Source organism: Schistocerca americana, chromosome 7, assembly GCF_021461395.2.
Source record: "Schistocerca americana isolate TAMUIC-IGC-003095 chromosome 7, iqSchAmer2.1, whole genome shotgun sequence".
NCBI lineage: Eukaryota > Metazoa > Arthropoda > Insecta > Orthoptera > Acrididae > Schistocerca > Schistocerca americana.
The window spans coordinates 283,759,881-283,831,969 of NC_060125.1; positions in this window are offsets into that span (position 1 = coordinate 283,759,881).

Consider the following 72,089-nt stretch of genomic DNA (forward strand, 5'->3'; position numbering starts at 1 on the left):
CACCTAGTTCCCGAAAAAGATGGATCGTTGAGGTCTGTGTGAAATTCACAACAGATTACTGCCACTATAGTTACAGAAACAGATACACCACAAACACTTGATGAATTGCTACAAAAGTTTCATGCAGTAACAGCATTTTCGACGCTAGATTTAAAGTATGGATTTTGCCAAATAGAACTTCACCTCAGTTGTCGTAAATATACTTCCTTTTTATGTTTCGATAATTGTTATCATTTCTGCGAATTACCTTTTGGCCTTACCATATCATCAACAACTATCATTCGTGGAAGGAATATTATTCTTCCACCTGATATAAAATAAAGGATCACAAAGTTATGTCGATGACACACTTACTGCCGAAGCAAGTTGGTATAGAGACAACAGTACCTTGTATCACTGTATACAATCACACGCCAGGGTATTACAGTTAATCTACTTAAATCAGAGTTTGGTAAATCACCTATTAAGTTTTTAGACCAAATCATCTCTGTTGATGGAATTGAACCTGACTCAGATAAAATTCAAGCTATCCGGGACATTACTGTTCCCACAGCTAAAAAGACAACTACGAAGTTTTCTCAGCTTCGTCAATTTTTTGGGCGTTTCATTCAGTATACAGCTTTGGATATACCAATACTTTGTCAGCTAAGTGGTAAAAACTGAGATTGGTCTGGGGATGATCAGGCACTAACTGAATTTCTGAATTTGAAACTTACTTTACTGAATGCCAATCTATTATCACACCTACGTCTTTCCAAGGACTTTTGTATTGCAACGGACAGTTCGAAAAAGGCTCTTGGCATTCATATTTTCCAGGAAATAGAAGAACAAGGAGTGATCACCACGAAAAGTATTGCCAGTCGTATACTTTCCCCAGTAGAAGGAAATTATTGTATTACACAACTGGTTACGTTGTCAGTCATCTTGGTTTTTACAAAATTTAGTTGTTTCTTGTATGAAAACACACGAGAGTGAATACAGGACGTCGTGCTATTCAGTCCCTAATGTCCGCTAAATTCCCACGTGATCGTCTGGGACGATGGAAACTTCATCTACAGGAATTCAATTTCACAGTCATCCATATTCCGGGCACACAAAATGTAGTCGCTGATGCTTTATCAAGATCTCTTACTGATTCTCAAACGACTGCTTTCATACAGTTTTGTCAGTGAACCTTCAGTCCCATTTATATGCAGCAAGTTGCGTTTGAAAACCTTGTGCCTTCTGCTTTAAGGTCACTTGCTAGCGAATCTGCTTCAAAAATTCGATTTTTTTCCGTCTTAATCATTATTTGATGTTTTGTGAACAAAATGGTAGTTAAATGATTCGATTCGGACATCAGTAACATCTTTAAAAACAAATTTAAATATATGTCGGTATGCGGCAATGACCTTTTCTCCGCTGCGGTCGGATGTCAAATGGCGTCATTGTTATCTTGCACTTCGGAAAGGAACAATGCGTAATCGATTTTTGAGTTGGCAGCCCTGTCAGTACACACGCTTTCCGATGATCCTTTGTTTTCCTTTGTATGTCTACGGTTTTCGAGATTTGTTTGTGTTCAAACTTTTGTACGTTGTTGAGTTGTTGGTGCTGTGTCATTCTCGGAAGTAGTTATGCCTCCAAAAGAGTGTTTTGGAACGGGAAATCTTAAGTTTTATAGTAATCGGTTTACTTCGTTGGAAAGTAGAGACTGTGTAATTACATCCACAAACCAACTGGATGTTATGTTGACTCTGCCAAGTGTCTCAAGACAAGCTAAAATACACTCCTGGAAATGGAAAAAAGAATAAATTGACACCGGTGTGTCAGACCCACCATACTTGCTCCGGACACTGCGAGAGGGCTGTACAAGCAATGATCACACGCACGGCACAGCGGACACACCAGGAACCGCGATGTTGGCCGTCGAATGGCGCTAGTTGCGCAGCATTTGTGCACCGCCGCCGTCAGTGTCAGCCAGTTTGCCGTGGCATACGGAGCTCCATCGCAGTCTTTAACACTGGTAGCATCCCGCGACAGCGTGGACGTGAACCGTATGTGAAGTTGACGGACTTTGAGCGAGGGCGTATAGTGGGCATGCGGGAGGCCGGGTGGACGTACCGCCGAATTGCTCAATACGTGGGGCGTGAGGTCTCCACAGTACATCGATGTTGTCGCCAGTGGTCGGCGGAAGGTGCACGTGCCCGTCGACCTGGGACCGGACCGCAGCGACGCACGGATGCACGCCAAGACCGTAGGATCGTACGCAGTGCCGTAGGGGACCGCACCGCCACTTCCCAGCAAATTAGGGACACTGTTGCTCCTGGGGTATCGGCGAGGACCATTCGCAACCGTCTCCATGAAGCTGGGCTACGGTCCCGCACACCGTTAGGCCGTCTTCCGCTCACGCCCCAACATCGTGCAGCCCGCCCCCAGTGGTGTCGCGACAGGCGTGAATGGAGGGACGAATGGAGACGTGTGGTCTTCAGCGATGAGAGTCGCTTCTGCCTTGGTGCCAATGATGGTCGTATGCGTGTTTGGCGCCGTGCAGGTGAGCGCCACAATCAGGACTGCATACGACCGAGGCACACAGGGCCAACACCCGGCATCATGGTGTGGGGAGCGATCTCCTACACTGGCCGTACACCACTGGTGATCGTCGAGGGGACACTGAATAGTGCACGGTACATCCAAACCGTCATCGAACCCATCGTTCTACCATTCCTAGACCGGCAAGGGAACTTGCTGTTCCAACAGGACAATGCACGTCCGCATGTATCCCGTGCCACCCAACGTGCTCTAGAAGGTGTAAGTCAACTACCCTGGCCAGCAAGATCTCCGGATCTGTCCCCCATTGAGCATGTTTGGGACTGGATGAAGCGTCGTCTCACGCGGTCTGCACGTCCAGCACGAACGCTGGTCCAACTGAGGCGCCAGGTGGAAATGGCATGGCAAGCCGTTCCACAGGACTACATCCAGCATCTCTACGATCGTCTCCATGGGAGAATAGCAGCCTGCATTGCTGCGAAAGGTGGATATACACTGTACTAGTGCCGACATTGTGCATGCTCTGTTGCCTGTGTCTATGTGCCTGTGGTTCTGTCAGTGTGATCATGTGATGTATCTGACCCCAGGAATGTGTCAATAAAGTTTCCCCTTCCTGGGACAATGAATTCACGGTGTTCTTATTTCAATTTCCAGAAGTGTATTTGAGTACCCAGAGTGATAATTCTATAAAATATAATCAAAACACTGTAACGGATTGTGCTTCCATTATTGTTGAACTGAGTGCTTTATGTTCACTTCTAAAGAATGCTGCAGTGTGTGCGCTTTGTGGAAAAGGTGGTATTAAAATCGTCGAAGATTTTGAAGGCAGGAAAGGTGTGGCTAGTAAGTTACAAGTGTTTTGTGATTTATGTGGGGTATAGTAACTAAAACAGGCTATTCTTCTACATTGATCAAAGGAAGAATTTAACACAAAGATCAGACTTGCATAGCGAATGAGATGTATTGGGAAGGACAGAAAGGCGGCTGAAACATTTTGTGCTATCATGAATTTGCCACCACTTACAAGATTTTAGAAGTACACACAGTTACTTCTTGAAAGTCTTGGTCGAGTGAGTGCTTTGTCAACACAGAAAGCAGTAGATGAAACTGAGTTTTGTAATGAAGATGACACTGATATAGCAGCAGCCTTTGATGGGACATGGCGGAAGCGTGGTGCTGTCACCACAACGTCCCTAGAAATTGAAAAGGTGATTGACGTAGAAAGTATGACAAAGTACTGCCGTGGTTGCAAAGGAAATAACAAGGATTATGTTTGTGTGCAGAATTTTTCTGGGTACAGTGGTGGAATGGAATCAAGGGAGTTCTCAGAATACCTCAAAGGTGAGAAGAGAATTATGGTGTACGGTATGTGAAGTACCTTTCATACGGAGACTCTAAAGGGTTCGCAAATGTGTTGAAAAAAATGCCTTATAAAAAACTTTGTGTTCTGCATTATGGCATGTCTTTCCATGAGAAAGGGTCCACCGCATGAGCGTCTAGTTAAGTGATTCCAGTGGGGGTTTCCCGTACTCTTCCACTGGTGATGATGAAATGATAATGAGGACAACACAACACCCAGATCCTGAGCGGAGAAAATCTCCGGCTCAGCCGGGGATCTAGCCCAGGTCCCTTGGCGTGACAGACTGCCACGCTGACCACTCAGCTATTGGGGCGGACATATGCCTTATGGAAGAACTGTAAGAATTGAAAAGTTAGAGTGTGTTGATCATGTTCAAAACAGGGTGGGCACACGTTTAAGTAAGCTAATAAAAGATATGAAGGGCAAAAAGTTCAGTGATGTCAAACCAATTGGTGGTCGGGGTCGTCTTACTAAGGAAGAGGTAGATAAACTGGAGCTCTATTATGGTTTAACCATAAGAAGGAATCTAGACAATTTGTGGCCATGAAGAAAGCAGTATGGGCTACTTTGTTCCGTAAAGTTTCTACGGATGACCATCCACAGCGCACTCTCTGCGGCAGTGGAGTAGACACAAGGTGTGGATATAAAAAAGCAACAGCAAGTGGTGAGTCTTATGCACAGCATCACTTCCTGCCATTAGAGGTATTGGAAGCAATTAGGCACATACACAGGGACCTAAGCGACACCAAAACTATAGTTTCAACCATGTCATATGGGAACGCCAGCTTAAAACTATATTCAGAGATCACATTATGTAGTTGTAAGTAGGCTGTTAAGGTTTTTTTATTGGTAACGCCACCTCTGTATGAAAATCACTGGCTGTGCTGTGTGCAGTCTGTGGCTAGTTTGCATTGTTGTCTGCCATTGTAGTGTTGGGCAGCGGCAGCTGAATGTGAACAGCGCGTAGCGTTGCGCAGTTGGAGGTGAGCCGCCAGCAGTATTGGATGTGGGGAGAGAGATGGCGGAGTTTTGAAATTTGTCATGAACTGCTATATTTATATATGATGATATCAAGGTAAATACATTGTTTGTTCTCTATTAATATCTTTCATTTGCTAACTATCCCTATCAGTAGTTAGTGCCTTCCATAGTTTGAATCTTTTATTTAGCTGGCAGTAGTGGCGCTCGCTGTATTGCAGTAGCTTGAGCAGCGAAGATTTTTGTGAGGTAAGTGATTTGTGAAAGGTATAGTTTAATGTTAGTCAGGGCCATTCTTTTGTAGGGATTTTTGAAAGTCAGATTGCGTTGCGCTAAAAAAAATATTGTGTATCAGTTTAAGCACAGTCATGTATAAATTGTTCAAAAGGGGACGTTTCATATGGCGACCCTGCCAGGATACCTCACTGGAATCTTCTGATTTTTTTCTTGTAGTTTGTGTAATTAGTGTAGCTATTGTTTATTGCTAGCGCGTAATTATAGAGAGAATTTCCTTTGTAGTTGTAGTTTTTCATTGTTGTACAGTAAAACAGTTGTGGCATGCATGTAGATTTGCACCAAGTATTTCGCAGCTGCGCTGGCAATTAAGTAGACATTATTTCCATTGCTATGTTATTTTATTTTGCTCTTCAAATTGCGCTTCTCTGTGTTATCGTGTGAAATACTGTGACAATAATGGCGTGTGAAAAACGTAATACTAGGCTCCTAAGTAAACTGAGAAATGACAGTGAAAATGAAAGCAGTGTGTTAGCGCCACCGAGTAATGAATTAACTAATGTTCAAAGTAGTAATTTGGTAATTGCACATAGGGAAATGGAGCGGGCGGCAAACAATGGTGTAGACAGTGAAACAGGTAGTGAACAGGGAAGCGTTATCGATCGATTGGTCGGCAACAGCTCGCCTCAGGAATCGGGAATGACAGAACACAATATTGCAAATACTGCAGACTCAGGTTTTGGGTTCCCACCGTTTTCTCAAATGAGTCAAGACACATTTTCCACTTGTCAAAATGTGAATGTTGCCGGTGCAACTTCACTGCCGAAAAGCACTGAGGAACATGTTTCAGACACCAGTGCATTGTTATTAAATTAATGCAACAACTGGGACAAAAGCTTGAAAAGTTAGACACAATGGAACAACACCAGAGACAAACACAGCAACAGTTAGACACAGGGGAACAAAATCTCAAAAAGTTAGACACAATGGAACAAAATCAGAGACAAACACAGCAACAGCTTCAAAAGTTAGACTCATTGGAATAAACTCTTGAACAAACGCGTGAAGATTTAACTACTGAGTTACATCACATTGAATCGAAATGTAAAAAAGTCTGTAATGACGTAAAAACTCAAATTTGTGAGCATTTTCAACCTATTTTTTCGCGGCATGAAAATGCATTACAGAATCACGAAGCAGCCATAAAAGAACTGCAAATTATTGTTCATGAAAATCATGAGACCTTGCAAGCTAAATTTGACTCAGTTGCATCTACCGATTCGGTTACGCAACTTGCAAAAACTCAGGAAAACTTTAAGGACACAGTAGATACTCTGAAACTTAGTTCAGAAAAACACACTGAGGAAATAAGTACACTATCGGAGAAAGTAGTCGAACTTTTGGATCAGTTCACTAATTTATCTACGAAGGTAGATGATAATCTGATTGACGCAAGACCGGTAGTCTTTAATGACAACGAAGAGTACGAACAAATTAGGAAATTCAAACAAAATCAGAATCAAATTAATACACAACACCAAAGAGAAATCCGGGAAGTACAAGATCAGCTGACACAGGTAATACAAGAATTACGTATTTCAGAGGACACTCGCGCTCCAACACGGGAAGAGGGACTTAGAAATACGGAAAAGCCGCAAAATAATAACACAGGGCATTTCGGAAGTTATGAAAGAAATTGGCAATGTGCACCGAATTTTGAGATGGAACGGCCGACACGACCTAACAATGACCGATATGCGACTCGCCGACATGATGATTTTGACTATAAGCTGTTCATTACTACACGTAAATTCAAAACATTTAAGAATTCTGGCAACAACATTCATCCACAAGCATGGCTCCATCAATTCTCTCATTGTTTTCCTCCCAACTGGTCGTTGGAACACAGATTAGAATTTATGTGAGGCTACTTAGAGAATGAACCAGCTGTAAGAATGCGATCGGTAATTCACGATTGCCACAGTGAAGGAGAGTTTTACCATGCCTTCCTCTCAGCATATTGGTCTCAAGCTACACAAGACCGTGTAAAACATAGCATCATGATGATGAAACACTTTGAACAATCTGAATTTTCCAGTCTTGTCAAATATTTTGAAGACATGTTGCATAAGAATCAATATCTTTCAAACCCATACAGCCCCTCAGAACTCATCCGCATTTGCTTACTCAAATTGCCTGAACATTTACGACATATTATTTTAGCAGGACGTTGCAAAGACGACATTGAAGCGTTTCAGGGACTGTTACAAGAACTGGAAATTGACACATACCGTCGCGGGATGCGAAAACAGGAAAACAATCACTACAGGTCACATCCGTCACAATTCCGTGACGACAGAAGTGATAACTGGACACGACAAGGCTATTCTCACAACACAAATCGTGACCAAAACAGACACCGCCCATATGACAACCGTTGGCAGAGTAGTAATAACTACAGGGAAAGATCACCTCTCCGTGGTAATGACTATCACAGAGACAATAAGAGAAACAGACAATATGGGAACCAAAATAAATATTATCAAGGGAGACAGAATAACTTTAGACGCAACGGACCAGCGCGCAGTTACGATTCAGGGAGAAATTCTCCACCATGTGACCGACAAGAAAGAAACTATGGAATCTACCGACATGACGACAGACGATATGATCGTAACGACAGACCTGAATTGCATCAGAACTGGCGGGATTCAAACAGAGCAGGGTCCTCTCGTCACGGTGAATTTGTAGAAGTTAGGTCTCCTAATCCCAATAACAACGCGCGGCAACAAAGAGACAGACAATGACTCGCGCCGCAGGCACCCACGTGCGCCGGCTGGCTCAGAGAAAAATAACATAGACGCTAACCTTGAGAAAAAATTCCAGTATTCTTTACCGACGTATACCGCCTGACAATTGCATTCAAGTTCAAACGCTGAGTACTATGAAGAGTAAAGGATTGCACCACACTTCACATGTAAAACCGCTTATTGAGAGATAATCTGCTTTTTAACTTTGTCATTGCCATAAAACTTTTCACTTTACATTACTAGTATGCATTGTCAGACTTAGAAACTGTTACCATGCAACAATGTTTGAAGTTAAATATCCAATCAAGAACCAAGAGAACTTATTTAAACAGAAATGACGAATGCATTGTTATAGTGAACAGACGTCACAGTGTTATTGTGTGTGTACATTCTTGCTTGTTTGTTGCACGATTACGTAACGACTATAAGGCTCACATACTTAGAACATTTACCAGTACTGCTAATGAGATTTTAATGCAACATTTTGGTTTACTTGAAAATACATTCTGAATTTAAAGTGCTTTCTGAGAGATACCAGATGACACAGAGGTTAGTTTATGTGACAGCTACACGATTTTAATCACGACGCTACTAATGAGTGACAATTTACAATGTTGCTTTTGCGGTGTATCTGTTTTATATCCGCACAGTTTTTCTGAATTCTTCTGGAAAGCAAAACATGTTTTAGTAGTAAGCTACAATGTGACGGCATTTTTCGTAGCACAACAAAACTTTACAGTATAGTATTTTCTTGATCACAGTAATGTACATAATAATTACGATATCTATACGCAAAGCATTTCACTTTTGTTTATCATGAGGTAAGTACATTGACTTCTGCAGAACTTAGCTTTCAGAGGACAATAACTACGACACTTTCACAGAGATTATCTTACAGCAAGACGCACATTTAGCACTACAGGACATGTGTTTGAGTGATCAATTTTATACTTAAAACATTTATTTTTAAAGATTTTTGAATTACAAAGAAAGTTTTCCGTGATATATTTCATTCCATTGGTGTAATCTGTAACACCTGAGGGTATAATTACATTAATCCTCAGGGGGGTACACACTTACTTTGTGTACCATGTGTGTGGCAACCACAAGGAACCCTAGCTAATATGGTATTTGCTTATACAACTTCACACATCGGTACCATATTTCTCTGACACACAAATTACACAGCTATCTGATCATTTAACTGAGAGATAAACATGTTTTTTACTACGTCAGTGACACATGTTTACGTAATTACACCGTTGGATAACTTCACACTTACGAAATTGTATTTTGTCTGTACTGTGTGAACTCTTCATATTTTTTCGGAACCATTGTGATACTATGAGAGCTTTGAATGATGTATTTGGTATGGATTCATGATTTTTAAAGTACGTTTGAGGCAGATGACACTTTTGACATGATCAGAGAACTTTTTTAATTATTGGAGGAAGCTAGAACAATAATTTGCAGTTCTTTTATGGCTGCTTCGTGATTCTGTAATGCATTTTCATGCCGCGAAAAAATAGGTTGAAAATGCTCACAAATTTGAGTTTTTAAGTCATTACAGACTTTTTGACATTTCGATTCAATGTGATGTAACTCAGTAGTTAAATCTTCACGCGTTTGTTCAAGAGTTTGTTCCAATGAGTCTGACTTTTGAAGCTGTTGCTGTGTTTGTCTCTGATTTTGTTCCATTGTGTCTAACTTTTTGAGATTTTGTTCCACTGTGTCTAACTGTTGCTGTGTTTGTCTCTGGTGTTGTTCCATTGTGTCTAACGTTTTGAGATTTTGTTCCACTGTGTCTAACTGTTGCTGTGTTTGTCTCTGGTGTTGTTCCATTGTGTCTAACTTTTCAAGCTTTTGTCCCAGTTGTTGCATTAATTTAATAACAATGCACTGGTGTCTGAAACATGTTCCTCAGTGCTTTTCGGCAGTGAAGTTGCACCGGCAACATTCACATTTTGACAAGTGGAAAATGTGTCTTGACTCATTTGAGAAAACGGTGGGAACCCAAAACCTGAGTCTGCAGTATTTGCAATATTGTGTTCTGTCATTCCCGATTCCTGAGGCGAGCTGTTGCCGACCAATCGATCGATAACGCTTCCCTGTTCACTACCTGTTTCACTGTCTACACCATCGTTTGCCGCCCGCTCCATTTCCCTATGTGCAATTACCAAATTACTACTTTGAACATTAGTTAATTCATTACTCGGTGGCGCTAACACACTGCTTTCATTTTCACTGTCATTTCTCAGTTTACTTTGGAGCCTAGTATTACGTTTTTCACACGCCATTATTGTCACAGTATTTCACACGATAACACAGAAAAGTGCAATTTGAAGAGCAAAATAAAATAACATAGCAATGGAAATAATGTCTACTTAATTGCCAGCGCAGCTGCGAAATACTTGGTGCAAATCTACATGCATGCCACAACTGTTTTACTGTACAACAATGAAAAACTACAACTACAAAGGAAATTCTCTCTGTAATTACGCGCTAGCAATAAACAATAGCTACACTAATTACACAAACTACAAGAAAAAAATCAGAAGATTCCAGTGAGGTATCCTAGGCTAAGGGTCGACATATGACTGGACTTTTTGGGAATAATGATGAACGAAGGGAGATCTCCAAGAACAACAAAGGTTTTGTTCACAAAATACTGCAGTACCAAATGTTACACTGGAAACAAACCCTGTCCTTTCTTTTTGTGTTATCCCACTATGTGTTTGTGTACCCTTGTGTAGTTGTTTTCTTCCTGTCTCTGTGTAGTTTCATAGAATTTTTTCTTCTTTTAATATTAAGCTACATTCACTATGATGAGGAATACTGTTATCCTCAAATATAATTGGCATTAATAATATGTTATTTACTTTGTAAAGATGTTAGATATTATTTATTCTGTTTAAATGCTCATGTGTGAAGTTGATGTTTCGCAAGTTATTCTGATCTTCTATGTATGTACTCATGTCATAATTCCTGTAACACTGACGTATATGTCTATTTCTATTCTTTTGTAAAGCATGTACTACAACTGTTATCTATATTGTTATGTTTTTAATGATGTATTTTGTACCTTTATTGTATTCTTATGTTATAAAATTGTAATTGTCACCAGTTCATGATATTATTAACTTGTTAGTTACATTTCACTGCACACGTTTCTGTTGGTCATAGTATATGGACAATATGTGAGAAGTTGGGACTGTTAGTGTTTCCACGTGTGTTAATAATTCAGCAAGGGACTGGATAACAGCATTGATGGTTCTAAGGATAATTCCAAAAACTTTGTGAGTGCACAAGTGGTGGTTATGGACTTGCTATATTATCCGCAAGACTCTTCAATGGCGATTGTGCACCTGCACAGTCACAACAGATGGCTGCTGGCTATCTCTACAAGGACTACAGTGGGTCTGCATCTTTGATGACTCACCAGTACCATTATCTCTACCAGGACTACAGTGGGTCTGCTCTGTGATGACCTACCTACCAATATTCTTCAAAACTTCGAATGACTCTGCTATGGGTTTGCTCTTTTGTGACCCATTACTTGTCTGCATGTCGAGAGTCAGCACTGTCTTTCCGTTGGAAGGACAACACTACTTCTTCAAGACTGCATGGAAATCCACTACTTCTATGTGCATTTTCTTTTACTGCTCAGACTTTGAGAAAAACTCTGCATTTTTACTGTGATGAACAGTGTGGACTGTCTTTATGGACTGTGAGAAATTTTTAGCTTTTGACCAACATTGTATCAATAAGTGTGTGCATTTGATTTCTTTGTTATTGTAATTATGAAAAAATTTTTTCAAATCTGTATTGGCCACTGCCCAATCCAATTTGTAAAAATTTTTGTGGGGAGCATGGGGGCTATGTAAGTAGGCTGTTTAGGTTTTTTTATTGGTAACGCCACCTCTGTATGAAAATCACTGGCTGTGCTGTGTGCAGTCTGTGGCTAGTTTGCATTGTTGTCTGCCATTGTAGTGTTGGGCAGCGGCAGCTGGATGTGAACAGCGCGTAGCGTTGCGCAGTTGGAGGTGAGCTGCCAGCAGTGGTGGATGTGGGGAGAGAGATGGCGGAGTTTTGAAATTTGTCATGAACTACTATATTTATATATGATGATATCAAGGTAAATACATTGTTTGTTCTCTATTAATATCTTTCATTTGCTAACTATCCCTATCAGTAGTTAGTGCCTTCCATAGTTTGAATCTTTTATTTAGCTGGCAGTAGTGGCGCTCGCTGTATTGCAGTAGCTTGAGCAGCGAAGATTTTTGTGAGGTAAGTGATTTGTGAAAGGTATAGTTTAATGTTAGTCAGGGCCATTCTTTTGTAGGGATTTTTGAAAGTCAGATTGCGTTGCGCTAAAAAAAATATTGTGTATCAGTTTAAGCACAGTCATGTATAAATTGTTCAAAAGGGGACGTTTCATAGTTAGACCCTCATAAACTGCATGAAAATTCTTACTCTTTTTCCAGACGTTCACTGGCAAGTTACTTAAAAAGGTATTGCCGTAGACGAGGCTACAGATCCAGTATGGAAGAATATCAAGCGATTATGCCATAACAAACTAAATTTTCCTAGCAGACATCATTACCTGGTACGAAACCCAATTAAAACTTGACTGTAATACTTGGCAATTCCATAAGCCTGATGATCTTGTCAACAAAGCGATATAGTATATACGTGTGGCATATGCTCATTACGGAACGGAAAAGTGTTACCTCATACTTCGTCAAACATTCTATTCCACGAACGTGGAGAAGAGAATTAAGCGCGTCCTGGCGAAATGCAAACTCTGAAAAGAAGCAAAGTATTTCAGTACATCACATTTAACTCGACTTTTCCCAATTATCACCACTACATTAGGTCATTTAGAGGCGGTCGATCTCTACGGGCCTATTCCAAAGAGCAAAAGAGGTTTTTCGTGCATATTACTTGCAGTTGAGCTAACATCTAAATTGGTTTCCCTTACGCCACTTTGCAGAGCTGCAGGTAAAATTGTTTCAGCTGCATTGACTAAGAGTGTTTTATCGCACTTAGGGCATGTAGAAAAGGTTATATCTAACTATCGACCACAATTTCGTTCCGCAACTTGGACACGTAATTTGCACAACAGAAAGATTAAACCCGGTTTTATTTCCAGGTACCACGCTTCCTCCAGTCCTTGTGAAAGTATAATCAAAGAGACAGGAAAACTATGTAGAATTTGTGCCACAAATGAAACACTTAATGTGACACATGTATTCAGATTTTTCAGGACGCAATTAATTCAATTCCTAGTGATTCAACTTTACTCTTGGCACATTTGGTTTTAAAGAATAAAAATTCGTGAGACAAAATAAAAAACATGTTTCGTTTCCCACGTCACAGCGTTTGCGTAGTGGTGAAGCAATAGAAATTGCAATTATTAATGTTAAAAAGGCAGCTGAGAGGAAACAATGCTATAAAAGAATGAAGTTTTAGTTCGAGCACACCCATTCCCTCGTAAAGCAAATTGCAAGCGTCAGAAATAGCGGACCTTTTAGTATTCGACGAATTTACCATCCCAACTTAGTACATCATGAAACCCTCAGAACGAAATCTTCGAGAGCTCTTCATCACATCACCAATATAAAACCGTTCCTTGAATAATTATTTTTCTTTCTTTTTCCTAATGATCAAACAATGCACAAATGTATAACAGTCATGTTGTGACAACCACTATTTCATTTTTTTCACGTGAAGAGTTTGTACTTAGTTAGCATTTAAATTATTTCTACAGATTTTCTTTCATTCACATGCATGCGTACATAACCAATATTTTTGCCTCATACACTACTATACGTATAATCCAATTCGTATGATTATTTTCATGACTTTTATGTAATAGATGATATGATTGTTACAGCGTCATGTTCTAAGATAATTGACCTAGATCTTTACAGTCCATCATTTTACAAGCAAAACTGACGAAAAAGAAGACAGCAATAATTTCTTACATAAAGACAAAGGAATCACAGAAGATGAAAGCAACATGACCAACTGCAGCATCGAATTTGGCGCGTCATAATGCATTTTCTCTTACAGGCTAACTTACAGATCTATGCAATATTCGATTTCAGACAGGAATTTTTTGCCACAGTTGATGACTTCCTTACTAGTGCACATTATTGTCCCGCACAATTTCCTTTAACTTGTGTATACTTCCTCCAAACGATATATAACCTTTCGTGAGTGCACCTGAGTAACTATGTAAGCAACACTTGTGACTCAACTTTGCCATACGCAAAATTCATTCTGAAAAAGTCTTGCCAGAGAAGACGTGGGGTAGTGAAACAAATCTTTTGACAGTTTTCTATTCGAAATTCCGGTATCTCTACGTACTTAGAATGTCTCAAACCCCAGGCGAAATTTTGAATTTGCTGATTATTTGCACGGAGACACTTTGGTCAGAGCTGCTGTGTCGCTGGAAAATGTGCTTATTTTGTCATCGATGTAGACGACATTCCATTAGAACTACTGATAGCCTAGCAACAGACAACCCTGAAAAAACTGTACCATCTCAAGAGCAGGATGTATGAGACAGGTGGAATACCCTCAAACATCAAATAATAATTTCAATCCGAAAGAAGGCAGGTATCGACAGATGTGAAAATTACCGAACTATCAGTAACTATCAGTTTAATAAGTTACGGCTCCAAAATACTATCGCGAATTCTTTACAAACGAATGAAAAAACTGATAGACGCCGACCTCGGGGAAGATCAGTTTGGATTCAGTAGAAATGCTGGAGCACGTGAGGCAATATTGACCCTACAACTTATCTTAGAAGATAGATTAAGGAAAGGTAAACCTACATTTCTAGCATCGGTAGACTTTAAGAAAGCTTTTGACGATGTTAACTAAAATATTCTCTTTCAAATTCTGAAGGTGGTAGGAGTCAAATACCGGGAGAGAAAGGCTATTTACAATGTGTACAGAAACCAGATGGCAATTTTAACAGTTGAGGGGCATGAAAGATGAGCAGTGGTTGGGAAGGGAGTGAGACAGAGCAGTAGCCCATCCCCGATGTTATTCAATCTCTATATTGATCAAGGAATAAAGAAAAAAAAAACTTTGGCGTACGAATTAAAGACCATTGGAGAACAAATAGAAACTTGCAGGTTTTCGGACGACACTTTAATTCTGACAGAGGCAGCAAAGGAACTGGACAGTGTCTTGAAAGGAGGATATAAGATCAACGTCAACAAAAGCAAAACGAGGATGATGGAATGTAGCTGAGGACATTAGATTAGGAAATGAGACACTTCAAGTAATAAATGAGTTTTGCTGTTTGAGGAGCAAAATGACTCATGATGGTCGAAGTAGGGAGGATATAAAATCTAGACTGGCAATGGCGAGGAAAGCGTGTCTGAAGAAGAGAAATTTGTTAACACCGAGTATAGATTTGTCAGGAAGTCATTTCTGAATGTATTTGTATGGAGTGTTGCCATGTATGGAAGTGAAACGTGGACGATAAATAGTTTGGACAAGAAGAGAGTAGAAGCTTTCGAGATGTGGTGCTACAGAAGAATGCTGAAGATTAGATAGGTAGATCGCATAACTAATTAGGAGGTACTGAATAGAATTGGAGAGAGGAGGACTTTGTGGCACAACTTGACTAGAAGGAGGGATCGGTTGGTAGGACATATTCTGAGGCATCAAGTGAAAACCAATGTAGTATTGGAGGGCAGCGTGGAGGGTAAAAGTAGTAGAGGGAGACCAAGAGATTCAGAAGGATGTAGGTTGTAGTAGTTACCTGGAGATGAAGAAGCTTGCACAGGATAGAGTAACATGGAGAGCTGCATCAAACCTATCTCTGTACTGAAGACCACAACAACTACAACAACATGTGTTGTGTCTTCAGCTTAGTGTGCAACAACCAGAAGAAACATTGGTTCGATATATATTTGCTGCGACTGAAAGACAATGTAATCACAGTCAATCACACAAGTTTTTGTGTAGAAAAACTACAAAAATAGTAACACCATAAGTGTAATTTTTTTTCCAAAGTCAATGAATTCATTATTAGTGCACATTATGGTCCCGCACAATTTCCTTCAACTTGTGTACACATCCTTCAAATGATATATAACCTTTTGTGAGTGCACCTGAGTGCCAATGGAAGCAACATTTGCAACTTATCTTTGCCATACGCAAAAAAGATTCAGCAAAAGTCTTGCCAGAAGACATGGGGAAGTGAAACAAATCTTTTGGAAGTTTTCTATTCTAAATTTCGGTGTTTGTATGTACTTAGAATGTCTCAAACTCTAGGCGACACATTGAATTTTCTGATTATTTGCACTCAGACCCTTCGGTCAGAGCTGCTGTGTCGCTGGAAAATGTGGTTATTCTGTCATCGATGTTTGGCAGCGAGGAGCGTGGGAGTTCTATCGTTAGAGGATTAGTGAGACGGACGCCGAGCAGAGGACTCGCGGCAATGAAGACGTAAAGTGCATCGTGCTAAGGTAAATGATCTGTGTTTGAATATTGTAAAACAGAGGAGAAAGATTCTAAATGTGATTTAAAATGAAATGCGATGTAATAAGATTAGAAAAGCATATGACGAGGAATGAAGGTAATATTTTTTATTTTGTTGCATCCTTAGTTGAATGTAGTTTAAAGATTCGAAATGTGATTTAAAATGAAATGCGATGTAATAAGATTAGAAAAGCATATGAAGAGGAATGAAGGTAATATTTTTTATTTTGTTGCATCCTTAGTTGGATATAGTTTAGAACTTTGAATTTTTCATTAAATATTGAGTAATTTTCGCTGTATGGTACTTTCCATGTTTATTAATTATCTGTCTAACATTTCTTAGCGTAAGAATTTGATATCGCTGTTGCCCTTTGACAGTGCTTATGAGTGTTGCAACCTGAATTTAGTACAAATAATAATATGTCAGATAATTGAGAAACAGTTTTCTAAGGAAATATATCACTTACGAGGATTATCCACATTCTCGATCCAAGCCATTTTTATTTAAAGAGTTTTTGCACTCAACTATGTGTATAAAATATTAACTCGTCTGGGCCATTGCATTAATATAAGCTGTCAGTAACTGTAGTTAGGAATTTGCAGCTGGTACATTGAGAGCAGCTAGCACCACGTTTCCAAGCAATTACATTAAGAGGTAAGTTATTATTATTTCAGGATCAGTTTGCTACGAAAACTATCAACATAGGGACCACTATGTTTAATTGAAGAAATTAATAGTAAAGTTCAAACATAATTAGTTTGCGTATTTGTTTAGAAAAATTATAAAACGGAGCCGAATTCATGTTGTATTCGTGGAGGTATATGCATTTGGCTTCTCTCGCAGTTGGAAGTGCACAAAGTCACACAAAGCTAAACAACAGAAAAGTCACAACCAACCAACTAAGCCACTTAAAATTCAAAAACAAATGAAAAAAAATATTTTTAGAGGAACCTTTGAAGATAAACTAGTACATGATGATTTCGTTACTGGAAGAAACGAATTTCTCAGACACAGTACACTTTTAACTTTCTGAAGAATCTGAAGAGCCACATTTGGTCTACGTTGTTTAAAAGTTTAAGGAGCTACATGTGGCCTACTTTGTTCCATTAACCCTCTGTCTCTTGGTAAAGTTTTTTACTAGTAATAGGTGATGAATATGGCAGAACTTTCAAGATATTTAGGCATTACTATGGACAAATTTTTGACCAGACAATCACAGGAAAGGCAAGTTGCAGCTCTGACGTAGCTTGTTATTCGCCATAAATCCCATGTTTACCAATGTCGGAATTGCTTAACTATCAGTAGTTTCATACATCCCTTAAATTTCCCCTTAAATGACCATTTATTAGCCAATTCATCGCTCAGCTAAAAGGGGTCAAAGAGCCTAGGGACATCATTGAAATTATCTACAGTGGCATACGCATGTAATGTAGACTTACGTTTCAACAACTCTGAATATTTACTTCTCCCACGTCAAATTTATTCAACTATTCAGTGTGTTGGTAACCATCATTTGTACATCACAGAAATCAACTACCAGGCCACTTAGGAACCAAAGAAACAACTCAGGTATATCAGTGCTGGCTCATGTTATGCGTTGCATTAAACCTTGATTGCTATTCTGTGTTTAGTCTCCCGCGATTATGCTTTTATCCTCTCTCCCTGCGTGTGGCATCAGTGGTGTGTATCGATATTCGCACCTTGTACTATCTTTGGCCTGGCGCTTATAATTCCGGCTGTGTGGTGTGTGATCAGTTGGTCGGTTGGCGTGGAGCAGCGAGTTTGGCTGAGCCCGCTGGCGGCGTCCATGCGCGGTCGGAGTGTGAGGTGCTGTTCCCATTGCTACGAGGTCCGTGGTTCACCGATCTTGGACACCTAAGTTGAGTTTTCACTTAATCTACCAACAAGCCACGACTGTTCACATTGTGTCGTTTGGATTTCGTTGTCGGCTGTTGGGTCATTCCCGCGAGCAAAAACGTGTGTTTTCAAGCTGGCAGATTTTACCCACCATCCGGTGGAGTTTAACTGTACTTTGAATTGAAGTGCACCAGCGGAATCTTCTGCCTTGTGGCCGTTAACGTTCCGGTTACCTGCCCTGGCCGTTGACGTAAATTCAGGCAGTGTATTTTCCTCATCGCGTTGTCGCTGCCTAGCACGGTGTCTAGGTTGACAACTCAATGAATAGTTAGTTGTGGGTGCCAATACCTTCTACGTTGTTCCATTGAACTCCCCGTTGTGTGCTGGTCGGGTGGAGCAGAAGTTATCTTGTCGGTGGGTCCGTTGACTGTTAAGGTTGTTTTGCCCTTAAGACGTGAGATTGTCTGGGCCTTCAGCCTAAATTAAAGAACTGTTTTAAGGTAAGGCCTTTGGCCTTTTTAAAATTTTAATTTTGTTTGAGTCTTAAGTGATGGGCCTTGAGCCGATGTTAGGTTAAAGTTGTCTTCCTCTTAAGGTCAGATTGTCTGGGCCCTCAGCCTAATTAAAGAACTCTTTTAAGGTAAGGCCTTTGGCCTTTTGAAAATTTATTTTGATTTGAGTCTTATGTGATGGGTTTACAATCGATTTTTAAATTACATTTGTTTTGCTCTTAAGGTATAAGATTGCTTGGGCCTTCAGCCTAATTCAAGGAACTGACTTAAGATAACACCTTCTGCCTTTTAAATTTCTGATTTTGGTATGAGTCTTAAGTTATTGGCCTTCAGCCGATTTTAAATTAAAGTGATCTTGCCCTTGAGGCATAAGATTGTATGGCGAATCTTTAAGCAAATCTGCCATTGTTCTTCTGGTTTGAAAATAAAATGCAACCTAATAATATATAGGTCACAGTGATATGCACGAAACACATTGGAGGGTCCTCTGCCAGGAGCAGGAAGCCATTCGTCATAGTGCTGCGGTCTGTACGGAGACGAGTACGAAGGACTTCATACCTCCTGCGTGGCTGAAAGAAGGTACAGCAATGATGCTTTTCGGGTTTTAGTAGAAGCAGCTAACTGTCTGTCACTTACAGCCACTCTTCCACCTCAACAGCGAGGCGAAAGGTTGCAGGGGATCGCACACGGAAACGAGGATCCTTACACTCCTCGTTGGTAGCCACATCCGCCCTTCCGCTCCTCACAGTACCCATATGCCCTGGTACCCAGCAGAAAGTCACTTCCTTCTTCAGCCTTCCTAGGCAGACTCCACACCAAGTGACACGAGTTCACACTTTGTGTGGGTTCCAAAGGGCCTTGTTGCCCGCAAACGGTTGGTAAAGAGGCGTTGCATAGCTGGCAGGCAGTAGTTTGGTATGTTGTGGAAGAGCAGGTAGAGAGGAACTTAAGCACCTGACTCAAACTGAGCAGTTGCTTCCGTGTCATAAGTGGTGGTTTCCCAGCCTCACAGCAGAGGTTGGGTATGGGGCTGGCGCAGCCAGAGCCCAGGGACAGCTTAATCCCTCTATGGCGAATAGCGTCAATAAACTTCAGCTAAAGAGGCACCCGTGGTCAGGAGTAGCGTCTTTGATTAGTAATCAAAACGTCCTCAGTCATGGGTTGTGAAAGAAGGCAGAGGAGCGGACGGAGGTTCAGGGCACTTTCATGTCCTAGGGGTGGGAATCTGCCCCAAAGGTGGAAGAATCAGCAGTGACCAACTTTGTGAAGATGCAGAAGGCAATGGAAACCACTGCATTAAAGTCACGTAACTTGTATCCACAGGGACTTAACATCTGAATCGACCATGAGAAAAAGACTGAATAAACAACGAAAGGATAACGTTCCACGAATGGGGGCGTGAAACGTCAGAAGCTTGAACGTGGTAGGGTAACTAGAAAATCTGAAAAGGGAAATGCAAAGGCTCAATCTAGATATAGTGGGGGTCAGTGAATTGAAATGGAAACCAGACAGGGGTTTACGGTCAGATGAATATAGGGTAATACCAACAGCAGCAGAAAACGGTATAACAGGAGTAGGATTCATTAGGAATAGCAAGTTAGGGCAGAGAGTGTGTTACTGTGAACAGTTCAGTGATAGTGTTGTTCTAATCCGAATCGACAGCATACTAACACCGACAACGATAGTTCAGGTATATATGTCGACGTCACAAGCTGAAGATGAATAGGTAGAGTAAGTATTTGAGGACACTGAAAGGGTAACATAGCACGTAAAGGGAGACGAAAATCTAATAGTCGTGGGAGACTAGAATGAAGATGTGGGGAAAGGAGTAGCAAAATAGTTTACTGGAGGATATGGGCTTGTGACAAGGAATGAGAGAGGAGAAACACAAATTGAGATATGTAACAAGTCTCAGCTAGTAATATCGAATATTCTTTTCAAGAATCACAAGAGGAGGAGGTATACTTGGAAAAGGCCGGGTGATACGGGAAGATTTCAGTCAGATTACATCTGGTACAGGAATGTAAGGAGTACCCAGGGGCAGTTATAGACTTAGATGACAAAGTAGTAGTGATGAAGAGTAGCCTGAAGTTTGAGGTGTTAGTCCGAAAGAATCAATATGCAGAGAAGTGGAATACAGAAGTACTAAGGAATGACGAGATACTCTTAAGTTCTCTAAGGCTATAAGTATTAGTAAGGAATGGCTCAATAGCCAGTACAGTAGAAGAGGACTGGATATCTCTAAAATGCGCCATCATAGAATTCGGAAAGAAAAACGTAGGTACAAAGAAGGTAACCGTGAAGAAATCATGGCTAACAGAAGAAATACTTCATTTGTTCGATGAAAGGAAGAAGAACAAAAATGTTTCGGGAAACTCAAGAATACAATAATACAAGTCGCTGAGGAATGAAATACATAGGAAGTGCAGGAAAGCTAAGACGTAATGGCTGCATGATAAATGTCAAGCAATCGAAAAAGAAATGACTATCGGAAAGACAAACTCAGCACACACGAAAGTCAGAGCAACCTACGGTGACATTGAAAGCTATGGTGGCAACATTAGTGGTGCAATGGGAATTCCACAGCTAAATGCAGATGAGAGGGCGGATAGGTGGAAAGAATAGATTGAAAGACTGTATGAGGGGGATGATTTGTATAATGTGACAGAATAAGAAACAGGAGTCGATGTAGAAGTGATAGGGGATCCAGTATTAGAATCCGAATTTGAAAGAGCTTTGGAGGGCTTATCATCAAATAAGGCGGAAGGGATAGATAACATTCCATCTGAATTTCTAAAATCATTGGGGAAAGCGGCAACAAAAAGACTATTTTCCTAGGTGTGTAGAATGTACGAGTCTGGTGACATACCATCTGACTTTCGGAAAAATATCATCCACATAATTCCAAATATTGCAAGAGCTGACAAGTGTGAGAGTTATCACAGAATCAGGCTTAACAGCTCATGCATGGAAGTTGATGATTAGAATAATATACAGAAGAATGAAAAAGAAAATTGAGGATGTGCTAGATGACTATCAATTTGGCCTTAGTAAAGGTAAAGGCACGAGAAAGGCAATTCTGACGTTGAGGTTGATAACTGAAGCAATACTAAAGAAAAATCAAGACACTTTCGTAGGATTTGTCGACGTAGAAAAAGCGCTTGACAATGTAAAATGCTGCAAGATGTTCGACGATCTGAAAAAAGTAGGGGTAAGCTATAGGGAGAGACGGATCATATCCAATATAAAGTACAACTTCAAAGAGGGAATAATAAGAGTGTAAGAACAAGAAAGAAGTGCTCGTTTTAAAAATTGTGCAAGACAACGATGTAGCTTGTCGCCCCTACTGTTCAATCTGTACATCGAGGAAGCAATGCTGGAAATAAAAGTGAAGTTCAGTGAAATTCAAGAAGAAAGGATATCTATGATACGACTCGCTGATGACATTGCTATCCTGAGTGAAAGTGAAGAAGAATGACATTATCTGCCGAATGGAATGAACAGTCTATTGGGTGCAGAGTATGGACTGAGAGTAAATCGAAGAAAGACGAAGCTAATGAGAAGTAGGAGAAATGAGAACAGCGAGAAACCAGCGAGGAACTTGACATCAGAAATGATTGTCACAAGTAGATGAAGTTAAGGAATTTAGCTACCCAGGAAGTAAAATAAACAATGACGGACGGAGCAAGGAGGACATCAAAAGCAGACTAGCAACAGCAAAAAGGGCATTCCTGGCGAAGTGAAGTCTACTAGTATGAAATATATGATTTACTTAGAGGAAGAAATGTTTGAGAACGTACGTCTGGAGCACAGAATTGTAGTGAAACATGGACTGTGAGAAAACCGGAACAGAAGAGAATCGAAGCATGTTGTGCTACAGAGGAATGCTGAAAATTAGGTGGACTAATAATGTAAGGAATGAGGAGATTCTGGGCAGAATCGGAAAGGAAGGGCTTATGTGGAAAACACTGATAAGGAGAAGGATCAGGATGATAGGGCATCTGTTGAGATTGAGGGAATGACTTCCATGGTATTAGAGGGAACTATAGAGGGCAGAAACTGTAGAAGAAAACAGAGATTGGAATATATCCTGCAAATAACTGAGGACATAGGTTGCAATTTCAAACGAGTCAAAAGACAGATGACTCAAAAAAATAAGAGGCCTCGCTGTGCACTCACAGTTCATGCGTGATGACACAAAAATCCTGTATGGTTGGGGTATGGTTGGAGCAGTGGCACCCTGTCTGTGCCCTGGGATATGTGGCTATGACACTTCAAGATGTCAGTCCTTCTGGGCTCTGTGCTTCAGAGCCTGTAGGCGTGGTAAACACGACAGTTTGGAGACAAAAATGAGTAAACCTGAATGAATCTTTAAAACGTAGAATTGTGCCCCACAAAGGCGACCGAGGTAAATTAAAGATATGATGAGCTCTGATGAAAACTGAAAATCCATCTCAATCTAAGCTCTGCAATTTAATTTGCAGGTGTAGAGTTGCTGCTGCAACACTGGGGGAGGAGCAGAAAATCACCTGCTGCTCCAAAAATAAGGAGCACTGTACAGGACTGCTCACAGTAGCCCTGATATTGTTTATGCCCTGAGGATCACCATTCTACTTCTCAACACGATCCGATAGCACGTCACCAACTAAGGATGAGTAAAGCACTTAGATGGGAATGGCTATATGAAGTTGGGGAAGTGGTGCCGAAGCCCTACTGGTGGAGCTGACGTAGGCTTCTGTGTGTCCAAGTAGTATTGGGCTTACTGATTTCAAGGGATACATCGTTTCAGTGATGGTTGCGTAGGAAACACTGCTGAACAACCGTTTCTAGCAGGGTAAATCTGTCGACAGTGGTCTGACGTCTGCTGTACCTACACTGAGAGCGACTAAGGAGCTGCCCGGTATCCAGCATCCAGACAAGATGGCGGATAACCATTAACTCGTTAAGGCGACACGTTTGGTCCTTACTTGGTTTAAGGAGAGCTATAGAAAGTGCCTCTGTCCACGAGTTGGGAAACTGACCTACCTCCAAATCAAATTAACACAATCGGAAATGATTTCCTTTGATATTGCTGATAAATGTCGAAGCACGCTGTACCGGTTTTGGCCGCGACCAGGTGCAGCTTGGTTCAAATGGCTCTGAGCACTGTGGGACTTAACTTCTGAGGTCATCAGTCCCCAAGAACTTAGAACTACTTAAACCTAACTAACCTAAGGACAACACACACGTCCATGCCCGAGGCAGGATTCGAACCTGCGACCGTAGCGGTCGCGCGGTTCCAGAATGTAGCGCCTAGAACCGCTCTACCACTCCGGCCGGCCCTGGTGCAGCATCACGAACCCAAGACAGTGCAGGATCTCGCTCGTGCGAGGAGAAACAGCAGTTGTAAGACTCACAATTATTGATCTAAATTCGCAATGGACTCTCTCCAAGGTAGTACAGTAGAAACGGAACGCCGAATCCTGGCTGGCATTGACGGTAGTCATTTTAAAATCCTCTGCCTGTGTCAGACGACATCTCTCAGTGTTGATTGGAAACATCATTCTGTGTTTAGTGGAAATCCTCCTGCTAGCTTCCATACTGTCAGAACAAGTGGAACTGTTGACAGAATGCTAGGACACTCCATTACTTTCCTTGATGTTGTGTTGAGGCTTGGTCCTTGCCACTCTAAAGGCAGCAAGGTTCTGCTGCAGTTGCTCGGCACTTAAATCAACGCAGAGCTGCTTATATTACTGAACAGCACACATCGGTTGATCAATGGGCAGATTACATCCAGAGATGACCTAAAGACCTCGGGTTGGAGATGTTAGCACCATGGTAGATCACTCCCGTGATGTAGCTGAGCCACTCCTGGACGCTGTCATTTCGTTCAAACACAACTAGGTGGCTGTACAGCGTCCAGTCTGCTCTGCTTATCATCCATCGTGGCTGTGTCCTTTCAGGGAGAGTTCCAACCAGTATGTGAATCTGGAGTGGAAAGTGATCGCTGCAATGAAGGTTATTAGCGGCTTCCCACTGAACAGCGCGAGGGCAGGAGAGCAAACAGAGCGGTCGATGGCTAAGGATCAGCCAGTATCAGCACAGAAATGAATGGAGGTATCGTTGTTGAAGGTGTATACCTCGTGAGACATGATGAGGCCCTCCAAAAACAGACCTGAGGGCAAGGAGAGCTCGAGCTTCACTTTTTTTTTTTGTTGTCATCAGTCTACTGACTGGTTTGATGCGGCCCTCCACGAATTCCTTTCCTGTGCTAACCTCTTCATCTCAGAGTAGCACTTGCAACCTACGTCCTCAATTATTTGCTTGACTTATTCCAATCTCGGTCTTCCTCTACAGTTTTTGCCCTCTACAGCTCCCTCTAGTACCATGGAAGTCATTCCCTCATGTCTTAGCAGATGTCCTATCATCCTGTCCCTTCTCCTTATCAGTGTTTTCCACATATTCCTTTCCTCTCCGATTCTGCGTAGAACCTCCACATTCCTTACCTTATCAGTCCACCTAATTTTCAACATTCGTCTATAGCACCACATCTAAAATGCTTCGATTCTCTTCTGTTCCGGTTTTCCCACAGTCCATGTTTCACTACCATACAATGCTGTACTCCAGACGTACATCCTCAGAAATTTCTTCCTTAAATTAAGGCCGATATCTGATATTAGTAGACTTCTCTTGGCCAGAAATGCTTTTTTTTGCCATAGCGAGTCTGCTTTTGATGTCCTCCTTGCTCCGTCCGTCATTGGTTATTTTACTGCCTAGGTAGCAGAATTCCTTAACTTCATTGACTTCGTAACCATCAATCCTGATGTTAAGTTTCTCGCTGTTCTCATTTCTACTACTTCTCATTACCCTCGTCTTTCTCCGATTTACTCTCATACCATACTGTGTACTCATTAGACTGTTCATTCCGTTCAGCAGATCATTTAATTCTTCTTCACATTCACTCAGGATAGCAATGTCAACAGCGAATCGTATCGTTGATATCCTTTCACCTTGTATTTTAATTCCACCCCTGAACCTTTCTTTTATTTCCTTCATTGCTTCCTCGATGTACAGACTGAAGTGTAGGGGCGAAAGGCTACAGCCTTGTCTTACACACTTCTTAATACGAGCACTTCGTTCTTGTTGGTCCACTCTTATTATTCCCTCTTGGTTGTTGTGCATATTGTATATGACCCGTCTCTCCCTATACATGATGGTTATTCTATTGGAAGAAATTGTCAGGAGAGTGGTTCTAGGTCTTTTACAGCCACAGAATCTAGTGCATTTTACAGAAGTAAATACAAAAAGGGAAAACTGATTTCTGATAGACATGAACTTCAGCTGCGACTGATTTCAGGTCAGTAGCCAGGGAAGCAGCAGAGGAGTGGTGTGCGTTATTGACAAACTCTGCAACTCTTCCTTTGAATCTTTGCCCACGTAGGTCATTCTTGAGCTGAAGGTTATAGCCTCATAGTACAGGGGTATCAGATGCTTTAAAATGCGCCTCCTGCCAACAGAATCATAAGTGGTGTTCCTGTGCTGCTAGCTTCGTTTCCATCAAACGTGTCCTGAATCCAATAGCGTTCCGCTGTAGCGTGGAAGCGATTTATCATCGGGGTAGCAATCTCATCACGCTGCCTTTCTGCCAAGGAATGTAGACCATAGTGGATGGAATAAAATTCGTGTCCACCCAGAAAATACCAACAATCGCTGTTTGCACGAAATATTCGCATCTGTGGATACACACCGTTACCTCGTCTGCAGATTGTTGATGTAGGTGTGAGAGGTCCTTGCACGGAACAGCAAGATGCACAATACTGTTTGACGGGAAATACAATGTGATCTGCTATAAAGGGTCAAAATGCAGGTAAATTGGCCCTTGGAAATCATCAATGGATCCTGGACACGATATTTACCCTTATTTTATTTGGTTCTTTAGTTTTCAGATTTCATCTCTGAATAGCATTTATGCACCATCCTCAACGATTTATTTGAGGTGAACTCAAGATTTAAGTAACGCCATAGTTTACTATCAAAAATATATTAATCTTAATACAGTAAAAGACAATAACAACGACATAAACAGTACAGGCATGTTCCCTACTATACAATACTCTCGGTTTCCCGAATATGCCAGAGTTGTGAGACTCACCGTTATCTCGCTGAACTTTGAACAGAGACACAGTGACCCTGCAAATTGAGAGTACAGCCACATTCTACCCTCCATGTTCCTCGACTGACTCCTCTCTTCCACGTATCGGGACACGACTCTCGTCTATCCATCTTCCCATAGACTCGTTTTTGGCGTATCTGAAAGCGAAGGTTGATGCTATCTTCCTGCCTACAACACGCATCCATCAGTCCTTTAAAATGTTCCAGTGCCGCCTACTGGAGTAATGGTTATATAGGCAAGAGTTCTTGCCTAAAATTGGCGAAAAGGTGACGGGCGAACGCTGCCATGCGTTACTTCCACATGGCACCATAACTAACACTTCAATTGGTGTTCATTCTGCCAGCAGCTAGCCTCGTATTCAGGGCCTACGAAAATGTAAAAAGCTTGCTACGTACCTACAAGCCGACTAAGCTACAGTGCCCACCCATGAAGTAGGTCAAAGCTGTTAAAAGTTTTTTAGGAAAACCAGGAGATGTTTATCTTCCCAATTATGCCACTTCGCAAGTTCCCGGTAGCTGTCATCTGCTAGCAGAGTTAGTTTTTGGAATGAAGGTCTTTTTATCTTTGCCACCCACTGACCATCATAAAAATCATCGATAGCAAACCATCTGGTATTTCCCATTTCGTTTAATATGAGAATAACACACCACTTAGCGGAAAATGTGGGGCAGACCATGACAGTAATGTTTATGAAAGCGAATAGCATTGTAGTCACTGTATGTATTGACTTCTAAGTAACTTCGAATCTGAATTATATTTAACATGTTGCGAGTCATTTTCTCTTTTTAGTTTACAAAGTGCGTGGGAACAGGACAGAATACTGCTTCTGGGACAAGCACAGCAGTGTCTGATGTAATCAAAAAAATCAGCTCCTTCAGGAGGTAAAGAAACAAGGCTTGCAGCAAAAGAGGGCGTAGCCAGGGGCACAGTTTTTTACTTTTAAAGTACCTCAGATATTAGGCTATTTGCTGGACATCACAAAGACGGAGCAGATTCAGTACCGCTTTTTCTTTTTTTTCTTTCTCTTTTTTTGAGAAGGAAGTGGAAATCCGAAATTCGCAATTTAATATGATGCCCTTTTTTGGGAGAATTTCTATGCAAGAAGGAATTATACCTTTGGCAGTCTGAATGTTCGTATGCAGTGACTGATGAGCGTGTCCTGTTTGGTGGGAAGAAAAGAACAGGCTTTACGATTAAGCGGGAAAGTAGAGAGTTCTTAATTGGACGAAGATGCGGATTGATCGAAGAGTTCATCGAAAGACAGGAAGTCATGGATTTGGTGTGCATCTCAGCAGCCCACTGGTGTCTAGAGTTTGTGTTGCTGGAAGAGCGACGCACGCCCTGTAGCACAGATGACACGATGACACCTTCCTGCATGTCTCATACTGAATATGCGAACCTCCACTTTATGATCCGCACCTGGTACCATATATGCTTCATATTAATCATTCTGTTATGCACAATAACTTCAACTTGGGTCTTATAGGCGTTTGTGGCTCTAGATTAACTTCCTTGGTCTGATCAAACATTTTAAACACGTACGGTATTTTGCAGCTTGTCCGCCTGCGCTCCTTCCACCCAAGCGACATTCATCCCCTCGACAGGAGGCGGCCACCCACCTGAAATTCTTCCCAGTTTCTGCAAAGAGCCGGAGGGACAGCCCTTGTAGGTCATGTCACTGAGCCTCTCAACGAGACAACAGTCTCGTGGTCACAGCACTCTCCGTTTCCAAAGTTACTCAAGGAAGAAGTTGCAAGTACGCTGTAGCAAGTAATTTTATAGGAAAATTAAGAAGGAAGTGAACTCATCACATCCTGTCACATCGCGTCAAGCTAATTCGCATGAAGCTAATTAATCAACTGCGTAATAAGACATGCATAAAGAATGACGAGAGACGAGCAAAAGTATTTTCCGCGTTTTAAATGGCACCGAGTTCCCCATTTGTGTCACTAATAGTATATGTGTGTCACCAGCTCAGACATCAGATCCACACCACAGCCATTAGCCACGATATCGAGGACAGTTTACAACAGTTGTAGTACAGCTTGTTTGAGGATATGATCCAAAGGCTTGATGACACCCTTCCCAACTGAATCAGCTCATGTAACCAGGGGAGCGGAGGTGTAAATTTCTCTGTAAATTTGGCTCAATTTTGTAATCACTGCAGCAACATCACACACGTTCTCAACATGTTACGATTCAAACCTGAATTCTCCTCGGATTATCAGCCGGGTGGTGGCGTCGCCTTGTCACAACGTTTCGATGAGTTTCGTACTCATCATCTTCTGGCGAAGTCAGGGAAGAATTCATCATTGGAATACGCCGAGAAAGACTGCAGTCGTATGTATTACAGTTCGTATCGTTTCCTCCTTCCCTTCTGAATGCTTCATTTTTTTGTTTTTTGTTTTAGTTGGGCCTTGTATACAGCTATGTAATTGCTACGAAACACACAACCGCATGCATGATATACTGACTGAACGTTATACACTGCATCACCAATAATAAATATTGTATAAGGACGTTTTAGGTAACGACTTAATTTTATTTACATGTGATATGAGTAAAACGTTAATATCTCGCCTATGCAGGTAGCGAAATGGATTAATGCAACGATTGACGCTTTCGTGAGTTGCGCCGTCCATCGGTGAGAACTGAAACCTCATTTTCAACGGTTTCAGCTCTTGAGGTGACTAGCAGCAGTACAAAGAAATACCTGAACAGTGATAACGTTACTGAGAGGGAGAGGAAACACTGTACAACAAAGCAAACGTGGAGAGCTCTTTTTTAGTAGCGGCTTGCTTTAGCAGCTGTGACAGAGCCATTAAAACTTCCGGCTCTTCATTTTCACTTCTCTGTGAAACTTCGTTAGTTAAATAAGAGCAGTTTCAAGCACCCCATTAAAACTACGTAGAAGGCAGTAAAGGGAGAACGTTAACACGACAAAGCAGATGTTAGTTAGTTGGGTCCTTACAGTATGATGACGAGGAAACTTATTTTGTGACAACATCGTTTATCGGCAGTTCTTAAATTTATTCATCGTCACCTAAGTACCACTGCAGGTGTATCGATGACGTTCGTTGGCCGATGTCATCAAACTAATAAGAGCACGTCAATTCGTTACTACAAATAACTATATCACTGTCTTACACTTTGATATAATGTTCGAGTACTTATCGCTGAAATCTCGTGAAACTAAGCGCAATATATTCCATACCGCTAATGAGTTTCCGACAGCAAGTGTTCCACTTCTGACTGCGTTCTCAAATTTCGCTTTTGCAGGACGCATTGCAATTTTCCTAAAATCTTAAACGTTCCCAAATTGCCCACTTCATTTTCTATGGAATAAGCTTTACAAATATCAGTGGAAATCTGATATATGGAAGTATGTGAGGTCACAGAAGAATGAGATGGTAATACGACATTCTGTCAGATAATGCCTCCTGGTGTGTGAAGGTAGTTGTCGGAGATAATTTATAGAAGCATGTTATAGATTCGTCATGACGTTGAAACATAAATGAGAAACTTAGGGTGTCGTAACGTACGATGATAAACGACGTGTCAAAGCGCTTAAGAAGATTTGCTAACGTGGATTTGGCGGGGCGGGAGGTGTGGGGACGCTTAAAATAGCCCTCCTACCACTTACACCGTTTCTTGTGTCTTCTCTTACTTCTGTTACTTCTGGGGTAGTTCCTTTGACCGACCTCCATTCACGTGAATGTTTAGCCTGATCTGGGGTTCCAGTCCTGATGTCGCTGATGATGGGACGCTCAACTACAATGATCCTTTCTTTTCTTATAGTACGTTCACTTGTACTGCAGAGCTTTGGTTGTAAAAAAGGGAGATTAATTACAGTATTGTAAATGAGGAAGTACAAAACTCTGCTACGACGTAATTCTTCTTGCATGTATGTTCAGTTCACATTAAAACGTTCGAAAGAAAAGCAAAGTGTTCGTTGACATTTTTACTATTTCAACTTGCATTGCTAAGACTATTGCCTCGTAGCTATGCTGAGCCACGGAGATGAATTTCTAGATGTTTATCAAGGTTGATTGGGCATCCCGAATCTAATGCTGAACTGTAAATGAGAACCACAACAGAAAACTGCAACTAGCAAAAGAGATGAACGTCTAGAAATATACTCTGTCGGACACCCTGAAAAGGACAATGGAGGATACCTTGTGCAGACGTTAAGACAGTAGACTATGTTACTACAAATGAGAAAGCTATTCCATTAATAGTAGACACCAAAATAAGGAAGTCATTCCATTTACACAAGATACCAGAGTCTACAAACGATATAATGTTAGTAATGACCATTTCTTTGTGCTTTTAAAACAAGGATCCCAACCCACAGCAAAACACCAACAGATAACCAGCACAAGAAGAAGCCTGTGCAATACATTGCTAGAGGATCGAACTTTAGATGGTTACATAGACAACATTCAGATGAAATACTAACACGAATGAAAAAAAAAGAACGTTAATGAAGATTGGAAAGAAACAGTGAGAGTAATACAGCTGCAAAAACTTTTACGAAAAGAATAAAATATGAAAACAAAAGGAGACTCTTAATCTGAAACCAAGACCTAGCAAACACTATAAAATGCAAGAAAAGGTCTATCTGTAGATATTACAATGAAAGAAATGAGAAAAGCATGTAACGTAGCAGCTACATCACGTAGTAATATATAAATGTATACCCTACTACTTTGTTTGTTTTTACTTACATTTGATAACAATAGTAATAACTAAAAGCTTCATCAAAATTTAAAGAGAAGAATTTCTCACCACCCATAAGGAGGTGTGATATAAACTATTTACTTTGTGCTCAATTAAAGTAAGCGGGAACACTTGAAAGATCATCGGAAGGTGAACGACTGAACGTTACATGTGGAAGGCGGTGAGCTACTTAGTGCAAGAAGGCGATATTGAAGTTGCCGAAGTTACATAGGCTTGGCGTTCGCGCAGGAACATAGAAAACGTCTCAATTGTTCTAGAAAAATCATCGCACAGGTAGAGTTTTCCGTCAGCTTTAAAGTGCGCAGAACGATTATGTCCAAAGGCAATACCAGCAGTAGCCTGCTATGCAATGGGTGGAGATGTCGCAGAAAGACATAAAATAGCGCCACGATTATCTTACCTCTTCAGATTAAGAACTATATATTTTAACTGTGATTTAATGAAGGTAAAGAGGACAATACCAAATGAGTCAGATTCCACGGTTTCACTTCATATGTTTTCATTTATTACCAAAGGGGGATACCTCTACTATGACTCAGGAGTGCAAATCATATGTTCAGCTAGGGTTTTTGCACGCTCGGAAGAAGAATTCGCGATTGGGCTGGTTGAGAAGCATGTCACATAGATGAACGCAGGTAAAAAATGTTCATTTTCTGTGGTAATATAGTTACTTTCAGAGCTTCTTTGACACTGCTCCGATTGTCCGCAACAGGATCTGAGTAGTGACTGGTTATTCCGCTAATATTACGCGCAGTAACATGAGCGACTGACTCTGAATATGTACAATATACAAATGTATCGATTGTTACAACGATGGTAGGATCGTGTCTTCAAGTCATTATCATGTATCAGCATGATGGGTAAGTGATTTTGGTACATGGGTTATCGCTTGGGAGACTTCTGATGTTTGTCTCTTCAGGGTTTAACCAAGGTTTAAGGCCCACTGGTCAAGTGGTGAAGGTACTGAAAGTCGACCCTTCGTTCCGTTACTCTATGGAGACTAACAAGAATATAGTTTAGAAAAACCGACAGGGCAGTGCTACAAACATGATCAAAACAGGTGAAAGTTTCCTTATTTGTTATTTCTCCGTGTTTAACTACACTGAAGCGTCAAAGAAACTGGTATAGACATGCATATTCATATACAGTGGATCGTCCGCAGTGGTCGAGCGGTTCTAGGTGCTTCAGTCTGGAACCGCCAGACCGCTACAGTGGCAGGTTCGAATCCTGCCTTGGGCATGGATGTGTGTGATGTCCTTAGGTTAGTTAGGTTTAAGTAGTTCTAAGTTCTAAGGGACTGATGACCTCAGATGTTAAGTCCCGTAGTGCTCAGAGCCATTTGAAATACAGAGATACGTCAACAGACAGAATACGGCACTGCGGTCACCAACGCCTATATAAGGCTACAATGGCAGATTGACAGGATTTAAGTGAGTTTGAACATAGTGCTATAGTCGGTGCACGAGCGATGGGGCACAGCATCTCCTACGTAGCAATGAAGTTGGCATTTTCCCGTACGACCATTTCACAAGGGTACTGCGAATATCAGAAATCCGGTAACACATCAAATGTCCCACATTGCTGCGGCCGGAAAAGGATCCTGGAAGAACGGGACCAACGACGACTGATGAGAATCTTTCAACGTAACAAAAGTGCAACCCTTCTGCAAGTTGCTGCCGATTTCAGTGCTGGGCCATCAAAAAGTATCAGAGTGCAAACCATTCAGCGAAACATCATCGATACGGGCTTTCGGATTCAAAGGCCCACTCGTGTACTCTTTATGACTGCGCGACACAGTGTTACGCCTCACCTGGGTCCGTCAACACCGAAATTGGTGGACTGTAGTTGGCTGGAGACATGTTAACCTGGTCGGAAGAGTCTCGTTTCAAACTCTATCCAGCAGATGGACATGTACGGCTACGGAGAAAACCTCAAGAAACCATGGGCCCTGCATGTCAGCAAGGGATTGTTCAAGCTGGTGGAGGTTATGAAATGGTGTGGGTCGCGTGCAGTTGGAATGATATTAGACCCCTGATACGTCTTGATACGACTCTGACCGGGGTCGTACGTAAGCATCCTGTCTGATCGCCTACATCAATTCATGTCCACTGTGCATTCCAACGGACTACGGCAATTCCAGCAGGACAATGCGACACCGCACATGTTAAGAATTGCTACAGAGTGGCTCCAGTAACACTTTTCTACGTCTATACACCTCCGCTGGCTATCAAGCTCCCCAGACATGAACATTATTGGACATATCTGGGATGCATTGCAACGTGCTGTTCAGAAGAGCTCTCCGCACCCTCGTGCTCTTATGGATTTATGGACAGTCTTGCAAGATTCATGGTGTCAGTTCTCTCCAGCACTACTTCAGACAGTATTTGAGTACGTACCACGTGGTATTGAGGTACTTCTGCGTGGCCCACCCTGATATTAGGCAAGTTTACCAGTTTATTTGGCCCTTCAGTGTATATTAAAGTGTCAAGTGGTTGAGACATTTCTGGAATTCTAAAAATGACTAATTTGAGTAAAAATTCTCTTCGTAGTGAGAGCAGGGTTTCTGAGAAGAATTACATTTAACGTGACTGATGGAAATATCACGCAACGCTTTCATGGGAAGACGTTCGATTGATGCCACTGTCTTTCGTTTTAAACAAAAGGTGCCGAATGCAGCTGTAACTATCAGTCTCTTGAAACAGCAACTGCTGGTTACTAGGGGTCAAAGCGCCTCTCTGTTATATTTGAATGTTATGGCAGTTCTGTTATTTATTATTCTTGTCTAATCAACCCTATTTCCCAGGTCACCTCATTTTAATTTTTATCTGGATAATTACTGTCTGTACCTAGGAGAGTGGATTTGCTGGGCTATCCTTCAGTGCCTTTTTCTACGAGATGACGAAATATTGACGTTTTTGGCGATCGCGGCATTCCATGAACGTGAGATGGCCATGGCCGATGGTATGCTGCTTTCCCTGATAAATGGAGAGAGCGCCACTTTTGCACTCCGCCGATACAGAGATTGTCAGGTGGGTTTTATTAACCTTTTACAATCCACCACTGTGCCTGATAAATTACAACTGTATCGACTACAAGCGACACAGAGCAGTGATCAAAAGAGAGACAAGAAATTAATCAACAAACCTGGGAAAATCAATAAGTGTAATCCAAAGCATGTTTATACTTAACAAAATGGAAATACAGAGAGGCAATACGTCTGCGAGGGGTGTAATATTTCATCCACGTCATTGAAAATATACATAGACAATGTCGTAAAGACGTGGAAGAATGAAGCAGTACCGAATAATATGTTTAATAATACGTTAGAAACACACCCCTATTTACGGATTATCACAAAATCTTAGTGTGGACTAGGAAGATAACTTGCAGAGAGCAATTTTCCTGTTGCACAAGGTAGTAAATGATTATTATATGGCAACACGTAAGGATAAAATTAAGATAGAGGCATTGCATGACAAGGAGCATTTAAGAGTAACAACAGAAATTGATAATACGGCGCTAAAACAAATAAAAACTTTTTAAATATCTGATGTATTACACCCAATGATGAGGAATAAAAATTGCTAAAATTTCAACAGCTGTTAGAATTCTCATCAAAAAATCCAAGAAAGTGAGAGTACTGACATTCAATAATGTGAACACCGTACCATTTCTAATGCATGGCTCCGAGACTTGGACTGTAACTACCAGTCAAAGGAGAAAAACTATAGTTCAATCCATAAACGATGACGGGCCGCGCAGGCGTGAACATTGTAGAGTCACAGACGTGGTTGCAGTGTTGTTCGTTGCAAACAACACATGCGGTACGCGCATAGAGATATAAACGCCAAACAGTTCGTAAGCTTGTGTTTAAGGGGTAGCAGGCAGCGGAGAAAGTTTTTCGGTGAGCTTTTATTCAGTTTGATGCGATTTGTCAGAGAGTTAAGCTCCCACCACCACGGGGCCACCACTGTGAGATAGTCGGATCGAAAAGAATGAACATGCAATTCCGTCTGGCACAGCAAGTTGCAACCCTTCGTCCTTAGCATCTACGTACAGGGAAGTATGAATGCTTGTGTTCAATGACAGAATTAAAGTTTACAGATAATTATTTTCGTAACACACCAAAAACCTAATGTCATGTGCAGTGCTGCTTCCAACATGGACCAGTCTATCATAAATTTCATGTTGTATTAGATTCTGAATGAAGTAATTTTAACATCACAAACAATACTGTGTGTTATATTAGAAAATTTACCGTCTTTTGCGACTATGACAGAAGCTTTGTTTATGCCAGAAACACTTCGGTTTTTTAAAGCACATCGATTAAAGCAAAGTTGATAAAGTATACAAAGTCAGTTGTGGACTCATAAAAACATAAAATTTATTATCTATTGAGTGTTATACAGTGAAGCGCAATGCACCAGAAACCAACTTATGTGAGTGTGTCTGTCATACACAAACAGCAGTTATTTACTAAAATATAAATGAGTATAGACAAACGTTGAATATGATCCTACAACTGCAGCTGTGTGCCAAACTGCGAAAGGTAATCAAGTGGCTGCATAGAAGCCAAAATACTGTCCACTGAAGATGCTTCAAAATAAAACAAAAAGACTGTTATCACAGTTGAAAAAGACAGAATATATCACAGTATTACTGGTAAAACTGCAACTGCGGAAGAGAAACTTCGGAAGGAAAGACAACGTGAATATCGTATGTGTGGCTCACGTATCTTTATTTTCAATCCCTGCGACCGTCGTCATCTACATTGCTGCAGTCTGGGCCAATGTCTGACTCACGTGGTCTCAGAGTGATGATGATAGGGTGGAGACCATTATAAATTAAAATTTACCTCTCCATGTCCCCTTGCAGTAGCTATTCTGCGTGTCGAGCACATTCAGCCCATGCTGAAGGTGTTGTGCTGTCAAGTGCATCGTGCGGAAGTCTCTCCTTAAAAAATGGTTTAAATGGCTTTGAGCACTATGGGACTTAACATCTGAGGTCATCAGTCCCCTAGAACTTAGACCTACTTAAACCTAACTAACCTAAGGACATCACACACATCCATGCCTGAGGCAGGATTCGAACCTGCGTTCGTAGCAGTGGCGCGGTTCCGGACTGAGCGCCTTGAACCGCTCGGCCACCGCGACCGGTAGTCTCTCCTTATCAACAATTTTAAATGTTGTGCTCTTTCTGCGACATATCCTTTCACTTGTGCCAAATATGCTCTATCGGACTGTAATGTAAATGTATAGTGGAAAACGCAGAACTGCATGTCCATATACCTGTGCAACACTATCGATTTCGTACACTTTCACACGAGATCTATGATGCCCGAGTTTGACTGGCAGCGCGCGGAATCTTCTTACTTACAAGCCACAGCGTAATATCGGCTTCTTTTTTGTACGTTTTGTGCGTTGCCATGTCAGTAATAACTGAGTGGTAGCTCGCGATATCCATAACAACCGCTGAGTTGGCAGGAAAGTGAGGGAGAAACAGTTTCCTAAACCATAATGTAAATGTCTCTGAGTTCCTTTCAGAATGATAATCATCTGAATTGCCCACTTTAGTCCGGAACACAAACTTTGCTTCCCGGAGTGAATCTGGAAGCAGAACCAGCGTGAAGCACAAATATTCATCCCCCTTTACCAACTGGTACTTTAAAACCCCACGAACTATCTATCAGTTTCCAATACGCTTCCCTTGTATGATACTGGTTTACCCATGTCTCGTCCAAGTAAAAAAATGTTCCGATTGCCAGAGTTTCTTATTTCTACGATAACTCTTGAAAATGTGCCCTTGAAGTAGTGATATCACAACGACAAATAAAAAAATTTATTCGTCACTTGCATTCGCGTTGATATAACACTGCTTTTAAAGTTTATAGTTCCACGCACTTTCAAAAATGGTTCAAATGGCTCTGAGCACTATGGGACTTAACTTCTGAGGTCATCAGACCCCTACAACTTAGAACTACTTAAACCTAACTAACCTACGGACATCACACACATCCATGACCGAGGCAGGATTCGAACCTGCCACCGTAGCGGTCGCACTGTTCCAGACTGAAGCGCCTAAAACCGCTCGGCCACTTCAACCGGCCTCACCCATTTTCAACGTAGTTTTCTTAACAGTAGGAAATTCGTCTGTCTTGTGCATATTTAACACAACTCGCGTTATAACATCTTTGACAAAATCGTCTACATTCGTGGCATGCTTCTCACGACTGTGATGTTTCCCCGGCGATCTGAAAACTGAGCTTCCACTTCTCTAGACTGATAAATTACCTCTACTGGCAATCCACTGAACATTTCTCAAGGTGACGCCACTTGCTTCGGCTGTGCGTTCCTGAGATCTGGCAACATCTGTGATAGATCCACCGTTTTCTGCTTCTCGCTTGAACAATATCTGTAGATTATGTCTCTCGGTGGCTTATGGAAAGTTTGTCACTTACCACCACCATCAGCCACGAAAAATCGCAACAGACTGAATAAAAATTCACGAAATAACTGTCATAAATACGTTCAACCCTATTCCTGGCCAAGACGCTCACAGCAGAGCACCGAGAATACTACTGTTGGAGGATTACGTCACAGCAGATGCGCAGAACAATTTTACACTCGATCCCCAGCGTTCATGCCTCCAGCTATAATGCAGCAACCATAAATCTTTTAAGACCACCTGATGGTCTAAATAGTGAAATCAGAAATTAACAGAGCGTCAAAAGCATAACTGAGGAAATAGAGAAGTACAGAAAAAAATGGGGTGACCACATTCAGAGGATGTCAGATGAACGAATATCTAAAATACCTAAATTCATACACAGATATATATCTGAACGGAAATGAAATGCGGGCATCCTTAGAAGAGGTGGAAAGAATAACTGCAGTCTACATGAAAATATATCAGGCTCGGATGACTAAACGAAAATGACAATGATGGTGATGATGTTACAGCCGCAGAGTAGCGCTATGAATGCTTTAGATGTAATTCCTCATGCTATCTCGGCGATCTGTTGACATCTTGGATATTCTGGAATCCAGCCAGATATTCGCGTCGTTCTCACACAATATTTCAACAGCGTGCCTCGCTGTCTTCTTCAGGTGCTACCTGCGATTGGTTCTTGGGTCGATCCAGTATTTATGCCTGGAAGGAGCTGGGCATTCCCTGATCGGTCCGCGCCGAGTCGAGTGTTCCGTCTGTGGTCCGCGCCCTCCAGACTCGGCTTCAGTGGACCCCTCCAGTCGCGGATGTTCCGATTGCCGTCCGCGCCCGTTTTGGCCGTCCTCAACGGATGTGGTCGTCATCTGAGGTGTGTCAGACCCGATCTGAGGTGTTGGGTACTCTGTCTCATGACTATTACTTGGATTTCCACTGAACACTCGGCGCGGACCGATTAGGGAACGCCCAGCTCATTCCAGGCATAAATACTGGATTCGATCGACGCAAGAACCACTCTCAGGTAGCACCTGAAGAAGACAGCGAGGTATGCTGTTGAAATATCGTGTGAGGACGACGCGAACATCAGGCTGGGTTCCCGAATATCCAAGATGTCAATGTTTTAGATGTTTGCTAATATGATCTTTGGCCATTAATGATGTTTTCTTGAGTAATATGCTGTCATCATCCTGGCATCATCCACCGGCTTTATTCAACGCTGTCTTCGTAGGAGTCGCCCACAGTGGACGCAGTAGCTCCACGGTTTACAGACAATGCTGTACCACATGTGCGTACCTACACCTATACCTACATCTACATAGATATTCCGCAAGCCTCCCACTCTCCCACTGAGAATTTTGTTTGATTTGAAGCCACTGACAACGTCCCATCTCAAGCCAAGCCGTCACCGATAACCTCGAATTGTGGGCGGTGCTTGATCTGTCGTAGATATGGATCTTTGCCAAACGATTTCCTAACCCCCTTGAACGGTTACCTACAAAATGACTGTGAGTGAACACATATTATTAATCACTTCTCGCTTTTGTGCAATAAGTACTCCCTTTCTAAATGGTGAGTTATCGCAAAAAATCATTTCTTAAGACATTACCGAGTGGAAATATGCAAAATACCTTAGGAGATTGATTCATGTGTTTTCAAGAACAACAAAAGTAGCGAAACTTGATTGTTTAAAATGTACAGTATCACGTTTCTCCCAGTTCAATATTTCATTAATATGTTGCAGCATTGAATTTGGTAGGATTCAGGTTCGGGCTGTGGTTCTGCTGTTATGGGGTCATGACTTCTGCTTTGAAGTTTCTAACTCGGCAAGAATCGTGGGTTTCAACGAATTTGGGAGAACTACTTTGTGTTTTAAACACTGCGCCATCAAGTACATACACTTGCGCTTAAAACTACGGAAAACCTAAGATATTGTTATCACTCTGAAGAGAGTGACATTTCGTACTTGATGAAGGAACCCCGGTCTGACACGAAGTTGAGTGATAAGAGTCTCAAAAAAATAGGTCTTGTAGACTCGTATAAAATTCACAGGTTTGGAGCTACGATTGTACAAATGTTTGGATATACATCTGTGTACGAGCAACTGTTCAACAATGAAGACAGCAAAATGCACCCACGGAAGCTCAATGACAGGCTTCAGTTTAAAATTTATCTGTGACTTAGCACTGCTCTGAAAGTGAAACCAAACATTGATGCTTAAGTGAAAAGCGAAATAAATACACTACTGGCCATTAAAATTGCAGATGATTAACGGGTATTCATTGGACAAATATATTGTACTAGAACTGACGTGTGATTACATTTTCACATAATTTGGGTGCAAAGATCCTGAGAAATCAGTACCCAGAACAACCAACTCTGACCGCAATAACTGCTTTGATACCCTTGGGCATTGAGGCAAACAGTGCTCGGATGGTGTGTACAGGTACAGCTGCCCATGCAGCCTCAACACGATACCACAGTTCATCAAGAGTAGTGACTGGCGTATTGTGTCGAGCCAGTTGCTCGGCCACCATTGACCACATGTTTTCATTTGGTAAGAGATCTGGAGAATTTTCTGTATCCAGAAAGGCACTGCTGAAATGTAGGGTTTCGCAGTGATCAAATGAACGGTAGAGCCGTGGGTCGTAACACATCTGAAATGTAACGTCCAATGTTCAAAGTGCCGAGACGTGTAACCAATGGCACCCCATACCATCACGCCGGGTGATACGCCAGTATTGCGATGACAAATACACGCTTCCAATGTGCGTTCACCGCGATGTCGCCAAACACGGATGCGACCATCATGATTCTGTAAACAGAACCTGGATTCATCCGAAAAATGACGTTATGGCATTCGTGCACTCAGATTCGTCTTTGAGTACACCATCGCAGGCGCTCCTGCCTGTGATGCAGCGTCAAGGGCAACCACTGCCATGGTCTCCGAGCTGATAGTCAATGCTGCTGCAAACGTCGTCGAACTGTTCGTGCAGAAAGTTGTTGTCTTGCAAACGTCCCCATGTGTTGACTCAGGGATCGAGACGTGGCTGCACGATCCGTTACAGCCATGCGGATAAGATGCCTGTCATCTAGACTGCTAGTGATGCGAGGCCGTTCGGATCCAGCACGGCGTTCCGTATTACCCTCCTGAACCCACCGATTCCATATTCTACTAACAGTCATTGGATCTCGACCAACGCGTGCAGCAATGGCGCGATACGATAAACCGCAATCACGATATGGTACAATCCGACCTTTATCAAAGTCGGAAATGTTATGGTATGCATTTCTCCTCCTTACAACAACGTTTCACCAGTCAACGGCGATCAACTACTGTTTGTGTATGAGAAATCGGTTGGAAAATTTCTTCGTGTCAGCACGTTGTAGCTGTCGCCAGCGGCGCGAACCTTGTGTGAATGCTCTGAAAAGCTAATCATTTGCATATCACAGCATCTTCTTCCTGTCGGTTAAATTTCGCGTCTGTGGCACGTCATCTTCGTGGTGTAGCAATTCTAATGGCCAGTAGTGTATTAGCGGCCGCAGAACAGAATCGTCATCAACAGTTCTTTAAGCCTAACTGCGTTGTTCCGATGCCTCCTAAGACTTGAACGCGAGACAGCTCGCACGAGGAAATCGTTGAACAGATCTGACCCACACAGTGAAACACCTTCAACAGATCGCAAAAAAGTCAATTTCCCTTATTTTATCACTTAGGCCTAGCAATACTAACGCATCTTTCATAGCGCGCATTATCAAGGGGTGGAGGGGGGGGGGGGGGGTAGGTGTCTTTCACTGCTGTTGACTCGTATTAAAATATACTTTGTAAAGCGTTACTGATGTCTAACGAGGGTCTAGAACCAGTGAATGTCGTTTAGCATATTCTTAGCATTATCATGGCATTTTCATTAATGTGTGTAATAATGTGTGTAATATGACTACAACAAAAAAATTTAAAAACGAAATTTCGTTAGTAGTTATTGACTGTTACTCACAACATGTATTTTACAGAAACACTCATGTGTGTGTAAAGCTGTGATCCTGAAAATATTGAATATGAAAGTCACTGGGGAAAGTGACATTCACTTCAAAGAAATCTTTAGGGTTGCGTTTAACTGAAGAATTTAAAAGATTTCTAGAATCTGCTAAAATATTCAATAAAAACAATAAATATTTATTTCAAAACTTAAAACGTTAAAAAAACTAACTAGACTACAATATTTTCAAAAGGTGTTCTAAAGTAACCCCCCCCCCCACCACCATCCCTTCCCATACACCTCTGGTATTTGTGTAAGTTAAACTCATAATAGTTCTTGAGTATATGAATAGTATTCTAATAAATGTTTATTTACTCTCTGGAAGGACAGGAACATATTTAGATGGTATTCTTGTACTAGAATTGCACGCACCCACGTTACCAGTATATCGGGGTTGGTTGGTTTATTCAGGGGAGGGGGACCACCAAACAGCGAGATCATTGGTCCCATCGGATTAGGGAAGGATGGAGAAAGAAGTCAGCCGTGATCTTTCAAAGGAAGTATTCCTGCATTTACCTGAAGCGATTGAGGGAAGTCACGGGAAACGTAAGCAGGATGGCAGTACGCGGGTTTGAACCGTCGTCCTCCCGAATGCGAGTCCAGGGCAGTATGTTGACATTGTATTATAATGATTCCAATACGGAAGGAAGGGCAGATGTTTGGTGGAAAAAGTAGGAGAGTAAAAGAGAAGTAGTAATTAGTATCCCAGAAAGAATATACACTCCTGGAAATGGAAAAAAGAACACATTGACACCGGTGTGTCAGACCCACCATACTTGCTCCGGACACTGCGAGAGGGCTGTACAAGCAATGATCACACGCACGGCACAGCGGACACACCAGGAACCGCGGTGTTGGCCGTCGAATGGCGCTAGCTGCGCAGCATTTGTGCACCGCCGCCGTCAGTGTCAGCCAGTTTGCCGTGGCATACGGAGCTCCATCGCAGTCTTTAACACTGGTAGCATGCCGCGACAGCGTGGACGTGAACCGTATGTGCAGTTGACGGACTTTGAGCGAGGGCGTATAGTGAGCATGCGGGAGGCCGGGTGGACGTACCGCCGAATTGCTCAACACGTGGGGCGTGAGGTCTCCACAGTACATCGATGTTGTCGCCAGTGGTCGGCGGAAGGTGCACGTGCCCGTCGACCTGGGACCGGACCGCAGCGACGCACGGATGCACGCCAAGACCGTAGGATCCTACGCAGTGCCGTAGGGGACCGCACCGCCACTTCCCAGCAAATTAGGGACACTGTTGCTCCTGGGGTATCGGCGAGGACCATTCGCAACCGTCTCCATGAAGCTGGGCTACGGTACCGCACACCGTTAGGCCGTCTTCCGCTCACGCCCCAACATCGTGCAGCCCGCCTCCAGTGGTGTCACGACAGCCGTAAGTGGAGGGACGAATGGAGACGTGTCGTCTTCAGCGATGAGAGTCGCTTCTGCCTTGGTGCCAATGATGGTCGTATGCGTGTTTGGCGCCGTGCAGGTGAGTGCCACAATCAGGACAGCATACGACCGAGGCACACAGGGCCAACACCCGGCATCATGGTGTGGGGAGCGATCTCCTACACTGGCCGTACACCACTGGTGATCGTCGAGGGGACACTGAATAGTGCACGGTACATCCAAACCGTCATCGAACCCATCGTTCTACCATTCCTAGACCGGCAAGGGAACTTGCTGTTCCAACAGGACAATGCACGTCCGCATGTATCCCGTGCACCCAACGTGCTCTAGAAGGTGTAAGTCAACTACCCTGGCCAGCAAGATCTCCGGATCTGTCCCCCATTGAACTTGTTTGGGACTGAATGAAGCGTCGTCTCACGCGGTCTGCACGTCCAGCACGAACGCTGGTCCAACTGAGGCGCCAGGTGGAAATGGCATGGCAAGCCGTTCCACAGGACTACGATCGTCTCCATGGGAGAATAGCAGCCTGCATTGCTGCGAAAGGTGGATATACACTGTACTAGTGCTGACATTGTGCATGCTCTGTTGCCTGTGTCTATGTGCCTGTGGTTCTGTCAGTGTGATCATGTGATGTATCTGACCCCAGGAATGTGTCAATAAAGTTTCCCCTTCCTGGGACAATGAATTCACGGTGTTCTTATTTCAATTTCCAGGAGTGTAGTATTTTATATAAGTTTGAATAATGAAATGTAAATACATACAATCTGACTCCATTGACAAAAATTTCTTGTACGCATTATTGTTTGAGAGATGCTGATACCATTTACGTCTCTCAATACATTTTCGTTATACTGTGGATATTGTGTCGCGTGTTAGATGCTGCTGCCTGTGACACTGGAACAGCACCTCTCTGCTATCAGCTCCTGTCTGCTGCCTTTCTCTCTCCAGTTGGGCCGTGTTGATTATTTTATCTGAGAGCAGTCGGCCGATAGGGCACAACGTTCGGCTCGCTGGAGGCTTCTTAAAAGCAAAAGAAAAGAAAGGGGGAGGGAGAAGGCGTCGGCAACTCGGTTTGTTTTCCATTGTGACTCGTCGTCTCGCGCCATTGTCCTTCGCGTGGGAGTGGAAGCTTGTTCGCAGGGTCTTCAAAGGAAGTAAAAATGAGTCGAGGCGGCAGGACGGAAAGCTCTTAGCGTAGACTGTATTTCCTGCCAGTCGGAGCTGGCGGCCACCTTCTTCCTAGTAAGTGATAAGTGGAAAGAAGAAAGAAAATGGAGTAGTGTATCAGCTTCCCTAAGCGAATTAAATGCGCTGAAATGAAATAAATATGTCTGTGGGGATCAAATAAATGAATATGCAGCGACAGTAAATGAAATAAGTACTAACAGTTTTGATATGCTGATCCTGAATTTTGCCTAGACCGGAACTAAAATCAGTAATTCCTGGTCATCCTGAACAAAGAAATTAGAAATTAGTCTATCTGACAATGCTTCCAGACCTAACTAAAACTAATGTCACTGATTTTTCCGCTTACGACAGTGATTCGCTACCTGAGGGTGATTACATCCTGAGGTGAATAATGCAATTTTCTGAATGTTAAAAGCAAATGGCTCCAGTATTATGTCGACCTTCAAACTAAATTATTTTTAAAAGATCACCGCTTCCATCATTATTTCATGATACTGTCATTCTAATTACAAAATGGAGCAATAATTACATTTTTGTTTTCAAATAATAGCCTTAACCTCTTGCACAACGCGGTGGGGGTAACGTTAGTGCAACAAGTGTAAGAACATCTTTCTACCTTGTACTGCTGCGTCTGAGACAGTACCATTGAAACATTTAAATCATATACGCTCAAATAGCACAAGCAATTAACTTCTTCAAGTTGTACGTAGATACCGCAATAGACCAGAAACTGCTTCATTTCACTTCGCCACAGCAGAGAATTATTTTACACAACACAACAGTAACAACGTAATGGGCACTACACCGCTGTAAAGCCTCTATGCATTATTGTTATTTGTACTAAAATTTGACATAAAAGGAACATCTGGAGGTGATCATATGCTTTACTTATAATTTTTTATGTAACTGTCTTCACTGCAAATATTTTTGAAGAAGATTTCCGGTTTCGGCTACACAATACCCATTTTCAGAATCTTTCATTCTCTTGCACTGCAAGATGTGGTAAACATATAAAAATAACACGATTTATTGTTACGTTTTTATGACTTATTACAGCGCAGCTGAACGAGAGACTCAGAAGATGACTACTGTCTAGTCAAAACCGATAACGTTCAAAGATCTCTAAGATGAAGCCAGTTAAATAAGAAACTAAAAAATTACTATTAGTAATAGCTGTGTCCTAAAGTCTACCAATTTCTGTCAATCAGAAGTAAAGAAACCCGCGATGAAGTTATTCACAAACAGTAGGCTTAAATAATGAACACACATTTTCAATTTGGTGTAGGTGGAGTAAATGGGCCTAGAGTGGTGGGGTGTGGGGGGAACACGAAGAGGAAGCAAGTATGTTAAAAAGTGTCTGCCCTCATTGTGGATAGTTTGGTTTATTTTCTGAGGTAGAGTTCTTGATAGTACTCGTGAGGGACTCAGAAGTTATTCATCATTACTTAGTGGTTCGTGATTTAATAAACCATATGCAACAACTGAATAGGGTTTGCCTTTTGTCATTTTAAAGTGAAAGTGATCAAAGAATTTTTTCTTCTTCTAATGTTCAGTTGTACGCTGATGTTGATGTTGGACGGGTGACAGGGTGGGGGAGGGGGGCTTACTAATATCTGATCACTGTGCTAATCGTTCTTTAACGGTGTAAGTGAGAATAACGGTGAGAATAAAATTGTGAGCTGTTTCTGAAGGCATGCTGAAGTAGCTTAACGTTTAAAGTGAGTGTATACGGTAAGCGGATATACGGCATCGAGTACCGTTCTGGCATAAACGTTTAATTGACACTACAGATATAAGAATGTGGCGTGAGTCAACAACCGCTGGGAATTGATTGGTCTGCATGTATTACTTGTTGAACGTTTGTTTTCATTTAGTTTTCGTTCACTATGCAAGTTTCTATAAGATTCTGCCTTTATGATGTTGTGTGATGTTTAATGGAACCTAGTGCGTCGTCGCTGGTAAATAAGCCTCACGTTGTGAGCTCAACAAATATGGCTCGTTGTTAGTACGTAATTGGCGTGGTAAAATTGTTGGGTCATTGTACATCGGTCGTTTATCAAAATTAAGCAAATACGATACGTTTATTTTACTCTAAAATAAAATATAATAATATTTGTGATACACTAATAAACTATCAAATAACTTGAACTGTTTGCTATACTAATATTTCTGGCCAGGTCACAAATTTCAATTTTCATTTATCAAATATTTTCAGAACTGCTTAAATTCTAGCCTTGCTCAATTGTTCACATACATTGTCCTGTGTGTTAGTAAAGCTTCCTTAGAATATAATATTTAAAATATAATATAATATTTAATAGATTTGAGTATGCTATATTTATTGTCCTGTGTGGTTGTGTATTAACTTGGCTGGTGGTTATGCCCGCACACCCACCGTTGTCGCGACTGCACAGATATCGCTTCGCCGTTCCCCCCACCCCCCTTCCCCACCGGCAGCGGAGCTGATCTCAAAAGTTGGTGTACATATTGACCCGGCTAGTTAATAAACATTCCCTTCCGTGTGGGTCGGACATAGAACATCTCTGAATCACGTTTTGAATCTAGTCGTGTGAACTCGCAGCTGAAAATTGATCGCCCTTTTCCAGAGATATTTCATACGCTTTCAACCATGATGGATCCAAAGACAGTTTGGTTTTGGTTTTTGTTACTATGGAGTAAGATATCAATTGAGTTCCAGTATATTTTACTAATTTGTTTCCCTGAGTAATTTGATTTAGTTACTTTAGCAGTCTGTATGCATTCGTTGAATCCTATTAAATCTGTTTGTAAAAAGGTTTATCAGTTTCCTTCAATAACCTTTGAATGTTCACAGATATTATTGTCTATGCACTAGCTGATTATGCAATTTAGTAAATACTGTGAATGTCTCGTATATTTCTGTTTTATTGTCACAAGTAAGTTCTTAAATTAACGAAGCATGGCATTGGGGGATCAATGAAAGGAGAGCTGATCCTATTGTGTATTGTTTCGGTATGACAACAGTCGTCAGAACAACGTCCTTTTGTGTACCTATCACCAAAGATATGCTTTCACATGAAACTGTCCTTTTCCATTAATGTCCGATAAATTATAAATATGTCTCTGGGCCTTACAATGTCTAAGCTTCTCAATTCTCACGACACGATATTAATTATGAGTTGAAATCCTTTCAATGTCTGTTCAGCACAAGTTTAGTCTTTTAACGGGCACTATTTTTCACTTCTTGTTTATTAGCGGAATCACCTTGACAACGAGCGGCAAAGATACTAGTGTGATACGGTCCAAACTGTTTTCGGTCGCAATAGTCTTTAATAATTCGCATACAGCGAATGAAGTCCTAGTTCATCATAAAAGTTTCCGTATCGTCAATGAATCTCTTTACAATCGTATATATACGATCGTAGAGTTTCGCTTAACACGTACAATCACCATTAACTCGAATATTAATGCTCGTACACCCAATCACCTCTAATTGACTCCGTCTCCGAATTTATCCCAAAATAATCTATTCTCCACCACTCCGATGTGTAATCGGGTTGTAAGAATGCAATTTAATTAGGCTTCTAATCCCAAAATTCCGACTACCACGGCAGAACTGCGAACACACTTGCCACCGCTGAAAACAAAAACTCAAGAGAGCTAACAACGCTGCGCATTGGTTTATATCTTCCATTCAAAACAAAACGCAGCTCTTTATGTCTTCGTTGGCTTCCCTTTGTACTACTTTGCGTTACGCTATTTCGAATACCAACTCCTTGTAAAATTTTAACTAACTATTACTTCGCAATATTGCTACCGTTTTTTGGCTCTTAGGTCATTTCATATTACAGAATTTAATCGAATGCTTGTTTCTGTATGACCACTCTTTAAAGAGAGGTTACATGGTCTACGATAAGCAATAAATCTGTCAAAAATACGGTTAACTGAAACCGAGAGAATTTTCAAACATTTGTTAGTACAATAATTTGGGTCTTTGTCGTGTTTGGTTAGACCAAACGTGTTGCTTCATTTAAATGAAAATTTTTAATTCTATATAAATTTCAATGGTTATAACAATGTTTTTTTAATTAGGTGTTTTGTTCTCTAGTCTTAATATTGTTCTGTTAGGTTCACTGTACGTTGACTTCCTTGGTGAAAGTCTTCAGTACTGTTTGGTATACCCTCAGACACTTAATCTGAAACATAAAATGTCTTGCTTACTAAGAAATTTTGGGACTGTTTGCCCTTAGCAAACGTTTGCAGAATTTCGACTACAAACTCTTTCGAAGAATACAAGCCACACAGATTTAAAGCTATTCTGCAATATCCACATGCATCTAGTTATTAGAATCATTCAGTGTAATTCTAAAGTAATTATAGTTATTTATGAATATTTCTTAATCGAGTTTATCACAGAAGTAGTTATCTAACTTTTTTTTTTAACTGAGTGATGAATGCATTTCTTAAACCTTGTGCCCTTTCCTAAATTGTCTGCTTTCTGAGTGTGTCCATGTTGTACGCTGGCTCTGAAAAATTGTCAAATAAATGTGATTTGATCAACCTTTTTTTGTAGCTTTCAATGGTTCGAGCTCAAAACCACTCCCAGTCTTCCCTCTATCGTTTAAAGCACAATGAACAAAATATCACTCACCCCTCAGAGACATTTCGATAACCTGGCGTCGGAACATTCCCTCGTCTATTGTTCCCTTCTTTTTTCGTTCTTCATTTCCTCACCTCCTCCGCTTCGGCGTTTGAGGTCTCTAGTTGTTTCTTCTTCGTCCCTGTGCACTGCCGAAATCGGGCCACGCTTCCTCTGAGGGGACCCCTAATTGGAAGGAGCACATCATCGCAGATGCTAGCATTCACGGGGGTTTTTCTCGAAGAGCCAATCGTCTTTATCTCAGTCTACGTCTACGTAAAGGTAAAGATTCAACGACAGTCCTAGCTGTATCTTGGTTCCTCATGGTGCCACAGAAGAAAGTCAGTCTTTTCTACCGCTAATGAGCTTATTATTCAGAGAGGTGTTGATGCAACTGCATGCTCTGTGAACTCCTGTTCACGCTTATGTAATGGGACTTTTCTTCTGGAGACTAGTTGTGATTTTCAGGCGCAACAACTGCATACAGTTTCGCTCCTCCAAGGCTATGCTGTTTGTGCCGAGGCTCTTTGTGTTGTAACATTTGCCTATTTATTGGATTGACCTAGGGATAATTCAACATCCCACTGATCAGGGCATCAATGTGGTCCATCAGGTAATGAAAAAGATTGATGCAGACTTACTGCCTAAATACAGTTTTTTTTTTTTTTTTTTTTGTTTACGTTTGATCCAGTAGCGCTTCCTTCGAAGATTAAGGCAATCAATGATGTCATCACAGTCCGACCACACGTTCCAAACCTGACGAGTTGCTAAAAATGTCATCGGGCTCTTCAAAACCTGTCCAAGAGATTCCCTCTTGGTGACCTTTTCAGTCAACTGAGCCTCAAGTGTCTTAACACTGAAGCACTCAAGTTCCTTTCAGGCAAGTTGTAATACTGTCAGTGTTATAACCATACTCACGTGTCCTGGCAAAGCAAAGCCAAATGTCCTCATGAGGCCTATTACCCTCCCTCTTCTCCCCACTGTGCCAATTGTAATGGCGACCATACCACCACATCACGTGAGTGTCCCATGTATGTCAATGAGCGCGGTGTCCAGGAGATCTGGACGAAGGGAAAAGTATCCGAACCTGACGCTCACAATTTGTTGACTAGTCAGAAGCCCTGAAATTTACCATCCTGCACTTATAATACAATTCTTGCAAAACCTCGCTCCACAAGGGTCACGGTCTCGCAGACTTGCGACTTCCATTTCAGTTATGTAATTGTGAAACTGCTCAGAATCATGGTGACATCCCTTTCTCCTTATCCTACAAATCTTTAATCCTGGCAGCAAAATCATCTGCTAGACGACTGGCTAGCCAGAAATGACAAAAGGTAGATGCCCACGAAGACTTTTTATGTCCCTCCACACAAAAAGTTGTCTGAGTCTGCCAACCGTAAAGGCTCTAATAAATCGTACAAAGGCAAATGTTCTTCTCCTTCACCGACTCGGGGATCCTCTCCAACAGTGTCGCCATGTGATACCTTCACGTAGCCAATCTTCATTTCACCAGTGTGCACCGCCTATTATTTTTCTGCCCTGGAGTCTACAGGTCGACCCAAGGAATATGCAAGTGCCACCGTAGTTTTCATGGAAGTGGAGCCTTCAGCCTCTGTACCACCCTGTAGTATTGTGTCTTCGAAGGCTGGCAATCGTCAGCTGTCGAGATGATCGCCCTTTGTTTGTTCCTTTCTCCCCATTACCTGTTATGGAACGTTCATACTTGGTAAGGTGTAGGATTGGTAAAAAGGGCCCAGGGCTACTGGAGTGGAATGCTGACCCCATTTGATGACTTAGCATTTGAAAACTGCTATGATCCACACCAGTTATTCAATTACATAAAAGCAATAAGAATAATTCAAAAAATCTTAAAGAAAAACAGTCTTATGGCTGAGCCGTGTTGCGGCACACGTTGGTGCCGTTGGTAGGTTGGCATCGTGTAATAGGGATAGTGGCTTCTCGTTTTCTTCTTGTGTTTAATGGCGCCACTACGTTTGCTAGCGTTGTCTGTCCGCAAGTGGCAGCAGCAGCAGTTATCGATTCTAGTACGGTGTTACTATCTTTGTAAGGACGTGAAGTGCTTTCCGGGTCGAAGTGTGTCGAGGAGTTCGGTTGGGACGGAGCAGCAGTGAGGTCCATCAGCGCGATGACATGCCGGGACTGCATCCCGCACAAGGGCACTGCCAGATCGAGGGGCTGTAGTTGCGTCGGCCAAAACCTCGTTCTCCACCGGACCCAGGACGTTTGAGTTTGGTGAACATTAATCCAGTAGTGAAAACTGCTCTATTTTGAGATCACGTCCTTTGTTCGCGCGCTGCTGCTCGCAGGGTCGCTGAGACAAAGAACAACGAGTGGAGTGTTTGGAGTTGGCGAAATTAATTAGCCATCCTCCACTTCTTATTATTAACCCCCTCAGACCTTTTGGATACAATTGTGTACATTAACTTTTCTGTGTCTTAGCTGCTAGAGAAGTATTTTTTTCCCAGTGGAAACCTAAGGTACATTTTTGTGAATGTTCAATCTTTTCATCGTGCAGGAGAGCTGCCAACTGTTAGGCATCGATATGAAAATATCAGCAAGTTATTGTAGCAGTGCGCAATTATAGTGGCAGTGCACAGCAGCTCATGACAACCAGAATACACGGATATGGTTTTTTCGCTATATTTCATTGTATCACTGAATATTGTTATTGTTATTTTGCATGTTAATTATTGAATGATCAGTTTACTATTTATTAAAATAGACAATATTTCATGTTTAGTTGTTTTAATTCAGGTTCAAAAAAAATGGCTCTGAGCACTATGGGACTCAACTGCTGTGGTCATAAGTCCCCTAGAACTTAGAACTACTTAAACCTAACTAACCTAAGGACAGCACACAACACCCAGCCATCACGAGGCAGAGAAAATCCCTGACCCCGCCGGGAATCGAACCCGGGAACCCGGGCGTGGGAAGCGAGAACGCTACCGCACGACCACGAGATGCGGGCCTTTAATTCTGGTAATGACGTCATGGGTATAATATATGCTTAAGAACGAACACTTATTTTTGTATAAATCTTGCATCTAAAATCATTAAAAAATTTCCTAAGAACATTACCACACAAATGAAAAGTTTCCTTCCTCTGGAAAAAATTCAGGTCTGAAAGGGTTAATCATTGAATTCTTTGTGTTATTATTAGTGAAGTTCAACCAGCGGTGTTTTTCTGCCTAGTGGCCACTAAAGGGCCCGTTACCTGCCCTGGAGGTTAGCGTTCTAAAAAGTCCACGTCGCTGGATGTACTGGGTGGCTTGATAGAACACTACAGTAAAACTCGAGCAGTGTCCTGGAAGCCTATACGGAAAATAGTCGGTGTCAATGACGAAGGCACACGTGACACCACAGTCGGCCTTAGAGCCATCAGTGTACGCTGAGTTGCGTGCGAATGCCGAGAAATTTACAGCAACAGATCGAGTCTGGAGTAGTGTCCTTAGGAAGCGAATGAAGTTCGAGACGAACACGGGCCACCAAACAAAGTCGAGGGGGTGAAAGGTTCACATCCATCGGGAACGTGACAGGCAGTGCTGTAACCGAAGGCGAACTCTGCGAAGTAACAGAGGAGGGTGCGCCCCATGCTTGTGGTCGAGGGAGTCATCGGTAAAGGGAGGCATGGATGTGAGGCTGATCTTAGAAGACAAACGGCTTGCGTATCTGCTGAGGAATACATCACGCAGGTCTGACAGTGGTAGTTCTGTTGCTTCCTCATGGACTCTTAAGTGGGCTGGTGCAAATGGCCTCAGTGGCCAAACGTATTCCACGGTGGGCAGATTGTGTGAAGAAAGTGTAAGATGGACGGACGTGCAGACGAATAAAGGAAACACCTATACTCTAGTTTCGAACGGACAAGGGATCGGTATAAATGGAGGAGGGTAGTCCAATCCGTTCCCCAGGAAGTACCACTAAATCTTCATCTTCATGGTTACTCTGCAATTCACACTTAAGTGCCTGGCAAAGGGTTCATCGAAACAATTTCATACTACATCTCTATCATTCCACTCTCAAATGGCGCTTGGGAAAAAGGAACACCTAAATCTTTCCGTTCGAGCTCTGATTTCTCTCGATTTATTATGATGATCATTTCTCCCTACGTAGGTGAGTGTCAACAAAATATTTTCGCATTCGAAAGAGAAAGTTGGTGATTGAAATTTCATAAATAGGTATCGCCGCAAAGAAAACCACCTTGTCTCAGTGACTGCCAATCCAGCTCGCGTATCATGTCAGTGACACTCTCACTCGCGAAATAAACGATGACTAACTGAAACCCTCAGCTGCCGACAGGTGTTGTTGATATACCTCGGTGTGGACAGCTGAAAATGTGTGCCCCGACCGGGACTCGAACCCGGGATCTCCTGCTTACATGGCAGACGATCTATCCATCATTTTTCTTTTTTTCTTAACAAATACTCAAATTTACTCCAATTATACTGGTTTCTCCTTCTAGTAAACACAAATTAGTCTCCTTCGTCTTGATGGCGAAGAAGCAATCTTTTGGAACAAAAAAAAGGTTTCTCAAAGCCCAAATCAAATTTCATTTCCCTTTAAGAAGAAATTATGAAGAATAAATGAGGAAAAGTTTATTTATTTTTTTTTGTATTTTTTGTATTTTTTTTTTTTTTAATAGAAAGTCGTCGTGCGACTTGTAGTTAAAGACCAGTTCTTACAGGAGCACCTGAAGTGTCTCCGCCTACAGCAGGCCAGCTCGTCCAAACGTGTCTTCTCATTGCGTAGGCATTGGTTGTGGGTAGCAGATCTATTCAGTTCGGTTCGGTTAATACAGTTTTCAGCTTCTCAGGGCTTGGACGTTCCAGCTACGAGGTGGGTCATCGAAGGTGCTCCTTAAGAAATTGGAAAAATATTCCTTATAACGTGGGTTGCGTATCAGGACGCAGTGTCGTTCGTTGTGATAAATCCTATATCCTAGCGTAGACTTGTCGCCAGAAGTAAAAAGATAGCGGATCGTGTGGCCACAGATCCAATTCACAGAGTGAGTTTTGGTAGAGGGGTAGAAAGTCTTGTCGGGGTACAAAATCATGTGGACGTCGATCAGAGCTGGTGTCTGTCGAGTAAGAAACGCCAAAATTCGCCGCGCAAGTGTCCAGACATCGAACGCTGTGCCACAGTGGAACCGGTAGACATCCGTGTCATCCACTCCACAGTGTGTGCAGAGGGATGATTCGGCGAGATGGATGCGGTGTAGACGATCTCGGTTAACTTGTTTGCCATTCACGGTAATGTACCACGCTGATTGAACGTCTGATTCGAGAAAACGCGCATGAATCGCCTTCCATATGTGTCGCCCCACGTACTGTGGATACTTACGTTCGATGGGGTTGGACGGGCGGCACTGTTGTAACAATTCGGAGACTGTTTTCATGAGGTAGAAACGTGTAAGTGGTAAGGACCGGTGGACATAGCTGAACTCCAGGAAAAATCGTTGAATGTAATAAAAGGGCGTTGGAATGGTCGATACCAGTACTGGAGCGGACAAGGAGGCCGGGGCAAAGTTGTGAAGCAGGAGGCTAGTAAGGCTCTGCGGGCAACGATGCCAAAGTTTTGGTTGGGAGCTGACGTAAAGTGCCTTGACACGAGTCAGCACGTGGATGAGTCCCACCCCGCCACGATCTCGTGGCAGTGCACCTTGAATAACATCCCCGAGCTGGCGAAGGAGCGGAAAGCCATCAACAGTCGTCGGGCCATGAGATATGGGACTGGTAGTACTTGAGCCACGTGTGGTATACGGGAAGCATGATACGTGTTCACGTATTGCGCGCGTTGGATAACGTCGAGAGCTCGTAGCCAGTGCTCTGCGAGATTTGCTCTGATTGTCTGTAGCAAGCGTCTACCATTGATAGTCGCTAAGCAGCGCAGATCTGCTGCGAAATCAAGTCCAAGACATCGTATGGTGGCGGCGACACTAAGGGGGGCAACGCATCTCTCTGGCAAGCCCTCACCAATGAGCAGGACCTTGGATTTTGACACGTTGAGGCAGCTCCCCGACGCTTCGGCGCAAGTCGCCACCCATGTCAGTGCTGCTCGTACTTCATCTTCACTGCGCAGATATAGTACTATGTCGTCTGCGTCGACTGTACAACAAAAACGGTGGCAGTGCATAGCCATACCTTCCAAACGTTGGCTCATGCCCTGGAGCAGGGATTCCAAGGCGAAAGCGTACAAAATCGTGGAAAGAGGGCAGCCTTGTCGTACAGATCGTGCGATGACCAGGGGCGGTGTGAGACGACCATTGTACATGATTTTAGAGGTAGCACTACCCAACAGGTGCATATCAACTGTGACAATACCGCCAGAAAATCCCATATGCTGAAGAACTGTCCGTAAATAGAAGTGGTCAACACGGTCGAAAGCCTGGCTAAAGTCCAGTGAAGCCAAGGCGCTATGGAGACGTTGATAATGCGCCAATGCTATTATGTCTCTGTAACGGCAAAGGGCCGTACGGATGTTGTTGTCGCCTCCTAGGGAAGTCTGGTCGTAGGATGTGGCGTAAGGTGCGACCTTCTTGAGTCACGATGCCAATAGCCGTGTGAATATTTTCATGTCGCTGTTGAACAAAGTAATTGGTCGATAGTTCTGGACCCTCAATAACCTGTGCGGTTTATGTACGGGGATAATAATGCCATCTAGAAAGGCGCTCGCGACCACTGTCATCGGTGACATCAGCACTTGTGCGATTGCCGTCCACGTGGAAGCCAACAAATAGTGAAAACTTTTATAAAATTCGAGGGGTATACCGTCAGGTCCAGGAGATCTGATATCGGAACCCGCCTTGATAGCATCTACCACTTCATCTGTGATTACGTCGTCTTGGAGGTCATGCACTGCATCCTCCGGAAGAGTGGTCGTAGTAAGCTGAGCGACTTCTGTGATCAGTGCTACAGAATGCGGTACGGCTGCATATAGCCCGGCAAAATGAGCATGGAGAGCACGACCGATGCTTTGTTGGGTGTCGTGCCGGCGACCTTCCACATCAGTGAGTACGTGGATCAGAGCTCGTCGTCGTCGTTGTCGTTCCTGAAGGAGGTGGTACATCGACGGACGTTCTTGAGGGATACGATTAGAAGCACGAGAACGCACAACAGTTCCTTCCAAGTAACGCCGCATGATCAAGGAGATCTGCGCCTTCGTGCGATGGACCATCGACTGCCGGACTGGCGAGAAAGGCATCGTCGCACAGTCACGTAGTATGGTGTAGTAGAAGTGCAGGGTATTAGTTTGCCACGCCTTAAATTCCTTCCCATAACTCATCAGTGTCTTCCTGAGGGTCGGCTTTGCACAGGAGAGTCACCATGATAAGGTGGAGTCATAGGCTTCTCGACGATGGCGGCAGCGTGCCCACGCTTTGTCGACCATACGGCGACAGTCTGAGGAGGTCGGGTGAGCAACATTGAATTTCCACAGACCACGACTATGCCACACTCGCTGTCGTGCGAGAGCGACGTCACAGAGCTGAGCATCATGGTCTGAAAAGGCCAAAGGCCAGAATTCCTCATGACGTGTGCCATCAGCAAGTGAGAGAGTAACGTAGATGCGATCTATGCGGCTGGACGAGTGATAGGTGTAGAATGTATAGCCCGGTTGAATTTCGTGGAGCTTCTTCCAAGTGTCAACAAGTCGTAGACGGTCGATGACCACTGACAGAGATGCACAAGGTGAATGTCGCAGGAGTTGGTCCGCGGGCGCTTGTGTCGAGTTAAAATCCCCACCGAGTACCAAATCGTCCTGCGGACCTGTGAAGAGGGGTGTGACGCTTTCGGCAAAAAAAGTTTGTCGGTCATGACGGCGGCCAGTGCCGGACGGAGCGTAGATATTAATAATACGCACGCCGAACTGTGTGAGGGCCATACCTCGCGCAGTGGGGAGGTAGATGTCGTCCTCTGCAGGGGGTCTGTCGCGTAGAAGGATGGGGACGCCGCTACCGGTGTCGGATGCGGGGGAAACATGGGCGTTGCATCCGGTGGGAACTAGGAAGTCAGCCACAAACACCTCTTGTAAGAGTGCTGTATCAACACCCGCAGAGTAAATAGTGTTTCGGAACATGGCCAGTATGTGTGGGGCACGAATGGTGGCAAGATTCATCGTGGCGATACGACATTGCTGTGTACGACCATCCTCAGTAGTTGCCGAACGTGCGGTAGAAGTAGCCGGCAGGTGGAGACCCGCGCGGTGGTGCCGCAGTGGTGATAACTACTGGCGGGGCGCCAGCCCCAGTGTCGCCGTGGTGGACTCCTGTGCAGACACGCTGGTAGTCTGTTCCACTTCTTCTTCAACGTCATCGGCCCAGGAAGCCGACGACGTGGACATGTGACGGGCACGTACTTCTGTAACGGGTGTTGTGGATTCCGCATCATGAGTGGCAGGGGAACCGCCGTCATCATTCGTTGACAACGGCGAGGACACGTCCTTGGCTGGGAGAGGAGGCGTCACAGGAGGGGCGCTTGTTGCTGCCACGTCGTGTGACTGGTCACAGTGTGGGAGATCACCGTCAGACATCAGGTCGACATCTCGCGGGGTCGTCTGAGATAGGGCGTCATCGGAAGGCGTTCGTCGTCGTTTCCTGTGTTTGCGAGGCGACCGCTGTTTTCTGATGTGGCCTTCTGAATCAGAATGTGGTCGCCCGTCATCTGACGCCGAACCTGTCTGGACAAAGGCAGACGTCGGCACGACACCGAGGTCGACGTCCATGATTCCAGCAGGAACATCGGTTTCGGTCTGCAAACCGGACGATCCTGGAGCGAGCACTGGAGGCGACGCCGTGCATGTGTCGTCGGCGCGTTGTGCTGCGGCGGGTGGCGTTGAAGATGCTGCTGGCGCAATCGGGAGTGGCACGACGGGGTCCTGTGCAACCTTGGCGTAGGTGATGGGTAAGGATGTGACCGTCGAAGCCTGGGTGTCTTCACGTAACGGCGTCTGTATTAAACGGCGGTGTAAGCATTCGGAACGTACATGTCCCTCCTGGCCACATCCTGCGCACGTTCGTGGCTGTCCATCGTACATGACGATGGCCCTCACACCGCCAATCAGCAGGTACGATGGGACATGTTTCATCAGTTCAATTTTTATTTGCTGGACGCCATTTAGTACGGAGTAGGTGGTAAATGTTTACCACTTCTCCGCGACGTGACCCAAGACGGTGCCATATGGTTGGAAATCGGCAATGACCACATCCTGAGGCACCTCGAACAGGAGCTCAAACACCCGCAATGTCCGGAGACCGAATCCAGCATGGGCGACTGTCACAGCCCCCATATGTCCATCAGAGTGTTTAAATTTTAGTCCGGTGGCACGACGGTGAATTACGTCAGTGCAAAGTTCCTCCGTCGACATCTTGATGTAGACAACACTTCCACTGACGGAAAAGTGTATCCCAATTACGTCCTGGGATCTCAAACGTAGATCCTCTCGGATGAACTGTTCGACTTCGAAAGCTTTGGGTCGTGGATGTTCAGCCTGAAACGTTACTTTGATCGTTGCACGGCGTACGAGTGCGCCATGGAGTACGTTAGTACTGGATTCGATAGACACAAACTCCGCGACGCAGAAGTAAACACCACCGAGAGCGGAGCGTCGGACGGCGCGCGGAGCAGCTCCGCACGCTAGCACGGCTGCGAGCCGACTGTCCCATCTGAGCCACCGAGGACACAGATGAATAGCGCGATTGCAGGGACTTATCCCTTGCACGCTTCCCGTGAGACTCACATTCCCAACTGTCCACAATTCTACATATCTAAAGTACCTTATAGACATTTGCCCATCCACTCATATATCCATTCATATATATAACTCTAACACCCGTTGCGCAATAACACGAAACGTGCTACCCTTATTTCCACTTTTTCGATATCCTCCTTCAATCCTACCTGGTAAGGATCCCACACCGCGCAGCAATATTCCAGCTGAGAACGGACAATTGTAATGTAGGCTGTCTCTTTAGTGGGTTTTGTCACATCTTCTGAGTGTTCTGCCAACAAAGCGCTGTCTCTGTTTTGCCTTCCCCACAATATTATCTGTGTGGTATTTCCCACTTAAAATGCTCGTAATTATAATTCCTAGATGTTTAACCGAATTGACAGCCTTAGATTTGTGCGATTTATCGTATATCCAAAATTTATCGGATTTCTTTTAGTACCCATGTGGATTACCTCGCACTTTTCTTGGTTTAGTGCCAATTGCCACTTTTCGCATCATACATAAATTCTCTCTAGATCATTTTGTAATTGGAATTGATCGTCAGATGATTTTACTAGACGGTAAATTACAGCGTCACCTACAAACAATCTAAGGGGGCTGCGCATATTGTAACGTAGATCATTTCCGTAAATCAGGAACAGCAGAGGCCCTTTCGGAACGCCAGACATCACTCCTTTTCTACTGGATGATTTACCGTCTATCACTACGAACTGTGATCTCACTGAGAGGAAATCACTATTCCAGTCACTACACAACTGAGACGATACTCCATATGCACGCAATTTGATTAATAGCCGCTTGTGAGGAACTGTATCAAAAGCCATCTGGAAATGAAGGAATATGGAAGCGATCTGAGATCCCTTGTAGAAGCACTCATTACTTAATGGGAATAAAGAGCTAGCTGTGTTGCACAAGAACGATATTTTCTGAATCCGTATTGGTTATGTATCTGTAAGTCATTTTCTTCAAGGTGATTCATAATGTTCGAGTACAGTATTTGCGCCAAAATCCTACTCCAAATTAAGGTCGGTGTATGGGTCTGTAATTCAGTGGGTTACTCCTATTTCCTATCTTGAATATTGATGTGACCTGTGCTACTTTCCAGTCTTTAGGAGCAGACCTATCGTCAAGTGGGCGGTTGTATATGATTGCTAAGAAGTGTGCTACTGTGTCTCCATACTCTGAAAGGAACAACTTAGGACATATAGGATTTCGGGGGATGGGGTACAGTGCGCGGCCAGGTGGGAGGATTAAGAATGTTTCCTACCAAGACTGATCCCCAGGAATTCCGTATTTTCAGTGAGGGAAGAGCAACAGGACTAATATATATAAAGATGGTGGAAGAAACCTATTGCGCTGCCTAAAATTCATACAAACGCTTTTTTCAGTAAAACATCAAAAGCCATTGTCCATGCTCCAAGAGTAGAGTCGATATGGACCTCACTTAAGACGCCTCTCAAGAAGGCAAGTCCATGGGGAACTGCAAACAGTGCATAATAGAGTGAATGCCCATAGATAAGGGAACTCCTTCTCTTAGGTAAAGGTGTTTGACAAGGCTGAACCCCTGCGTACCTGAAAACACTGTCTTTGAAAAATTTCTGTAGGGAATGAGGCGGACGGGCTTGGAAGCCCCATGTCTATAGGGAACAGAGGATACCGTCCGTGACATGCTTTGAAAAAGCGATGAGATGGTCTGCAGCAGAACGGCGCACGAAATCCACATTGTGCTGTGGTTATCAGACTGGGAGACTCAAACCGCCATATCAACCATCCATGAATCATACATTCAATAACCTTGCGGACACAGATGGTGAGAGAAATGGGGCAATAGCTAGAAGGAAATTGCTTGTCCTTACCGGGATTAGGTATGGGTACGACGGTGGCTTCCTGCCAGCGTCTGGGAAACGTGCCATCTGCCCAAATGTGACTGTAAACATGAAGGAGAAAGTGCTTGCCCACAAAAGAAAAGTGCTTCAACACCTGAATGTAAACGTCGTCCGGCCCTGGGCCGCAAGATCGAGAGGATGTGAGAGCATGGTCAAGCTCCCTCATAGTAAAGGTGGCATTATAGCATTTACGATTCTGAGAGAAGAAGGATATCACACGAGCCTCCTCCACTCTTTCCGAGGGAGAAAGGTAAGTGATGGTCAGTGGAGCTCGAAATCTCCACAAAATAGCTGCTCAAGGTGTTGGAGATAGCATTAGGTTCCACAGTGACATCATCTGCTATGATGAGGATCGCAATTGGGGAATGAACCTTTCCAAGAGAGCCGATGGAGGTTATCTCGTCTCACACGGCGGAAGAGGTAGAGAAACTGTTGAAACAAATAGTAAAGAAAACCCAGCTAGCTTTTTCGTTATCCATATCAATACGATGACACTGTGCACGCATCTGTTTATTACGAAAACCGTTCGTCATCGTAGGATGATCGTTAAAACCGTGATGCGCACGTCTTCAAGAGACAATCACGTCATAGTGCACCTCAGTTGACCGGAAGACAGGGACATGGCGCGGCGAAAAAGAAGTGCGGGGCATGGAACATTCTGCAGCGTAAGGAGAACGTAGGGTAAGGTACTCTACCTGATTATCACGAAATGGGAAATGTTCGTCGATGCTCTAAAGGGAGGGGTAAAGCCTACAGTCGGCATCAGAAAGCTGCTACTAGAGATTACAGGCAGATTGGGTTGGAATCAGCAAATGGATATCGCACGGGAAATGGTCACTCGAGTACATGTCAGAGAGAATGGACCACTCGAGAGGATGGCAAGCTCGGCAGTGCAGAAAGAGGGCTCCAAAAAGGAATAGATGTGCGTGGAGTTTGAAAGGAACTTCAGTGCTCCAGTGTTAAGACACTGGAGGCTCAGCTGACTTAAATGGTCAGCAAAGAGGGAATCTATCGGACAGGTTCTTGAACAGTCTCGAAAGGGATGGTGGATGTTAAAGGGCTGAGTAGGAAAATGAGTTTGGAGACTGACGAATAAGCTGCAGTAGCTGTGGACGTCATCCTGAATAAGCAGAATGGCTCCCTCATGACATGGAAAGCCGGCCCTGGGAGGGGGGGGGGGGGGAAAGGTCGACGTATATCAGATGGATATACGAAAGGCCAAAGCAGACGCAAGCAGGCAGTATTGTTTCTTGGAGGCTCACAACATCTAGACGCTGTGATTCCAAGTGTAGGGCGCTTAATTCCTCCCAGTTGGATTTAAAACTACAACATTTCTTAGAAGGAATTAAACAGTATTGTGCCGTAACTTACTGCGATGCTCTTGGCAGCATAGTTTCTCTGTCGAAGCTACGCGTGAGCCGTGCACGGTTCGTGTTCATGCCATTTATTGTTCGTCATCTTCTATTACCGTACTGCCGTCTCGTTTTCATATCCCTTTTACTGGCGTCACTAACTTCCTGCCTCACTTGCCCGTGAGCGGGCAGCAGCAGCGCGTATCGATAACTACACTGCCGTACCATTGCTGGAGCGACCGATAGTATTTCCGGGTCGTCGTGTGCCAGGCAGTCAGTTCGGGACGGACCAGCAGTGCAGTCGGGACGCAGCAGCAGTGAAGTCGGGGACGGAGTGCGGGTGAGGCGCCGACAGCCAGTGCTCGCCGACCGCTGGTGACACACATAAATTGTCCGACGGCGGAAGATTGGAGAGAGACGACCGTTGTTTGATCGTTCGGTTGTTCCTTTCACCGTTTCTGGGCTTGGACAGTGGGTCGGTTGGCGTGGAGCAGCGAGCAATTCTCTGCCGGACGTAGTTTGGCCTGGCAACTGGCGGTCTTTACGCGTGTCGGAGTGTGGGGCTGTTCCCATTGCTCCGAGGCCCGTGGCTCGCAGACTCTGGACACGAAACTTGAGTTTTCATTTAATCTACCAGCAAGTCAAGACTGTTCACATTGTGTCGTTTGGAGTTCCTTGTCGACTATTGGGATATTCCCGCGAGCAACAACGTGGGTTTCAAGTTGGAAAATTCTAGCCACCCTCCGCTTGAGTTTCACTGTATTTAGTTACTTGAATTGAAGTGCACCAGCGGAATCTTCTGCCTTGTGGCCATTAACGTTTCGGTTATCTGCCCTGGCCGTTGACGTATAATTTCAGGCAATGTAGTTTCCTAATAGAGTTGTTGCTGTCCAGAACGGTGTGTTGTTTGACAGCTCCATGTGTGTTACGGGCGCCAATATCTTTTACGTTGTTGTGTTGAACTCCCTGTTATGCCATGATTTGTTGAGATTAAAGTTAACCTGTCGATGGATCCGTTGACTGTCGGGCGGTTGGGTTGTCGTTGGATCGTGAATGGTTGGCCCGACTGCCTGTCTCACCTAAGCTAGCGTTAGTGTTGGAATTCCAGGCCGACCCTGAAACATCTGAGCGCTTTTCGGTGTACTGCCTTTTTTTATTTGTTCTTTTTTTATATTAAGGTTGTTTTGCCATTAAGGCGTAAGACTCTGCAGGCCTTCAGTCTAATTTAAAGAAATGTTTCACGTAATAACTTTGGCATTTTAAAGATTTTAATGTTGTTGAATTTAAGTGTTGGGTCTTCAGCCGATTTTGAGTTTGAGTTGTTTTGCTCTTAAAGCCTTCATCCTAAATTAAAGAACTTTTTCATGTAAGGCCTTTGGTATTACTTTTAAAAAAATTAATGTTTTGGAGTTTTAAGTGTTAGACCTTCAGCCGATTTGAATTTAACTTGTTGGCTCTTGAAGTGTCTGATTCTTTTGGCCTTCAGCCTAAATAAAGAACTGTTGTAAGATAAGGCTTGCCTTTTTAAATTTCTGATTATGATTGCTTTTTAAGTTACTGGCCTTCAGCCGTTTTTAAATTAAAGTGGCTTTCCGCCAGTAATCAAGTCCTAAAGATTAAATCTGTGTGTTTGAAAAAAAATTTTTTTTCTCTTGTAATGTTTGATCAAATAATAAAGTTAGTGTGTTCGAGTGTAACTGATACCCGCTTATTTTGGCCCTATCCGCAACTTGAACTACCTGTCCTGTCCTGCGGGCTTAGCAGGGCGTTTCAACGCACTTTGTGGTGTCCTGGTTGGCCAGCGCCCTCTATATAGGACAACCACGTGTCGCGATGAGAGACTGGGTCGGCGGCTGTGACGGAGGGAAGACAGCGCACGGAGCATGGCGAATAGTGGGTCGGCCCTTAGTGTACTGCGAGGACGCACGGTGTTGACATCCCGGCGCCTTGGTCTGGCGGCGAGAGGACTGGATTGGGGAAGCAGTCACCGGTCAGTATAGGCTCCGTTTAAGAGTCGTGTCTATCTCGAATCCGGAGGAAAGCGTGGGAGTTTACCGTGGCGTGCATGTTAACGGTGACCTCCTGGACTAACTTTAAATGGTGATCCATTTTGTGGTGGAACCTTCGAATGTGATTGCTGCGTGTACCACTTTGATTTTCGCTAGTCATTCCTGAAGCCACTTGAATGTGGGGCCGGGATACTGGGTATTCCAAGTCATGTAACTGCTCTGTGACCTGGTTGCGATGCATTTATCTTGAATTACAAGCGTAGCCGATATTCGGCGAATCCTTTTTTTATTATTATTGTTAATACGTTAAGTGGTCAATTTTATAAATCAAAGCTTTTCTCTGGATAAAACTTCATCCGTTAATTTAAATGAGAACTGTAAACTTCGTCCTTGTTGGCAACTGTAATAGTAACATTTTTCCGTCGTCAAACAGTGGTTTGGTGTTTAAGGTTGTGAGCGGATTGTCTGGTCATTATCACCTTGTGGTTCATAAATTTATCGAGTGAAATTTCACGTCATTGGAGACTGTTAACCGAACTACTGCTTTAACAATAACTGCGGTTTTCAAACTATATCGTTTAACATCCCTTCCTGCATTTGGCGCTACCCAGTGCTTGACTGTAGGTTTTGAATTTTAGTGAATTGTGTATTAATACTGGATTTGTGTGTTCTAGAAGTCGTTATTGGTGTGCGCAGGTCCTCCAGCCTGTTGTTGTCACTTGAGCTGTCTAGCATGGAAGTCAGATGCTCGGAGGATGCGAACGTCAAACGTCGAGAATGTGCTGACTGCTGTGTAGATCTTTCAGGTTATCATAACATCATTTTGCCGAAGTTTTCCATAACAGTTAATTCACTTATTTTTGAGATCTTCCTATCAGAGTATTTTTTGAAACCTAATAGCTTTTAAATTTTTTTTTTCAAATTCGCAAGGCCTGATAGTTGACTTAATTTCACAAATAGTGAGCTCAGATCTGTAGTTGCGCTATGTTATATTTGTGTAAAGTATTTTTTTATTAATTTAAAGCTGAGGTCATTGAGACCTGGCAGTTAGGGAAACGATCCAAATTTCACTATTAAGAGACAATATCTACTTAAAAATTCTTAAGACTAATTCCATTCACAGCTGAAGGCCTTATTGAGAAGAAATTCAAATTATTTGTCAGCAGAAGACCCCAATAGCAATAACTCAAAAAACAATTTAATGGCTGAAGGCCCGGATAGCAAATTTTTGAGAAGCAATTAAACTTCTACGAGAGATATTTAAAGAATAAGCATCAACATTTGAGTGTTAACATATTTTGTCTAATTAAAATTTCTTAAGACAAGTTACACTCACGGCTGAAGGTCTTATTAACAAGAAATTCAAAGTCTTTGTCGGCTGAAGGCCCAAACAGTAATAATTCAAAATTCAATATTTTTTTTTTGAAAAAAGAAACAATCACCAGAATCTGACCAAATCAAGACAGAAGTGGGCCTCAGACAGTGTCCAAGGGTCGAACTGGGAAAATCGTTCAACTTCGTAAACGATGAGACAGGCAGCCAAGAGTTGTATTCACTTAACCGGATGTCAACTCAAAGTAGTGACAGTCCAAACGCTGACCAACACTCTTGCAATAGCTACCTAACTTCTGATAACCAATACAACGATGGAATAAACCAAGCAAGGCGGAACCGGCGGACAGCACTGCGGCTTTAGAATCTGGTGTTTAGAACATCCAGAAGCAGAAGGCTCAACTACGACCAAGTTAGTCCAAAAGAAACAAAATATCCGAACCACAATCAAGGAGGCTGTCTAAATGCACGCCTTACCGGACAGTAGAGGCAAGGTGAGGAAAGGTAGACTGCCGCGAAAATACGCTAACCTCCAGGGATGAGCAATTCCTTGTAAATAATTTATTAGATCGTTACGAGAAAGTGGGCCTTAACATAAGTCGGTACCAAATACTATGCAAAACTGCAAAGCAATTAATACTGAAAAATACCTGTCGAGAATTGTTAGGGAATATGTTTATCTGGGAAAATAAACTGGTGTCAAACAAGACTTGAAAACTGACAGTTAGCTTGGAGGGATTATGCAAACCATTTTAAATATAATATGGCAGAAAACTAGTAAATAGTTCCAGAAATAATTTTCACTCTACAGCAGACTGTGTGGTAACATGAAATTTCCTGGCGGATTGAAACTGTGTGCCGAACCCAGACTCCAGCCCAGAGCCTCTGTCCTCCGTCGGCAAGCACTCTACCAACTGAGATACTCAAGCACGACTCACGACCCATCTCAAACTTTTCTTCCGCGATTACCTCGCCTCTCCCCTGCAGAACTAGCACTCATGGAACACGCGATATTGCGGGGAGATGACTTAGCCGGAATCTGGGGGCTGTTTCCCGAGTGAATCTTCAATCTGCAGAGGAAGGTGCGCCGATGTGCAACTTCTTCACAGATTAAAATTATTTACAAACTGGGACTCTAGTTCGCGACCTTTTGTTTTCACGAGCAAGTGGTCTACCAACTGAACTATCTTAGCACAACTCACAAGCCGTCCACACAATTTCCACCAGTATTTCATCCTCTACCATCGAAATTGCACAGACGTTATCGCGCGAATCAGTGTGAAAATTTAATCTGGAAGCATCCCCCAAGCAGGGAACCTGTGAAATTTGGAAGGTAGAACATGGCGGCAGTAAAGTCGTGCTTGGATAGCTTACCTGCCACAGCACTTTCCTGCGAAAGGCAAAGGTTCCGGGCTCGAGTCTAGGTTCAGCACTTTCTTTTGATCTGCACAGACGTTTTAGAAAATGATTATTTTCGAACAGTCGGTTTTCGAAACAAACATATGGGTGTAGAATTAGGATTTTAAAATAGCATTTGAAATAGCTATGAAAAGGTCTGTGCTAGATCTCACTAAGAAAGAAAGGAACGGAACAAGATACATATGGGCAATAATAGAAGTTAAGGGTTTTGTGCAAAGTGTTGGAAAATGGAAATGAAGATGGAATAGCGCATTGTAAAATGACGGACAGATGCAGTACTAGAGTGGACTCCCACAGAAGGATGAAGATCACAAGGCATGCCAGCCGACTGTTCGAATAATGAACTGATAAACTCGCAGACTTCCAGGGTTCACCTGACAAAATGCAGTAAGAGAATCGTGGATACGGCGACTGAAATTGTAATTATTACCCAAATATCGAAGAGGTTATAAAATGTAAACTTTGAACTAGTTGAACAGATACAATAATAAATTAGTCCATACACAATGATAACAGTGAAAAATTTTCTCTCACTAATGACCTGAGCATAAAACAGCTTTGCACTACAAGGAAACCACTAAGGACTTCAGATGTCACAGAAAAATTGTCAGTTTATTAGATAAAGGCAGAAGTTAGTCGTAGGATATATAGGTGACTTGTGCTGTAATCTTATTAATAACTAACTGTACGCTCGTGTTTCCCAGCGGAAGTTACATAGCGACCATCGCAAAATTCCGCTTTTTTGTTTTTTAGAGCCGTTCCTCAGCCTGTAAAAGTGAAATCCAGAGAGGATCAAGTTGTCAATTATTTCGTTGTTCCTAGCCAAGTAATCAAATATAAATGAAACCTACCGAAAGAAGCAAAGGAATTTCGTTTATTTTTGTAATACACTTAGTGAAATCAGTAAGTCCTTTTATCCTAGCCGAGTAAAGCCGGTGTTTGTTTGTATTCGTAAAGATAAGATTGCAGCGCTTAATTCTGTTACTGACATAAACTTCCAGAAACGATTAAGTCACTGAGGCAAAAAAAACTAACAACACCATCTATTAGTTTTTTGGTGTACTGCGAAACCTTCAGCGCTGTCTGTTGGTTCATCCGTGTACTACGTCCTCAGTAAGGTAAACATCCGGACAGCTAAGCTCAACGACATTTTTCCGTGATCCGAATTTAATGTAACAAAGCCTACATGTTACCCCGAGCTACGTCACTTACCTGTGAAATCCCCATGAAAATTCGTCTGGTAATTTTAGAGATTAGACAGACACGAAGGTTTTACTTCCAGCAAAGAGTTTGAGAAAACTAAATGTGCAATACTTCGGATGAAATGTCTATGGTAACCAACTTTAAAACATACATTTACATCTACATGGAAACTTAAGTGTCTCGCAGACACTTTATCGAATTATCTTCACAATAATTCTCAATTATTCCACTGTCCAACAGCTTGAATTTCCCTTATTTTATTACGATAAACGTTTTTCCGTTTGTAGGTCGGGGTCAACAACATATTTTCGCATTCGGAGCAGAAATTAGGTGATTGAAATTTCGTGTATAGATACCAACACAACGAGAAAAGCCTTTGTTCTCATTATGGCCACCCCAACTCCTGTATCACGTCCGTAACACTCTCTACCCAGTCTCTCGATAATACAAAACGTGCAGCTCTATCGGTTCTCCCTTCTATTCCAGTCTCGTATAGTTCTGTGTGGGCTCTAATCTCTCAGATTTTATCCTCATGGTCTCTTCTTCTAACTGTTTCGATGTACTCCGACATTCTTACCTCGTAAGGATCTCACACCGCGCAGCAGTAATTCAAAACAGGCTGGACAGCCGTAGTGTAGATAGACCCCGTAATAGATCTGTTGCATCTTCTAAGTGTTCCTCCTATAAATCGCATTCTTTGGTTCCCCTTTCTCCCAACATTTTCTATGAGAACCTTTTTAATTTAAGTTGTTCGTATTTGAAATTCCTAGGTATTTAGTTGAATTTATGACCTTTAGGTTTGATCGATTTACTGTGTAACAGAAATTTAGCAGATTCTTTTCAGCACTCGTGTGGTTGACCTAACACTTTTGATTATTTAGGGTCCATGGCCGATTTTTGTACCATACAGATATTTTACGTACATCGTTCTGTAAGTACTTTTTAATTTCTGGTAACTTCACTACACGATAAACCACAGCATCAACTGTAAGAACCTAAAATGGCTGTTCAGATTGTTTCCTACATTGTTTATGTAGATAAGGAACAACAGATGGCCTATAGCTAGCCAGCTTGGAGAACACCAGAAATCACTTCTGTTTTACTTGATGTCTTCTACATCTACATCTACATCCATACTCCGCAAGCCACCTGACGGTGTGTGGCGCAGGGTACCTTGAGTACCTCTATCGGTTCTCCCTTCATTCCAGTCTCGTATTGTTAGTGGAAAGAAGGATTGTCGATATGCTTCTGTGTGGGCTCTAATCTCTCTGATTTTATTCTCATGGTCTCTTCGCGAGGTATACGTAGGAGGGAGCAATATACTGCTTGACTCTTCGGTGAAGGTATGTTCTCGAAACTTCAACAAAAGCCCGTACCGAGCTACTGAGCGTCTCTCCTGCAGAGTCTTCCACTGTGGTTTATCTATCATCTCCGTAACGCTTTCGCGATTACCAAATGATCCTGTAACGAAGCGCGCTGCTCTCCGTTGGATCTTCTCTATCTCTTCTATCAGCCCTATCTGGTACGGATCCCACACTGCCGAGCAGCATTCAAGCAGTGGGCGAACAAGCGTACTGTAACCTACTTCCTTTGTTTTCGGATTGCATTTCCTGAGGATTCTTCCAATGAATCTCAGTCTGGCATCTGCTTTACCAACGATCAACTTTATATGACCATTCAATTTTAAATCACTCCTAATGCGTACTCCCAAATAATTTATGGAATTAACTGCTTTCAGTTGCTGAGCTGCTATATTGTGGCTAAATGATATTGGATCCTTCTTTCTATACATTCACAGCACATTACGCTTGTCTACATTGAGATTCAATTGCCATTCCCTGCACCATGCGTCAATTCACTGCAAATCCTCCTGCATTTCAGTACAATTTTGCAGTGTTACAACCTCTCGATATACCACAGCATTATCCGGAAAAAGCCTCAGTGAACTTCCGATGTCATCCACAGGGTCATTTATGTCTACTCTGAATAGCAACGGTCCTACGACACTCCCCTGCGGCGCACCTGAAATCACTCTTACTTCGGAAGACTTCTCTCCATTGAGAATGACATGCTGCGTTCTGTTATCTAGGAACTCTTCAATCCAATCACACTATTGGTCTGATAGTCCATATGCTCTTACTTTGTTCATTAAACGACTGTGGGGAACTGTATCGAACGGTTTGCGGAAGTCAAGAAACACGGCATCTACCTGTGAACCCGTGTATATGGCCCTCTGAGTCTCGTGGACGAATAGCGCGAGCTGGGTTTCACACGATCGTCTTTTTCGAAACACATGCTGATTCCTACAGAGTAGATTTCTAGTCTCCAGAAAAGTCATTATACTCGAACATAATACGTGTTCCAAAATTCTACAAGTGATCGGTCTATAGTTCTGCACATCTGTTCGACGTCCCTTCTTGAAAATGGGGATGACCTGTGCCCTTTTCCAATCCTTTGGAACGCTACGCTCTTCTAGAGACTTACGGTACACCGCTGCAAGAAGGGGGGCAAGTTCCTTTGCGTACTCTGTGTAAAATCGAACTGGTATCCCATCAGGTCCAGCGGCCTTTCCTCTTTTGAGCGATTTTAATTGTTTCTCTATCCCTCTGTCGTCTATTTCGATATCTACCATTTTGTCATCTGTGATACAATCTAGAGAAGGAACTACAGTGCAGTCTTCCTCTGTGAAACAGCTTTGGAAAAAGACATTTAGTATTTCGGCCTTTAGTCTGTCATCCTCTGTTTCAGTACCATTTTAGTCACAGAGTGTCTGGATATTTTGTTTTGATCCACCTGCCGCTTTGACATAAGACCAAATTTTCTTAGGATTTTCTGCCATGTCAGCACATAGAACTTTACTTTCGAATTCATTGAACGCCTCTCCCATAGCCCTACTCACACTGCACACAACAGCTGCTGAGCCAGGGGGCCTATAGAGACATCCAATTACCATGTCTGAGCCTGCTTTAACCGTGACCTTCACCCAAATTATTTCACATTGCCCGTCAATTGTTACGAACTGTGTCCTTTCTGACAGGAAATCACGAATCCAGTAGCTTAACTGAGACGATATTCCATAAGCACGCAAACTGATTACAAGCCGCTTGTGAGGAAGTCAAAAGCCTACTGGAGATCTAGAAATTCGGAATCAATTTGAATTGCGCTGTCAATAGCGCCGAGTACTTCGAGTGAGTAAAGAGCTAGATAAGAAAGATGTCTTCCCGTCAGTTACTACGAACTGTGACCATTCTGACAGGAAATCACGTATCCAGTAGCTTAACTGAGACGATATTCCATAAGCACGCAAGCTGATTACAAGCCACTTGTGAGGCAGTCAAAAGCCTACTGGAGATCTAGAAACTCGGAATCAATTTGATTTGCGTTGTCAATACTTCGAGTGAGTAAAGAGCTAGTTGTGTTTCATAAGAAAGATGTTTTCTAAATCCGTGTTGACTCTGTGTGAATAGACCGTTCTCTTCGAGGTAATTCATAATGTTTGAAGACAATATATGTTACAAAATCCTGCTGCATATCGACGGTAATGACATGGACCTGAAATTTAGTGGATTATTACTCTTAGCTTGCCTGAATACTCGTGTGACCTGTGCAACTTTCCAGTCTTTGAGTAAGGATCTTTCTTCGAACGAGCGGTTGTATATGGTAGTTACGCATGGTACTATTGCTTCAGCTTACTCTGAAAGGAACCTCATTGCTGTACAGTCTGGACCGAAAGACTTGGCTTTGTTAAGTAATTTAAATTGCTTCGCTACTCCGAGGC